General features: G+C 40.8%; 1 protein-coding gene across 1 annotated transcript; it reads right to left on the bottom strand.

The window, feature by feature from the left end:
- Positions 1–6,386: 6,386 nt before the first annotated feature.
- SLC9A6 (solute carrier family 9 member A6) lies at positions 6,387–57,171 on the bottom strand. The gene is given in 18 exon segments (XM_070784604.1): positions 6,387–9,066; positions 14,351–14,456; positions 20,006–20,085; positions 22,315–22,345; positions 23,521–23,534; positions 23,536–23,611; positions 28,139–28,292; positions 29,501–29,612; positions 32,068–32,181; positions 34,482–34,570; positions 34,866–34,971; positions 37,091–37,232; positions 43,542–43,647; positions 45,915–46,027; positions 46,332–46,408; positions 46,681–46,758; positions 48,348–48,547; positions 56,820–57,171. Coding segments are annotated over 18 exon segments (2,199 nt in total). The 5' UTR covers positions 57,148–57,171; the 3' UTR covers positions 6,387–8,793.
- Positions 57,172–60,948: the final 3,777 nt, after the last annotated feature.

Below are 60,948 nucleotides of genomic sequence, written 5' to 3'. Positions count from 1 at the left end.
TCAGTTCTACTGTCAATTGCTGATTTCCTTCTCTTGAGGCAAAAATCAATCTTTAAAAAGTTTGAATATCTGCATCTTTTATGAACTCTGTCCCACAGTGGCTGTTTGGCTCAAATGTCCACACAGACTGCAGCCCTGGCACGGACGCTTTCAGCAAGTGAACGACACAGTGTTTGAGGACAGCACACCAGAGGGCTTTTGGATGCTCCACTGGGTTCGCTGGAGAACTGTCCCAACAGCCTTTGGGAGAAGCACAAAGTGAAGCCGTCTCCTTGCTTGCACGTAAACCTCCCCAGAACCAGAAAGGGTCCGGCCAGCTAGCAGTGGCTTCCTTTCCAGATCCTGGATTCACTTCTTGGCCCTTGACCCTCCCAGAAAATGCTAAGAACTTTAGAGCGCCTGCAACATATATTTTCATCTCCTGCCCAGACCAGTGGAGGATACACTGAAATCCAGAGTGACACACTTTTTAAAGTTTCCTAACACCACCCATCATTCCCTGAGAACTTTGGAAGTATTCTGTATTTTTGTAAGAAAGGAAAATAATTTATTTTTTCCTCCATCTATTGTACTTTGGTTAAAGCAATTATTTTCCCCAGACGCCACCCCAAGCAGAAAGCTCCAGATGTTCTTAGGTCATAATGGGAGAATAGATTGCAAGTCCTAGTGTTTTCCAAGCTTGTGTCCTCTCCCAGCTTTTTCATTTGGGGCCCTGAGTTATTTTCTCTTACTCTGCTTTTCCTGATTGGGTTCCATCTTCTCTTACCTTCCAGAGGAAAAATTGGATTCATATCTTTACTGCCTACATCTCTGAACATCTTTGTCATAAAAGGTTTTTGATATAGATGAACTTATTTGCAAAGCAGAAAGAGAGACACAGATGTAGAGAACAAACATACAGATGCCAAAAAGAGAAGGCAAGGTTGGATAAATTGGGAGATTGGGACTGACATATACACACTAATGTGTATAAAATAGAAAGCTAATGAGAACCTACTGTATAGCACAGGGAACCCTACTCAATGCTCTGTGGTGACCTAAATGGGAAGGAAATCCAAAAAATAGGGGATATATGTATATGTACAGCTGATTCACTTTGCTGTACAGTAGAAACTGACACAGCAGTGTAAAGCAACTGTATTCCAATGAAATTTTTAAAATAAATAAAATTATAGTACTACCATTCTACCCACTCACTTGCCTAACCCAGATCACTGGGAATCATTGTACCACCCCTCACCCTCAACTCAATCACCACGTTTAGTCTCCAAGTCCTGTTGAATCTATGGAGCACCTGTGCATGTCTCCTGCATTTTTTCCCTCCTCTCCACTCTTGACATTTGTACAGTCCAGGCCATGCCCTCTTTCACTAGGCTAAGCCATCATCTCTGTGTCCACTCTTAGTCTGTCCAGATAATCCATCATTCCCATTGCAGCCACAATGAGAGCGAGCTTTCTAGAACCCAAATATGGTCATGTCTTCCACACACTGCCACTCCCTGGCCAGCGCGTGGGCATGGTGGCTTGGGAAAATTCCTGACAACAGTGAGTAATGTGGAAGCATTTGTTAAAGATAGGCTATCATCACAGAAATGGCAAGGCCTCCTTCCCCAGCCTCCTGACCCCTCTCAGGGCTGGGCATTTATCATCCGGACATTCCTCCATCCCAGTGCCATGTTGTCTGTATACCTGCTAGTCTACCCCACTGGACTGTGAACTCTGGATCTTGTGCAGTTCCGTACCCATAGCATCGTGCACAATGCCTGACACAGAGCAGACATTCAGAACTAAATAAAAACAAGCCCCTCTCCCTCAGAGGCAATGCGTTAGTTGCCTATTGCTGCCATGACAATTTACCACAAACACGAAGTGCAAGTGTTAGTCTCTCAGTCGTGTCTGCCTCTCTGCGATCCTATGGACTGCAGCCTGCCAGGTTCCTCTGTCTGTGGGATTCTCTAGGCAAGAATACTGGAGTGGGTTGCCATGCCCTCCTCCGGAGGAACCTCCTGAACCAAGGATCAAACCCGTGTCTCTTATGTCTCCTGCACTGGCAGGCGTACCCTTCACTACTGAGGCACCTGGGAAGCCCCACCACAAACAAAGCACCTTAAAACAACCCGCACTTGTCACCTTATGGTTCTGGAGGCCAGAAGTCTGACAGTCTCACTGGGCTCAAATCAAGGTGTCAGCAGGGCTGCCCTCCTTCCAGAAAATCTGGGGGAAACTGTTTCCTTCCCTTTTCCAACTTTTAGAGACTGCTTTCCTCTCTCTTTCAAACCAGCACTGAAGCATGTGTCTACCCCTGCTTCTGGTGTCACATGTGTTTTTCTGAACACAGCCAGGAGTGTTCTCTAATTCTGTGGGCCTATGGGATTGGACTGGACCCAACTGGACAATCCAGGATAACCTCCCCATCTCCAGGTTGGCTGATTAGCAATCTTAATTTCATCTACAACTGTAATTCTCTTTGCCATGTTACTATTCACAGGTTCCAGGCAAGTTAGGAAGTGAAATATTAGTGGGCTCAAATGTTTAAATATCAGCTTCTTGGTTCCCCTTAGAAAATGGATCTCTGATTGTTGGTCTCAATAAAGTGTTAAAAAACAATTGTGTAGTGCAGACAGGGGGTCTGATCACCATTATCTCACTTTCTCACACCAAACAAGCTCTCAGATGGGAAAAACAGGCAGCTTTCATTGTCTGACAGAAGTCCTCCGGATTTTTCAGATGCAAAAGCAGCTCACGTGCTTTTTGCCTAGTGCACATGGAAACGCAGCTGTATAGGAGATTCAAATGAAGAAAAAAATCATGTAATAAAGCCTTGTGACTCCCCAAGCAACCAAGAGTTGAATACTTGTCAAGCAATTTTGGTAGGATTAGTATTTAAACACATAGTGGACCACTTCAGTTCCAACAAATCTGGAGAAATTAAACCTTGTTTCCAAGAAGCGCTCACAGAGCTTTCAAAGTGTTTTTCCATCACTACAAAAAGAAAGAACTTGCACTGCTAAGCTGTCTCTTGAGTGGGACTCACACCATCAGACCACAGCAGTGGAAAACGAGCAGGACACCAGGGGCGGGGCTCCTGGACAGCAGGGCGGTGCTGCTCAAGGAGAGGGGCTCTTTCACTCAGTACACAGAATTGTCCAGAAACTGTCAGGTCTCACGGCAGTCAGGCTCCAGCCATGACAGCCCCAGCTAAGCCAGTTCTCAGAGTTCAGCCTTCACCGTGGCAACCGCTTGGGAACCCTCCAACTTGCAGAACTGGAGATTCGGAAGGAAAGTCGCTCACAGTAGAAGCATGGCCTGCAGAGAGTTTTCCCTATTTTATTCATGTAGCACCTCATCACAACACCTGGCGGAATACTCAAGCTCATTGTCAAGAGCCTTCTGAATCCTGGTCAAAACGTTTCCATGTACATCACTTCATCTGATCCCCCAATCAGATCTGGCAGCTACTTGGGCCTGGAATCATAACTCAGTACCTACCACAGTGTTGGCACACGACAGTAGCTCAGTAAGTGTTCACTGGATCCACGACCTGTCATATTTTATAAAGGAAGAAACAGGCTCGGAGAGGTTTAAGTAGCTTCCTCAGTGTGCCCAGTGGCAGGCAGGGCTGAAACCTGGCCATTCTGTTCTCCCATTCCACCATGCTGGCCTTCCAAACCCAACTCAGTAAAGGGTATGAGGATGTTTTGCTCCTTTTCAGCAAACTTTTGTTGAGCATCTACCCCAAACCAGAACTTCCCATTACTCTTCCCCTGTCCTCTGCCTGGCCAGTTCCTTCAAGCCCTGGTTTTAATATCAGCTCCTGAGCAAGGCCTCCTCGATGAGCCCTCCCACAGCCACCCAGCCCCTGCCTCCTCACCCAGTACCTCTCACCTGATTCCTGTTTGGTATTTATCCCAACCTCTAATTACTTGATGTGTATATTTGTTTATTTATGGTTGGCTTTCCCCAACTGGAAGTTCCATGAAGGCAGGAAGCCAGCTCAGACTTTCTGGTGACACTTAAGATGAGGGAGATGATGCCACTAAAACAAAAAGCCAACATGGTCTCAGGTGAATCCACAAATATGTTTAGAACAATGGACTCCTAGTGCGAGCATCTGAAATACAGGAAGGCAATGAGATTGTCAGTCTAGGGGCAGAAAGACTCAGGGGAGACACAGCAGTTTTTCTTTTCCAATAACTGAAGGCTGTGATCCCAAAGAGGACCATGGACGTGCCTCAGAGGGCTGGTGGGAGAGGGCTGAAGGGGAGGAAGTTGCAGGGACAGGTTTGGGTTCAAGGTGCTTCTCGTTATGAGTGCTGGGTACTTCCTGTCTTGCACACTCAGCTGTGAGTATAAGAGGGTTGCCTCCATCTATTTTCTTCCTCACTATATGTACCTGGTTATGGTTTCACTCAATATCTATTTGACTGAATGAATTTGTGTGGAAGTTACAGGTAGAGGCTGTCACTATTCACTGCCTGGAATGTTTCTCATCCTCACCTTGTCATCTGCTTGACCCTCTGCTTATTCTGTGGTCTAACCTTAAATATCTCATCATCAGGAAAAGCTTCCTTATCCCCCATGACCAAATGACAGTCCCGCTTAGAGCCTCCTGTACTTTTCCACCCTGTGATGACTGTATTTGGTGTTGTCTGCTACTTGAGGTACGTACTCCCCCACCAGAAGGCACTTGGTGTGTCTTGCCTGAATGATTCCCAGCAACACCATGAGATGGTCACTGGCATCCCCTGCTGTGAGGGCAGGGACCATTGCTGTTTGCTGCTATAGCCACCATGTGGGGCACAGTAAATACACAAATATTTCTTAAATGAATTAACTTTACAGCTAAGAAATTGCAAAAGCTTGGCAACAGTAAGCGGTCAATGTTACACTATAAGCAAGCAGCAGAGTCTAGATTTGAACTCAGGTCTGTGTAACTCCAGAGCCTGGGCTTTTTCTATCAATATTATACCAAACTCTGTGTGGGTTCACAGCCATTGTTTAGGACCTCATGCTCTGCCATCAAAGGTGGGCTCCTTAGTGAAAATATTGGCAGGCACACTGTGAAGGCATGGTGTTAGCCACGTTGCCTTGTCCATGGACTCAGAGATACAAGGGGGCACTTCACTAAGAATTCAAGAAATTTCCCAACCAGGGAACGTGTGTCTGGCAGCCAACAGTGCATCAAATGGAGGAACAGAGCTGAGACTTCATGCCCTACCCTGGCCTGATGACAAGTAAGTGGGGGGTGGGCAGCAGGACAGACATCTGTAATTGCCTTCATCATCCTTCTACTAATACTCAAGATGGAGTAGCCTGTCACCTGGCACTGGAGCTACTAGAGTAGCAGGGAAGAAATGTAGACTTTGGAGTCAAGACTGGATTTGAGTCCTGGCTCTGTCACTTACTAGCAGTGTATCAACCTCCTTCCAGCTAAGTTCCCTCATCAGTGAAAAGACAGTAATGGAATATACCCTCCCGGCATTATGAAGATTAAGTTAAAATGGAAATGAAAAAAATACCTCTCATACACATTGCCTAGACCTAAGCGGGCCCCCAAAATGCAAACTACTTAGTGACTGAATGACTATTTTTGTCATTCCCAGTTTATTGCAAGCCTCACACATCAACGCTGCATCATTTGTGTGAAGTACTTCCTATCAAGGGCTTTCTGATTAAGTCAAGGCTTTTACATCTTCATCTCCAAACACTTGTGCATTGAGTCAGATAAACAAATATACTTTCTCAAACTTAAGGTTTTATGTGTGAATTAGAAAACATGAGTTGGTTGAAGAAACAAGCCTGTGCTGTGGAGGCCACCACCTGGGCCCCTCAAGGACCATGAGCAAGGGAGCTGGAGTGGGTGGCACCAAAAGACAATCATGGTGTGGTTGGTGCCATTACCGGACTAGGCGAAGTGACTGTCAGCAAACCCCAACCTAGAGAACTTCTTACACACAATAAGCAAGACCTGTCTTTAACTTGGAAAAGGACTATTTGTGTGATTGTACTCTCAACCCAACTTGGAACTACCTTACCTAACTTTTTACAGAATTTACTCTCCCCACATAATGGAAGTTAACATGTTCATGACATTATCCATTACCGAGCTAACAGGCTACAAATCAATATAACAGAATTCAACTGCTTTGAATCATATTTCTTAAATGGTCCAACTGTGCCCATGAGCAAACACATCCAGCCTTACACATAAGCACCAAAAATGTGCCACCCCATAAGTTATGTTCTGTTAGGTTTCTGTTTGCTGCTTTTTTAAAAAAAACACCAGTCTTCCCCCGTTCCCAGTAGGTATATAGGTAGAAAAATAAATGAAGTCAGCACTCTTTACCTCTTACTAGAATAAACTGTGACTCAAACACCATGAATGGTTACTTGCAAGGCTATAATTTTTTTAATGACAGATTTTCCTAAAAGAAACCACTATAACGTCTGTCCAAGTCCTCCAAGGGAAAACAAAAAAATACATAAAGATTAAAAGTCTATTACTTTAACAGCACACTGCCAAACACGGACAACTAGGATACAATGCCAAGGAACCTTAAAAAATAACTTGAAAAGACACAACGTTCAAGTCATTCACACGTGTAGGGTCCACAAAGGACAGGAAAACAAGTCCGAGAACAGTCCTACTTGTGCATGATGAGAATTCTGCTCTACCTCATCCAGGTTCATTCAGGTGTCTTAAACCAACAGATGGATGAGCAGAGTTTGTTTTCTTCTTTGCTTGGAGATGCACACATAGATTAGAGGAGAGGAGAATCTTCCAGATGCTGATTTAAGCACAGCAGGCTTGGTTCCCCTTTGATAAAGTACGAAGGCAGATTCAGTTGACTCAAGCTTTATCAGTTTCCCTAAGAAAAAGTCTCATGCATGCTGAAACAGACAAGTTACTGAATTTGTCATGCTAAGTATTTACAGTCATTTTCATAAAGTGAGCCCAGTAACTTGACAGGATAAAAAAGGTAGTTGTGAATTCCTTGTATAACCTTTTACAGCGTGAATGACTTTGTGGGTAAATGACGCTGAAGTTCAAAGCCCCTCAAACATGTTAACAAGAAATTACTGACGGCATGAAGAGGCACACATTATAGAAAATGCACACTTCACGGGTTCCTGCATAGCAGGAAAGTCGCTACCACTACATAACAAATGGCTATGCCAACAGTTAGAGCTGCCACTCAAGGGATCAACAGTAGAATTCCCTTAAAACCGCAAGGAGTGTTTGCATCAGAGCAAGAAAACCTTTGGGAAAATAAGTATATTTTGTTTGGAAAGATATTTTGCATTGGACAATTTGAACATCACATAAACAAAACCGTTTTCAAATTGGATAAGATTTAAGGCAATGCTACTCAGACCTGAGGGGGAAAAAACCTACAGAAGTTTGTTTTTCTTCCAAAACTCTGACAGGTCAGAATCAACATTGGAAAGGATCCCCTCTGCTAAGCATTCAATACACTGTTAGGTATTTGCAGCATTACAAAATAGAATCCACTTTCATACTCTGCATATGAAATGGGCAATTGTTATACACTCTTCCTTGAAAACTGTAAGAAACAAAACAAACATGGCAGCTTAGGTATTTCCTATTAAAAGTCACATGAACATGAAGACAACTACACCTGGTAACACAAAGGCAGAACCGTCCTCACAACAAGCTCGGGAGCGCTGTATTCTCTCCTGACTGGCTGTGGTGTCCTGTGGAACGGTCATGGATTCATAAATTAACATCAACTACAGACTAACGAATGACAAGTAGACACAGTCAATTCAAAAATTTTACATTTTGCTCCTGTTTGGCTGCTAAAGAGCAGCGATTTAAATTGGTATAAAAACTTCTGACCACAAAGCTTGCTATACAGATAAAGTACATAATCAAAAAGTAAGCAGCAATCGAGTTTCTCATTTAAACTTATCTGGTATAGAGTATTTACAGATTTGGGGGGAGAGCTCTCTGAAACCACTACGCTCCTTACTTCTCCTGTCCTCTGCCCACCCCAGCCCCTCCAAATCGAAATCAAGTGTTCCGAACTATATACAACTATACTTTGGCTAAGTGGGCTGGATGGTGCAACTCTTTCCAAGGTCTTGGTCTGGAAAAAAGAAACAAAGTCTTGGAAGTCATGCATAGCGTTCTTTTCTGAGTAGCAGTGTACTGGAGCCAAAAAATTTACTTTTTCACGGCAAAGGGGAAAAGGGGCCCCAGCACTTCACTCCCCAACCTGAATGGGCAAGATCCGAAGCCACTGGCCTCATGCACCATAACAGGCCACCAGACAAAAAGGAAAGAAAAAGGTCACGACAAAGGCAGCAGCAATCAACATAACTTTCCAACAAAGCAACTTCTCCTGCCTGGGCTCCCCCAGAAACAGTGCTCCCTCCTTCCTCTCCCTCCCCTCCCACAAGACAAAATTAATTCACATCACAAGAACTTGGTGCTCTGGTTAAGTGGCAGGTAAATGTAAGAAAGAGTAAATCTGTCACCTTGTATACCTGAACTGAGACATAAAGCTAACAGAACACAAGACATCACTGTGAAATTAACTTTCTAAACAGGTCCAGTCTACATAGTGCGGCCAATAAAAAGTAAAATGAAGAATTTGTTCACAATCTGCCTTGTACAGGGTATTTATAGTCTTTCAATGCTATATAAATAAATAGCATTTATATAGCTTAAACATTCAGAGACATGCACTGGGACTTTTTAGGTAGTACGAATTTCTTCACAATCACATGTGCAAATTTTACAGATCACTAAGTGAGTAACTAGTAAGCTTAGGCTGGACCGTGTCTCGTATTATCTAACAAATTTAAGGGGGGCTCAGAATCATCCATAGGTAGAACCAGGCGTGTTCCCCGAATGACCAGTTCATGGTCCCCAAAGGCAAGTTCCCGATCAAAGGCATCTTCAGAACTGTTTCCCATAAGTCTCCTAGGGGCACCGGATGATGCTGACTCAGTGTTCACAGTAGAATCGCCATACGTCAAACTAATATCACCATCATTGAGGATGAGATCAGAGTCATCGTCTTTCAACTGTTCCTGGTTCTAAATGCAAATAAAACAAGTTTTGAGAATTATTATGAAAAATTAAAGAAACATTTCCAATAGCTGAATTTTCAAGGATGCTGTATTTTCTCTGACCCCACTTGCCCCATTGTGTGCCTGCAGACTGAAGTGCTTGACAGCTGCCAAAATCTCTACTGCTTTCTCTTACCTCCTGTCTCCTCTCCCCTCCTTCAGGTATTAGCTCCTACTTATCACTGAGGTTTTCACTTAAAAGTCACTTTCTCCCAGAAGTCTTCTTTGATCGTCCAAGGCTAGCTTAGTGCCCTCTTGTGTTCTTCCCTAGCAGCCTGCACTTAGCCCTCTCCCTACAGTGGCACTTACCCCTTTTCATAGCTGCACATGCAGGGATCTGCATCACATCTCCCCCCACTAGACTCTAAATCCCTTGTATGCTGTAGTTCAACCACCTAACAATTTGGGGTACACAGAAAAGTATTCACTAAATGTAAGTGCAATTCATTGCTGAATAGGTTTAAATAAATGAAGCGCTTACTTTCATGTCAACAATGCCTAGAAATATTGAACCTTCACTACCCTCATTACATACTTGTCAAGCAGCTCAAAAAGCTTTTGTTCTAATGGAAATTTGGGGGCCAAAAAGAATATAATTTCATAAAGTTCCAGAAGAGGGAAAAGTGTCCAGGATATATAGTGCCATTTTGGTTAATTAAAAAATGTACATGTGCATAGTGAGAAAGGGTCTGGAAGATCCCCTGGAGAAGGAAATGGCAACCCACTCCAGTATTCTTGCCTGAAGAGTCCCATGGACAGAGGAGCCTGGTGGGGTACAGCCCACAGGGTCACAAAGAGTCAGACACAACTGAGTAACTAAACCACCACCACATATCAGTAAACAATGATGTCACAGTCAGCAAGAAACTGCAGCCCTCCAATGTGAGCTGGTGAGCCTGAGCAAACTCAGGAAGGAAAGAATACCTGCCATCCAGCAGCCATCAAACTGCAGCCACAGCCCACAGTGAGCCCCAAGGGAGCTCAGGGTGTGAAAACATAGGATACCCGCCCCACACAGCTGAGGTGCATTTCAAAGGAATGCTTTCAGTGAGCCCAGACTTTGCCATCTTCCCATCATAAAAAAGCACTAGATTCCTTCTTTTGGGATATCTGGTTTTCTTTAATTTACAAAAACTTTTGACATTCAGACTTCCCACCCTTTGTTGCAAAATTTTTATATAACCTGGTTCCACCTACCCTATGCCTCAGCTCCAATCCACCCCACTCCCCCCACTCCCACCTCCAGGGAACAGTTTTCTCAGGGTTTCTTGAGATGCTGCCTCCCAGACTTGAAGTACCCCAAATTCCAACTTTTAGGTTGTGACTATTTTTCCAGTCAACAATAGAAAAGTCTAGAAGGGTATTCAACAAAATGATGATAGCAAGCTCTGCATGATAGGATTGCTAATGGTTTTTATAGTTTTCTTTATGTTTCTGTATTATCTGAAATTTTATTATAATGAATACTTATTACTTTTAAAAATCAGAAAGTCATTTTATTTAAATGTAGAGTAAGAATCATTGTAAATACTCATGTTGATACAGCAAAAAAAGTCTGTGACTAATACTCCTTGAGGGAAGTAGATAGAAACCTCCTACACCCAACTCTCCTATCCTGTGCATTTAAAAATGTTAAGTTTGTCTAAGATAGTCAAATAGACTGAGGACACTATTAGACTAAAATTTCACATTTGCTGTTGCTGGAAATTTTAAAATTCTTTGCTGTTGCTAGAGATTTGCCTCAACACTCAAAGAAAAAGACCTGTAAATTAAAAACCAAAGAAACCCGCTCCACCAACCAGCCATAATCCCTTCCAAGCCAATCCAGCTGTAAGTCTAAGCTGTAAGTCTAAGGAGCCTGTCTATCACTTAATTCAGCAATGCCCACAACAAAGCTCTGTGGGGCCTTCACACATCAGCAGGGGCTCTTCAGCACCTTGGACTGCCTTTATTAAGTTTGAAGTTTGGGGCAATAGCTACCAAATCTTAAAATGCATATGCCTTTTGACCCAGCGATTTAACCTTTAAAATCTATTCTTTATAACTTTATATTATTGGGTAAACATATATACAAGGATACTCACTGTAAACATTGTTTGTAATAACAAAAACACAAAAGGAATGAGACTGACTAGATCAACCTTAGTAAAGCTACACTACGCAGCCACCAATAGACAGAAGGTTCTTGTGGACTCTTACAAAGGTATCCATGCTGTGGATCATTAGGTGAAAAAAAGCAAGTAGCAGGACAATACTATTATAATCCTGTTAAGGGAAGCACACCGATTGAAACCGCCCACCTTGGCCAGGCACCATAGTAACTTTGCATGAGTTGTTGTATGACAGGAGATCCTGATAAGGAATACGGAATAAGCCACCACCAACCAGAAGAGTTCGGGGAAGGTTAAAAGGAGACACCATGTGTCCATCCACTTCCCAGAATCTCTCTCGCTAGCATCCATCTTGGCTGAGCGATGTGTGCGCCACCAGGAAAGACTCTGAATTAGAGTGATTGGCCAAAGACCACCCGGAAACTAATCCCATCACCATAAAACCCGAGACTGCAAGCCACACAGCAGAGCAGTTCTCCTGGGTTCCCTTACCCTACTGCTCTCCACCCGGGTGCCCTTTCCCAATAAAATCTCTTGCTTTGTCAGCACATGTGTCTCCTCGGACAGTTCATTTCCGAGTGTTAGACAAGAGCCCAGTTTCGGGCCCTGGAAGGGGTCCGCCTTCCTGCAACAATCCCATTGTAAAAAAACAATAACAGACAGTTATATACACACATAGAAGTTTGTATAGATAAAATATATCTGGGACTATCCACAATAAACTCTTAAAAAGACTGTCTCTAGGGGATGTGGTGGGAGAAAGAGAGTGACTTTCATTTATCACTTTGTACATTCTATACTGTTTGAATATCTGGCTGTAAGTATGCTGCTGCTGCTGCTGCTAAGTCGCTTCAGTCGTGTCCGACTCTGTGCAACCCCATAGACGGCACCCACCAGGCTCCCCCGTCCCTGGGATTCTCCAGGCAAGAACACTGGAGTGGGTTGCCATTTCCTTCTCCAATGCATGAAAGTGGAAAGTGAAAGTGAAGTCACTCAGTCGTGTCTGACTCTTAGCGACCCCATGGACTGCAGCCTACCAGGCTCCTCCATCCATGGGATTTTCCAGGCAACAGTACTGGAGTGGGGTGCCATTGCCTTCTCCTGTAAGTATGCTACTTTTGTAATTTAATAAGGAGTCAGCATAACAAAAAATTAAATTAGAAATGAAGTTTTATGGTTGTTCTGGGTTACACTGCATCCCCCTCATCCCCTAGAAATATGAAATCCTAACTCCCAGTATCTGTGAAAGTGACCTTATCTGGAAGTACAGACTTTTAAGGGATCATGTTAAGATGAGGTCTTTAGTGTGGGCCCTGATCAAGTATGGCTGGAGGGTGTCCTTATAAAAAGGGGAAATTTGGAGACACAGACCTGCACGTGCACACACACACACACACACACACACACACACACACAGGGAAAATGCCAGGTGAAGATGAAGACAGAGATCACGGTGATGCATCTTCAAGCCAAGGAATGCCAAAGATGGCCTGCAAACCGCTAGAAGCTAGAGAGAGGTCTGGAATAGACTCTCTCTCAGAGCCCTTAGGACCCAACCCTGCTGGCACCTGGACCTCAGACTTCCAGCCTCCAGACTGTGAGACAGTAAATTTCTGCTGTTAAGTTTGGGGTACTCTGTTATGACAGCCCAAGGAAGCAAATAGAACAATGTTGTATTCTGCTATATTCCACAGAACACACAGGCATTGTGCAGCTCTTCTGGCTTTTCATGATGGTGAGTAGGTCTCTGGAATCCAACAGCCAGGCCTCACTGACTTAGCTGACAAAGCTGGCTGACCCCTCAGCAGACAGCCATGTGGGCTAACAGGGTAAAGAGGGAATGGGCACTGTGCTTGATACGGGAGCCTGGGTAAAGTGGGAGGGAGGGACAAGACAACATGGGGTGTGCCCCCCACCCACCAGCAGTCAGTGTATGGACTCAACATAACATAGTGCTGCAGGGTACTCCTCCCTGACCCAGGTGCCACCCCAGCTAAGGCTCCCCTTCCCTGTCCATTCTCCATGAGACCTACGCTAAAACACCACAGAGGAGGTCATAAGGAAGTGTGTATGTGTGTGTGGGTGTGCATGTGCACACACATCTACACTGTTTTACCACACCCTTGCCTCTCAAGGTGTTACATCAGAGTAGTCAAAACTGACAGGTTTTGTTAACATGGGGACTTTATTTGATGTCACAGATTATTTTTGAAGGATTGGGTTAGAAGTAAAGTTTTTAACAAAAAACTTGAAAAAAACTAAATGCTCATATTTTAAAATAAAAACTGCTTAGCATTTGTCATTTCTTTCTTTGTTGCAGTACCTGCTAAATTACCAATCTTACATTGGCAGTTAAGGAAAAATATGGAATTTAGATTATATCTAGGTATGTTGATGCCTCCCATGAGATATACAATACAGGTAGATAAACTTGCCCTTATATATGAAATAAAAGACCATCTGCTGCACTTTAGGAGCATCAAAAAATGTTTTAGTAATCCTCTCATCATGACTGTGATGATCCAAATTTATAGATTAAAATATATAAAGTTAGTATTGAGTTCAGACCACATGCTGCAAATAATTGATTCTCCAGGCAAGAACACTGGAGTGGGTTGCCATTTCCTTCTCCAATGCAGTAAAGTGAAAAGTGAAAATGAAGTCGCTCAGTTGTGTCCGACTCTTAGCGACCCCATGGACTGCAGCCTACCAGGCTCCTCCACCCATGGGACTTTCCAGGCAAGAGTATACTGGAGTGGGTTGCCATTGCCTTCTCTGAAATTGAAAACCAGCACAGAAATAGAATTTTTTTTACTAAAATTACTGATAGCAAGATGCTATTCCATATCTGTTTTCAAATGATGTTTCAAACACTGTGAATTATAATAAATTTAGAGATAAATTATATCTATTCCATATACAATTTATATAAAAATTATTATATATATAATAAATTTAGAGATTTCAGTGCACTTTCTAGCTGAGCAACATATGTTTATATTCCTGCTTGTGGCTTTTATATCATAAAAGCAAGCAAAGCAAAACAAAACAAAACAAAAACAGCAGTCACCCATCCATAGAGCAGATACATTTAAATTTAACTTAATGAAGAACTGAGGTTCTGGATGAAACCAACTTACCTCATAGGCCTGGGGACTGGTCAGGCATCTTGCAATGGGGCCACAGCAGGCAGGCAGGGTGGTGGTAAGAGGAGGCCCGCTATGCGTCAACAGAGGCTTCAGATAGCTGTGCTGGTTAAGGAAGAGCTGTGTTCCTTTCTTTATCAATTTAAAAACAACACTCTGCTTGATTACAATCACTGTCACAGTGTACCAACCACTTCAGATAGCAAATGTCCCACTTCATGACCCTGTTATGTCAGTGAGATAGCAACATTTTAAAATTTTGTAATATTATCTCTGTTTTACAAATATGGAAACTCAGGCTCACAGAAGTCAACGATCTGCCTAAAGTCACACAAGTAAATGGAGGACCAATACTCAAACCCAGATCAGTCTGATTCCAGATCCTATGACCTTTTGACCACTACATCATATTGCCTTTATGATTTTACTAAAGGCAAAATCACACTCGATTTAGCACCGAAGGAGATACAGAAGAAAGAATACTAAAGAGCCTGAAAAGCGATTAAACATTTCAGTAGTAGAATATAGTAATAAAAAATGGTTTTCATTATTTACTATGGATTCAGCTGGCCTCTTCAATGAGTTGAAACTTCAGTATCAGAGGAAATGCAATTCTAAAAATATTTTTAAAAATTATGCATCATGAGTTCCTCTGTCACAGACTCTCATTTTAGCATTCATCTATTCTCCAAAAATAAAAACAGATGCAATAATATATTTGATACTTGAAAGGAAAAAAGAGAGAATCACAAGAAAAAGCAGAGAAAGGGAGAAAGACACATATACATATTCCCTACTTTCTAAAATTACAACCTAAGGTTGTTCTCAATTAAAAATGAAAGAAATTTACATAAATTCCCATAAACTCTAAGGTTAAAGTACTTTGTATAAACACACTTATATAGTTCATAAAACATCTTGCCACACAAAAATCACTGAAAATCTGGAATGATGAATTGTACTAGTGCATCAAGTACAGAAACTACCACATCTTAGTTCAGTGGTACTTAACAGGGTACTTAGTACTGAGGCTAATAAGTCTTGGTGTTTAACTCTACAAGAACAAATTCCCTACAAACTAAAACTTATCAAATATTGACCAAAAAATCTGAATGGTCCAGTATCTATCAAACAAACTAAAACATTGCTCATACAAAAAGCTCCAGGCCCAGAAAGCTTCACTGGTTAAAATCTTCCTGGCACTTAAGAAGCAACACCAAGCTTACATAAAGTCCTCCACAAAACAGAAAAAGAGAAAAAGTCTTCCCTACTTGTTTTATAAAATTAGCACAGTCTTATTATAGAAACATGATAAGGATATTACAAGAAAAAAAATCACAAGCCAATACTTCTCATGAAAATAGACACAAAATATGAGCAACTAAATCCAGTGTCACACAATGAATAACATATCATGATCAAATGGGATTTGTTCCACCAAACTAAGATTGGCTTAACATTCAATTGATGAAAATCAGCAAGATAAAACACTAACAGAGAAAAAAATAAACACGTGATCATTTCAATTGATGCAGGAAAAGGGTCTGATAATACTCAATACCTATTTATGATAAGAACTCTCAGCAAACTAGAAAAAAAGAGAATTTTCTTAAATTGATCACAGATATCTCAAAAACTTATAGCTAATATCATACTTAATGGTGAAATATTGAAAAATATCCCTTGAGGTCAGGAATAAGACAAGAATGCCCACTGTCATCACTTATATTTAACATTGCATTGGGAAGGTCCAGCCACTATCAGTTCAGTTCACTCGCTCAGTTGGGTCCAACTCTTTGTGACCCCAAGGACTGCAGCATTGCAGGCTTCCCTGTCCATCACCAACTCCCAGAGCTTGCTCAAACTCATGTTCATCGAGTTGGAGATGCCATCCAACCATCTCTTCCCCTGTCACCCCCTTCTCTCCTGCCTTCAATCTTTCCCAGCATCAGGGTCTTTTCCAATGAGTCAGTATTTCCCATCAGGTGGTAAAAGTATTGGAGCTTCAGCTTCAACATCAGTCCTTCCAGTGAATATTCAGGACTAATTCCCTTTATCATTGACTGGTTTGATTTCCTTGCAGTCCAAGGGATTCTCAAGAGTCTTCTCCAACACCACAGTTCAAAAGCATCAATTCTTCGGCACTCAGATTTCTTTATGGTCTAAATCTCACATCCATACATGACTACTGGAAAAACCATAACTTTAACTAGATGGACCTTTGTTGGCAAAGTAACGTCTCTGCTTTTTAATATGCTGTCTAGGTTGGTCATTGCTTTTCTTCCAAGAGGCAAGCGTCTTTTAATTTCATGGCTGCAGTCACCATCTGCAGTGATTTTGGAGCTCAAGAAAATAAAAGTCTGTCACTGTTTCCACTGTTTCCCCATCTATTTGCCATGAAGTGATGGGACCAGATGCCATGATCTTCGCTTTTGGAATGTTAGGTTTTAAGCCAGCTTTTTCACTCTCCTCTTTCCTTTCATTTTCACCAAGAGACTCTTTAGTTCTTCGCTTTCTGCCATAAGACTGGTGTCATCTACGTATCTGAAGTTATTGATATTTCTCTTGGCAATCTTGATTCCAGCTTGTGTTTCATCAAGTCCGGCATTTTGCATGATGTACTCTGCATATAAGTTAAATAAAACAGCTTTGACGTACTCCTTTCCCAATTTGGAACCAGTCTGTTGTTCCATGTCCAGTTCTAACTGTTGCTTCCTGACCTGCATACAGATTTCTCAGGAGGCAGATCAGGTGGTCTGGTACTCCCATCTCTTTCAGAATTTTCCACAGTTTATTGTGATCCACACAGTCAAAGGCTTTGGCATAGTCAATAAAGCAGAAGTAGATGTTTTTCTGGAACTCTCTTGCTTTTTCCATGATCCAGCAGATGTTGGCAATTTGATCTCTGGTTCCTCTGCCTATTCTAAAACCACCTTGAATATCTGGAAGTTCACCGTTCATGGATTGCTGAAGCCTGGCTTGGAGAATTTTGAGCATTATTTTGCTAGTGTGTGAGATGAGTGCAATTGTGTGGTAGTTTGAACATTCTTTGGCATTGCTTTTCTTTGGGATTGGAATGAAAAGTGACCTTTCCAGTCCTGTGGCCACTGCTGAGTTTTGCAAATTTGCTGGCATATTGAGTGCAGCAGTTTCACAGCATCATCTTTCAGGATTTGAAAGAGCTCAACTGGAATTCCATCACCTCCACTAGCTTTGTTCATAGTGATGCTTCCTAAGCCCCACACAACTTGGCATTCCAGGAAGTCTGGCTCTAGGTTGGTGATCACACCATCATGATTATCTGTGTCATTAAGATCTTTTTTTGTATAGTTCTTCTGTGTATTCTTGCCACCTCTTCTTAGTCACTTCTGTTTCTGTTAGGCCCATACCATTTCTGTCCTTTACTGTGTCCATCTTTGCATGAAGTGTTCCCTCAGTATCTCTAATTTTCTTGAAGAGATCTCTAGTCTTTCCTATTCTATTATTTGCCTCTATTTCTTTGCATTGATCACTGAGGAAGGATTTCTTATCTCTCCTTGCTATTCTTTGGAACTCTGCATTCAGATGGGTATATCTTTCCTTTTCTCCTTTGCCTTTAGCTTCTGTTCTTTTCTCAGCTATTTGTAAGGCCTCCTCAGACAACCATTTTGCCTTTTTGCATTTCTTTTTCTTGGGGATGGTCTTGATCACTGCCTCCTGTACAAAGTCATGAACCTCCATCCATAGTTCTTCAGGTACTCTGTCTATCAGATCTAAGCCCTTGAATCTATTTGTCATTTCCACTATATAATCGTAAGGGATTTGATTTAAGTCATACCTGAATGGCCTAGTGGTTTTCCTTACTTTCTTCCATTTAAATCTGAATTTTGCAATAAGGAGTTCATGATCTGAACTCTAGTCCCATCACTTCATGGCAAATAGAAGGGAAAAAGTAGAAGCAGTGACAGATTTTTTTGGAGGATCCAAAATCACTGTGGATGGTGACTGCAGCCATTAAATTAAAAGATGCTTGCTCCTTGGAAGGAAATCTATGACAAACCTAGACAGCATAATAAAAAAGCAAAGACATCACTCTGCTGACAATGGTCCAAATAGTCAAAGCTATTGTTTTTCCAGTAGTCGTGTACAGATGTGAGAGTTGGATCATAAAGAAGGCTGAGCACCAAAGAATTGATGCTTTCAAATTGTGGTGCTGGAGAAGAATCTTGAGAGTCCCTTGGACAGCAAGGAAATCAAACCAGTCAATCTTAAAGGAAATCAGTCCTGAATATTCATTGGAAGGACTGATGCTGAAGCTGAAGCTCCAATACTTTGGCCACCTGATGCGAAGTACTGACTCACTGGAAAAGACCCTGATGCTAGGAAAAGTTGAAGGCAAAAGGAGAAGGGGGCAGCAGTGGATGAGATGGTTAGATAGCAACACCGACTCAATGGACATGAGTTTAAGTAAACTCCAGGAGATAGTGAAGGACAGGGAAGCCTGGCGTTCTGTAGTCCATGGGGTAGCAAAGAGTTGAACACAAGTTAGCAACTGAACAATACCATAGATACGCATTCATTCGTGTTTCGATATATTAGAATCCTTCCAGAAAGTGAATGTAAAAATCTAGCAAACAGAATATAGTAAGTAGTAGCTTCTAATGATAAGTGTCAAGTGCATTTTTCTTAAACATAGAAGGTTTTGATCAGAAAGTCAAAAGCAAGGAAAAAGGATTTTACATAGCTGTCCCAAAGTCACTTCAACAGAACATAAACTAGGTTCTGATTCACTTAAAGTCTCAGCCAGAAAGAACTCCATAATCCCTTTATCTAGTTCAATTTTCAAATAAGAAATTAATTTTAATAAATAGTGAGTGATACAATTTTTTAAAAGGCATGATTTAGGGACTTCCCTGGTGGGCCAGTGATTAAGACTTTGCCTTCCAATGCAGGGGGGTTGGGTTTGCTCTGGTCCAGGAGCTAAGATCCCACATGTCTCTTGGCCAAAAAACCAGAAACAGAAGCAGTACTGTAACAAATGTAATAAAGACTTCAAAAATAGTTCATATAAAAAGTATCCTTTAAAAAAATTTTTTAAAAGCATGATTTAAACAGGTTATTATATATAACCTGACTTAAAGTATAGCTATGAAGAAGACTGTTACAATAGGACAAGAAAGAAATCTGGTAAATAATGAAGCACTGGCATTCTGAATGGAGAGGAGAATCCTCCAGTCTTTGGAAAGGTCAGAGAAAAGACATCAATGATCACTGCGGTATCTAGCATTGCTGAGTTTCTCATTCCCATGCTTCTTCCTAAGCCTGCCTTTCCTCTTTTACCCTAGCAAGCACACTGACAAACACCAACAAATTCCTTTTGCGGCATTCACTCAATTAGCTAAAAGACAATAAATATTAAAGTTTACTCCATAAATAAACCTATATATCAAAGCAAGTCTATCATAAAGGCTCTTGAGTCCCTACTGGCTTCACGGGTTTTCAGAGGAATTCATCCATGTGTGTGGATAACCTTCTCCACTACACTGAAGGGGAAAAGGAAGACCAAAGGTATGTTTTATATTCCAGTTCAGGAAGAGAGTAGTCAAAACAGTTGTTCCATTAAATTGTAATCATTCATATCCATACTGTTTTTTTCTCAATTAAGGATACTTGTGATCAAAGTTATACCACATCCGGAAGAGCCACGCGCTCTCTGCTTTGGTAGTTCTTCTTTCACTTTCAGGAATACCCTGCAAACAGACAATAAGTAAGTCAATATATACATAAAGACAAAAAACACATTCATTTAAGAGTCATTGCTTTGTAGAATTACAAATATAGCCTAATTTAAGAGCTTGTATATTGCAGCTTAGGAATAAGAAACTGAAGTATTTTTCTGAACACTTCTATTACTCAGGCTGCTTCCTGATTTATGAGTCGACTGGCATTTAGCAAAATTAATGTGGGATAATCCACCCCCTAAATCTGAAAGCTTTACACCCACAATGTGAACTGCACCTTAAGCGGAAAACATCCCATAAACATTCTGATCTTTGGGAGTTGTCATGGGTCTCAAAACTAACTGGCATTTTCAAAGATGCTATTATGTTGTTAGAACATTAGCAAAATTTAAGTAAGTAGGGAAATTCCATGGTAAGCCAGGCTGGGTAGGAGGGAAAACTAACACAGCAAGCGGATCTCTTCAAAAACAGCTCCCTCCAAAACATAAACTGCATCCCCATGTGTAACACGGAGCAGTCAGCAGTGGCGCTGTGAGGCCATCTGGTTCATCTCGGCTCTGATGTGAACTAGTTGGGCAAGTCCCTTCCCCTCCCAGCCTGAGTTTTTTCATGAATACAATGCGAACCTTACTCAAAAGCTCTTTCCAGCATGAATGTTCTGTTTCCAAGATTTTCAAAGAGTACAGTTTAGATTCTGGGTTTGGTTCCTGTTTTGTTCCTGTTTTTCCTGATCCTCAAAATAAGTGAATCTTCCTCTCAGTAGGTATCAAAATACAAAATGTCTGAGAACACTGAACAGGCTTACAGTGTTTACTTTCACATCAGGAGGCATTAGTTTGTATAGCTCCACTTTTTAGAAGAGCAACAAATCTACAAATCTCACGATCCCCTCACCACACGAACACCTGTAAACCTAACCCCTACATGTTCCATAGTTACTAAAATCTTCCTCTGTGCTTCCCAGTGGACACTTGAAATATTGAGTAAACAATATACTGAGCCAAGGCATCCACAGTTTTGAGGGCAAAGTAAAAATGACATTTTTTTCTGGATGTCACAGTTGGTACTCACCTACCTGGCTCTTTCCCTGTCACTCCATTTCCATTTGTCCTCTGTGGTGACAGAGGGGACATAACAGGTAGAGGCATACACAGATGGTGATCAAGCATTGGTCTGGGGAGCTGTCTGATCACTACTCTTTTTTCGACATGGGGGTGGAGGCACTGAGGGGCTATTACCCTTTGGAAACTACCCCAGGAACTCAGCATCATGGGAACTCATCCAGCCTGGTTTGTACAATTATTTCAAACCCATGAAATTATACTTTAAGGTTCTGATCACAAAAGAGGCAGGTGCGTCCTAGGTCACATACAAACTCATCACTCGATAGCTAGCAAAATTAGCATTCAGGAAATGAATCTGACAAAAAAAATTTTTTTAATTACACTCTGAAGACAAGTAGACCAGGGCCTGTTTCAGACAAGAAAAAGAACTATTGTTTTTAAAGAGATGCTTTCCATTTTCAAAAACCTCATTTCTGTTATTTCCCATCTCATGTCTAGGGCAGAGGCACCTATTCAGCTGTGCTCAGAAAGCATTAAAAGGTGGAAGAAAAATACCAGGAAAAGGTGGTCAGTCTAGAGAAAGCACGGAGTTACAATGCACTAGTCTACCAAGTTCTGTTTCAAGGAAACAACAGAGAAAGTGACACATGAGTGTAAGCAAGGAAACATGGGCAGGGCTGAGGCAGAGGGTAAGAAAGCACATTCTCCTGAACAGGCAGGGAAGCCTGGCTGAAGAGCCCAAGGCTTCCAGGCAGTTCTCAAGGGCAGCTGCTGGTCATCCAATTTGAAAGTTGCACAGGAAAAGCAGCTGGAGTGGGGCTTACATCAGAGACAAGACTTCATGCGGAAACCAAAATGGAAAAAGGCTCCCCGTGCCAGAACAGTCACTTGAAAACCCAGGAGTGCTTAAGGGACTGCTCTTGTCTGTGGCCAAAGCCCAGCCTTGCCCACAGATAGGGGAGCTGTCACCCTTGATAACCACACGCGGCCTAAAATTCAGTTTTGTCTCTATCGAGCAGTGAGAAAAGCCAGGAATGATATGATGTCAGTTAAAAGCTGATGCAAATAGTACAGAATCTAAATAACAGTGGCATGAAGTCTACGTAGACTTGTTTTCTTTCCAAGCAACCACACATTTGACAGAAATGCCAGGACAACACAAATGCATATTTACCAAGTGTTCTTGGTCTGAATCAACACCAACCCTAAAAGAAAAACACAAAAGGCAAATGAGATCTTGAAGAAAAAAAAAAAAAAAAAAAAAAAGCCCTATTCACATATGAGTACTCTTAGGCAACTATTTTTCTCAACACAGAAGCTATGAAATGACTAATATTTTTGTGCTTCTCAATGGCTGCTGCTGTAGACTTTTGGCTCCTGCCACTTTCCTTAGCAACAGCTTGACTCCTAAGGTAAGCAGGGTCTACTAACCTTCTCTTCCCGCAAGCCAATCCCACTTACCAGTTTCAGAAAAAATAACTTTTTCTTTTGTAACCAAGTCCACAATAAGCAGGAGTCAGGGCAAGCAGTGCTGCCCAGTGGCCGAATAAGAACTCTAGGGCAGTTCCACAAACAAGGTTGGCCCATTGCAGTTCCGAGAGGAAGCTGCATGTTTTCAGACCTCTCAGCTCTCCTGGCAACATTCTGTTATGATGACTGAAGAGAAGGTCCAATTCCAGGGTGTTTTTCCATAGGTGAATGGATAGCTATTAGCCTTGGTTCTTCATGACTCTTTTTTATCTGCTTTCAATATCTCAGGGAACAGCTTCATTATGAGAAGCTCTCTTTGACTCCTCTATCTCCTCAATCTGAGCACTCACCACCTCTGTTCATTCTCCCTCTAAACTGTCTCTCAGATCCTCTCTCCTTTCCATTTCAACTGCTCAAGCTGGGACCTCATTCTGACTCACAGCATCTGGAGCAACTGGCTGTAAGGGTCCCCTGCTGCCAGGCTCTCCCTGAGAGTTAGCCATCTCAAGCAGAGAGCTCACTGGCTTACTACCTTTACAAAAGTCTCTGAGACCAGCTTGTAACTCAGAGGGTCAGGTCTAAAGTCCTTTGTGTGGCATTCAAGACTCTTCAAATTAGCCACCCCTGCCACTCTGGCCCAGTTTTCCCCTCACCCTCGCCCAAACACCTGCTGGTAGTGAGACCCGACTGCTCCTTGCCCCAGACCCTGTCCTCTCCTGAGCTTCCATGTCTGTGCTTGTGCTGGTCCCTCTATTTGAACTGTATTGTCCCTTATTTTGTTCTCCTTTTTTGAGTTCCAAAGGAACCATTCTATGACCCCTTCAGTCAGGATCATTTTTCCTCTGGGCTTTTACAGTACTTTCTAATTCTTTTATTATAATACTTAGTATAGTAGAGTATAGTTATTTACCTGTCCGTCTCCCCAGATAAGACTGTGAGCTCCTTGAGGGTAAAGGTCATGTCCCAATTCATCTCTGTATCCCCAGAGTCTAGCACAGTACCTGACACACAATAGGTGCTCAAATGTTTATCGATTAAGGCCACTACTACAGACAACACAGAAAAAAATAGCAGTGTGAGAAGCTGCAGCAGGAGCAGCCTAGTAACACCAAAGGGAGGAAAATGATGCACGACCTTATCTGGAAGGCAAGAGAATCAGGGCCAAATACTTGAAAAACAGATGGTCATAACTAGATTCAGAATTCCAAGAAATGCTCGTTTCTTCTTTGTTAAGATGGCCAGAAGCTATTTAATACCTCCTTCGCCATATTAAACTCTAACCACATTTGTGTATCTCAAGTGACATCTAGTGGTCTTGACAACACAAGTTTAATTCTCAGATGCAAGAGTGTTGGAGGCCAAGTTAACGTAATAAACATTTATCAGAGCAGTTACCACCTGCCAGGCACTGTGCTAAGCATAGGGCATAGACACGATTTACACACAGCCCTGCCCTCCAGGAGTTCACAGACTGGTGGGAAAGACAGACATAACTACAGCGCAATCCCCAAGGGCTCTGCAGTCCAGAAGAGCTGGGTTCCAATCTGACCTCAGCTCCTTTCTAGCTGTTTGAACTTAGTCAAGTCATGCGGCCCTATGAACCACAGTTCTATCACCTGAGAAATGGGGGTGATGGCCCCCATGCAGAGTTGCTGCAAGAACTAAACAAGAAAATGTGTCTAAAGATTTTAAAACAGTGATACATCATTGTTGTTGTTCAGTCGCTCAGTTGTGTCCGACTCTTTCTGACCCTGTGGACTGCAGCAGGCCAGACTTCCCTGTCCTTCATCATTAACACTTGCTAAATGGTAACTCTTATAATAACATCATCATTACAAGGCTGACTGAAAACAGTGCTATAACAGACGTACTCTACAGTAAGCAGACAGAAGAGTGGTTCTGAGAGAAAAGAAGAGGGTGAAAGGAGGCGGTGTTTGAGCTATGTCGTTTCCTGGGAGTGGAAGAGCAATCCAGGCAGAGCCAACAATGTGAGCAAAGGCTCAGAGACGGGGAAGTGCAAACTATGTGTGGTACACAACAAGGAGCCAAAGGTGACTGTCACAAACTACGCAAAAGGACAGAGGAAGAGCTGGCTGGCTCTCACTCACTGAGGAGCCACTGTCCACACAACAGGACAGATGACATCACGTTCTTGCTGTGAAATCCTACAAGACAGCAACTGGATTTTATTTATTTTTAAACAGAAAGTTTATTTTTAAGACATTCTTGTTTTATTTATACTACATTTTCTTTTTAATGGCTACACTGGGTCTTCGTTGCTGCGTGAGGGTTTTCTCTAGTTGTGGCGAGTGGGGGCTACTCTCAAGTTGCGGTATATGGGCTTCTCATGCTGTGGTTTTTCTTGTTGTGGAGCACAGGCTCTAGGGCATCCAGGCTCAGTAGCTGTGGTGCACAGGCTTAGCTGCTCCAACGCATGTGGAATCTTGTCAGACCAGGGATCGAACCCCTGTCTCCTGCATTGGCAGGCGGATTCTTTACCACTGGACCACCAGGGAAGTTCCGAGTGGATTTTAAAATCCAAACTCCTTACTGTGTCCTACTAGAACCAATAGCAGGGCTCCACCGACCACGCCAAGTTGGTGCACCTCCTGCTTTTGTGAATAAAGTCTTGTGGGAGCATGGCCATGGCAACTGATTCATGTATTGTCTATGGGGCTTTCATGCTGGAGTTGAGTAGTTGAGACAGAGACCATATGGCCTTCAAAGCCTAAAATATTATTCTCTGGCCCCTGACAGGACACATTTGTCAAGCTCTGCCCCTAAAGGATCTTGCCCACCTTGTTTCCTACCTGCCTTTTGGTTACTATATTCCAGCTAGGTGGGCTTTTTTCCTTTTCATTCAACAGGCTGTTTGTTCCTGCCTCAGAACCTTTGTACTTGCTCTCCCCTCTGCCTGGACCACTCTTCTTCCTGCTCACTGCTTAACTGGCATTATCTTGTCATTCAGGTATCCTAAGCTCCAATGTAACCTCAGAGACACCTTTCTTGAGCTCCATCGATAAAATGCACTCTATGCCCACCTACTATCATAGCACCTTGTTTGCCATCAGAGCATTTAACATCATCTAAAATAGTCATCTTCATTTACTTACTTGCCAGTTTACTATCTGTCTTCTCCCACTACAGTACAGACTTTATGAGACCAGAGACCTTTTCTATCTTGTTACTACCACTGTACCTCTCCAGATCAGGGTCTCTTAACCTTTGCAGTACCAACATTTTGGCTCAGATTACTCTTTGTTGTGGGGGCTGCTCTGTGTACTCGTGGGATGTTCAGCAGTATCCTTGGCTTCTACCAACAAGATGCCAGTAGCAGCCCCCTCTCTTTGACTGTGACAATCAGAAATGTTTCCAGGCACTGCCAAATGCCCCTGTGGGGAACTGCTGCCAGTTGACGGCCACTAAATTTCACCTTAAAACAGCACTGGGAACATGGCTGGTGCTAAGTTAGTATTCATTGAATAAATGAATAAAAGACACATTTGAAGTATTGTACTAAGAGCTTTACAGACATGAGCTCAGGAATCCTTACAACAACCCTGGAGGAAAGTACTGTCACACATGTTACCAATGGGGAAGCTGAGGCTTAGAAAGGTTAAAGAACTTGCTCAGGATCACAGAATTACTAAACAAAGGGGCAAGAACTCAAAGTCAAGCCTAATCCTGCATATATGTTAAAACTGAAGGACTTTTTAGTATTCTCACAATTATACTCAACAAATTTGGGGGGAGGTAAGAGAAATTTAAATTCCAGTCTCTGCAAAGAGGCCAAAAAACCCCCAAACAACAACATTAATAATAGTTAACCTAAGACTGTATGATAATGTATACAACTGAATGCCAAACAGGACAGGCAAGATGGGGCCAAAGAGCTTGCAAAGCTGGTGAGGTGGATTCAGCTTTATGTGAGTAGGTAGGTTTTGGGGGAGCTTTTTCTGGGGGGTGGGGTAAACATGGGTATTTGGTTTAGTACGTGTGAAAGGCAATGAGGGAAGAGAACTGATTCTACCTAAACACTGAGATTCCACTTAAGAGTGTTATTTTTCCTAAATTATCTTACATTTAGCTTTGGCTTTGTTTTCCTTAGTAGAATAAGGAAGAACGTTTGTTTTAAAACTCTTGAGGAAAAAAAAGGAGTTTAATCCTTCCAAAATGGACCATCCTCATTTCTTGATACAGAGGTCTAGGACAAATCAAGTGAGATTGGAGGCTCCTCTGTCCACCATTAATGGTATTTATGAGCTTGAACAACTAGAAACTTTTAAAGCCTCTATTTCCCCACTTGTAAAATGGAGTGATTGTGATTAGATAAATATATCAAATGCACTTAGCACAATGCCCAGCACATAGAAGGTGTTCAACAAATGCCAGGTCCTCCCTAAAGTAATAATCAGGGTTACAAGAACATTATTTTGATGTATTTTTAATTATCCACAATAACAGCACAGGAATTGTAATAAAAGGATTAGAACAGTAAAGAGAAAGACAATCATAACAATATTCAAAGTCTGATTTAGGGCTGGTTGCTATTTAGAGTATTAAAAGAAAGGCATAAAATGGAGAATGGACTCTGTAAGATGTGAAAGAAATACTATTTTCTCTAATGAACCTTACACATTCTGGAAGCTCAGTAGCTCTCAAGATCTATGAAGTTACAGCAAACACAGAAGTAAAACCTACAATGGCTTTAACTATAGACTGCTGTACCCATGGAAACAAATGCAGAACTCCTGAGATACAACAGAGCTTTTTCCAACTGAATACAGTAACTAGTGTGCATTCAAGACTAAGATCTTACAACCTTGGCCTTGGATTGTCAGGTCAGAAACAGTGCTGATCATGAAGATAAGAAAGAATGATAATATCTAGTTATTGATTTGGGCTGGGATAAATTGGACTGTCTCATATGCTGCAGATACAAGAAAATTTTTTATCCAGTTTGGAGATAAGAATAATAAGCCTTAAATATATGCATATCCCTTGACCAAGCAATTCGACTTCTAGGAATGCATCCTAAGGAAATAGCCAAGTGCACATTGGTATATGCATTTCCAAACACTCACACTGTTAATCATAGTAAGAGCAAAATTCTCAGCCGTAATAACAAAAACCTAAAAACAACACAAAAGTCCAATGGTAGAGATTTGGTTAATAAATTACAATATAAGCAGCCATTAAAATAATGATATTTACTAACATAAATGTCTATGCTATATTATATTTAAAAATCAGTTTATAAGAGTACCTACAGTGTTGCCTCTTTTTGTTAAAAAAAATACATGGAGCAGAGCAAGAGGTCTGGAAAGACATCCCTCCAAGTGTTAACAATAGTTTTTATCCTTCCTTTGCATATTTTCCATTTTTTCTGTGCTACATGTTATATACTTATTATAAGGAAGAAATGAAATATTAGGGACTTATCTAAGCTTAAAATTCTCTCATGGTTAAAAGAAAAATAACACAAATTACATTTTAATACTAAAATGAGGTCCCCAATCAATACATACCTTATATGCAAACATGACAGCATGGCAGTGGTGCCACCACCAAATACCCACACAGTAAAAAACACAATCAGAAGTGTGGTGCTGAACATCATCTGCCGGGCATAAGTGGCCGTATCTCGAATGGCCAAGGCAAACGCCATCGCGCCACGAAGGCCTACAAGGGAATAGGAGGAGGACAACATGAACTTCATAAATTCAAAGACATAAGGTACATTCTGAGACCTTAGAATAGCATGAACAAACACATATTTCAACATACGTAGGTATATACAACCAAATACAAAAAGAATTAGTAGATGATACTCACAAGCATTGATCATTTAATAATTTTTTAAACTCTATTGTAAAATGTACTTACACTAAAGTTCACTCTTTCGGGTGTACAGTTCCGTAAGTTTTGACAAATGTATAGAGGTGTGTGACCACTACCACAACCGAGACACAGTGGTTTCATCACCCCTCTCCCAAATTCCTTTGTGCTACCTTCTTTTTGGTCTAACTTCTCATAATCTTACCACACTCTTGGTAACTATTGATTTTCTCTGCATTGCTGGGTTTTTGTCTTTTTGAGGATGTCATGTAAATGGAACATACAGAATGAAACCATTTGAGCCTGGCTTCTTTCGCTCAGCACAATGCCTCTGAGGTCCATATATGTTCTATGTATCACTGGTTTGTTCTTTTTAGCACTGAGGAATATTCCATGGCATGGAGGTGCCATTATTTTGCATACTCCCTCACTCACTGGAAGACAGACAATTGGGCTGTATCCAGGTTTTGGCAATTATGAAGAGAACTGCCATAAACATGCACATACAGCTTTTTGTGTGAAAATGTGTTCATCTTTACCTCCTCCACTACACTTAACATAGTTCTGAACTGGGAATTTGGAACCAGAACATGAGAAAACTCCCACAGAAAGGAATGGGACACTTTTAAAAAGGATGTTTTATTGGAGGCTGTGATTTCAATGTTTAAGGGAGTCTAATATATTATCTTTGGAAGGGCTGATGCTAAAGCTGAAACTCCAATACTTTGGCCACCTCATGCAAAGAGTCATTGGAAAAGACTCTGATGCTGGGAGGGACTGGGGGCAGGAGGAGAAGGGGACGACAGAGGATGAGATGGATGGATGGTATCGCCGACTCTATGGACATGAGTTTGGGTGAACTCCAGGAGTTGGTGATGGACAGGGAGGCCTGGCGTGCTGTGATTCATGGGGTCGCAAAGAGTCAGACACAACTGAGCAACTGAACTGCACTGAATATATTATTGGCGTATTATTTCCATCTAAAATCAGACTGGTATATGCACGGTGAGTTGTTTACTGGAGGAGGCAAGAAATAGAGAGTTAAAACTTACCAGCAAACATCATCATGTGTTGAAAATTTGATCCAATCTTACTTCTTCTACCCAAATTAAGTAAGAGGGACAAGGGGTAAATATTGGCAGCTCTTCCCAAGAAAATAGCAATCTAAAATTATTAATAGGTTAAGGATAATTCTTTTTATTGTTAACGTTATTTAGACCATGCATTCCTATCACTGGACTTTTGTACTATTTCTAGGATTTTGCTATTATGGCTAACGATTGAGGGGGGAGCCACCTGGGTCCCTAAGAACAAGGACAACTCCCTAAGGATGGTTACAAGGCTGTGCGGGTCCCTGGTGACTTTGTGGAGCAGAGCCTGCTACACCAGTTCAGACTTTTACATGAGAGAGAAATACATTTCTATCTTTTTTAAACTTTGGTTAACTTTGGTAATTGCCACATGAAACCAAACCTATATCCTAACAAATACAGCCAGAAGGAGAACAAGTATCTCCTGCTAAGAGTCAATTTCCATGGTAGGATTCTGTTTTGAGGAATTTCAACTCTTAACAGACTCAAAAACCTACAGAAAATATTTAGCCTTGGTGCTGGGTAAGTACTGTGGATTCAAGCCACTTGACTGCTTAAAAATTTCTCAAAGACTAGCAGGATATGAAGTTACTGATCTCATGGGAGTCTTCAAGTCAAGGTTCTTCTCTTATGAATAAGGCTTTATCTGTTTCTGCCTGAAGTTCATTCTCAGAAGACTAAGACTCGGTAGAATAGTATTTCAGTAATACTTCAGTTTCTAACACAGATCCTACTTAGAGTTTTAACTAAGAAAATATTTCCAACAATCTCTTTTGGCAGAATCTTCATTCTGAGGTGGTTTCTTAAAATACTACTTCTTTTGAAAATCACTAATTCAAACATCCCACTCTCTGACCACAATTTCTCTTTCCATGTTTCACATCCATCTATTGCAGATAATTCTTCCATTTCACTGGGACCTCCAGTCCAAAGACCCCTCTGCTTTTCCATCAGTCAGTCCTCTCCCTTCTTCATTTCCTTTTCTAGACGCATCTTAATAAAACTCTTTCCAATACTCAGCAATCCCTTTCCCCTCTGTTTTCACTGCACCAACTTGACAAAACTCCAAATTCAGATGGACTCAGCTATCTGTTTTCTCCATGCTTATAGCTAAATAGTCCTGGATAAAGTAATACAACAGGGCAGGCTGACTCTACTTTAAGATTTATTCCTCAAACTCAAATGGGTTCCTAACACCGCTCAGCGATTCTACTGCATTTCTTTGCTCAATGCACTTTTCTACTCTCTGCAACAACTATTTCCTCAAAACTCCTATCATCTATGGGAGCCAGCCTCCTAGAGGGTTCCCTAGTATTCACACCCTTGTGTAGTCTCAGCTCACACTTTACCAGGGTTTATGTGTGATCAACAGAAAACAGCAGAAGGCAGATGGCACACTGTCTCCAAGACTAGGTCATAAAAGGCCCTTTGCACTCCATCTTGGTGCTCTCTCATCTCACTCTATTCCCCTGGGGAAGCTATGTTGTGAGTTGCCCCATGGAGAGGTCCATGTGGAGAAGAACTGAAGCCTCCAGCTAACAGCCATGTCAGTGAGCTTGGGGTGGCTCCTCCATCCCCAGTCAAGTCTTGAGAGAGTACAGTCCCAGCCCAGAGCATGATTATAACCTCATGAGGGATACTGGAGCCTGCCAACTTAACCTGCCAGTTAAGTTGCTTCTGGATTCCAGACTCTCAGAAACTGCAAAATAACATGTTTGTTGTTTTAAGCTGCTAAATTTTAGGGTAATTTGTTACATAATAGATAACTGATAGGCCACCTGCTCCTATCTCACTTTCAGCAGATGATCTCACCTCCTGCTTTTCAGATAAAAATAGAAGTAATCAGAGAAATGCCATCTTGGAAATGTACATACTTCATCTCTACATACTCTACCTTCTCCTGGAACAATGGCGGAACTGTGCTTCTTCCCTCTGGAGGCCCATCCCTCCCCATGTGCTTTGGACTCCATCTCTTCCTGCCTTCTTGTGAAGTTGGCACTATTGCTTGCTCTCTTTCATGTAATCAGTGTCTCCTTTTCAACTAGGTTTTAAAAACTCAATGAGAAAGAGAAAAAGAAGGGTGGTGGAGAGGGAAAGAGTGGGCAAGCCTCCTTCCATCTTTCATCATCTTTCAACTACTGCCCTGTGGCACAGACTGCAAACTGCTCTCCATCATCCAATCTCTCTTTCTTCCCTTCAGTAACAGAGGACAAACAGTTTTATCTTTTGGAGTTGGCAGAATGGTAAGAGACTTTTTCTTGTCATTTCAATCTGTCAGTATTATTTGTGCAATAAACAAAAACGTAAATAGCATAGACTAGATAAAAGAGTTGAAATCCTTATTTACTTCGCTCAGAGGAAAATATTATATATATTATTATACATATTATTTATATTAAAAATATATGTATCCTTATCAATTCTTATCAATCTTATCAATTCTTATCAATCATCCGACCCCCAAGAAAACACGTGCAAATCTCAATTTAAAAAGAAGTTTCCAAAACAGAATACATAATAAAGGATACAAATGCTCCTACTACAAATGTTGGGTTAAAGACATGGTTCTGGAAGGTGAACAGTGTCAGTCCCATGTAGGAGAAGATGAAATTCTCTGCCAAGAAATTGAGAAGCTCAAACAACTGAAACGAAATTTCAAAAGGTTAGTCCAGTAAAAATCTACATTAATTTGAAAACATGAGTATTACTAAGATATTGAAACAGATACTTCAAATATGTAATGTTCATGTATATCCTCCAAAACATGCAATTCAGAGGGAAGCAAATGTAGAGATGACATTTCTGGTCCCACAGAAAAAGCCATAAATGTTTCCCCTTCACTTGCCCAATCAACTTCCCTTCTTCAATTCCCATATTCAGTCATTCTCACCCTCATCCTCCAAACCCTGCCAATTTTTTTTTTTGGAATGTTCTTGGTTGTCTCAGCCACTGCGTTAGTCTAACTTTCATCACTTCCCATCGATACTGCTGGGGATGGACCCTAAGTGGTATCCCTGCCACCCTCGACTTCTACACCCTGACTCAATTAATTCCTAAATATGGCAGGTCCCAGACACTTCCCTCTTTACAGGCTGTAAGACCCAGTTCAAATCATTTTATCCTGGTACAGAGTGCTTCATGACAACTCTCACACCAGCTTGCCATGTGATTTCACTTTTTACATGGGTCTCAGCCCTCACTAAGAGAGTGAGGGCTTGCACATTATAGTCCTGTGCTCTGTTCCCTGCCCTGCTACCTGCCCACCTCCACCTGTTTACATCACTGTGATGAAAAGGCCACAACTAGAAGCATGAAAATTATAAAAGGAAAAATCTCATTTATAAAGGCAAATAAACAGTAAAGGTAATAAATCAACCATATATAAAGCTAGTAGGAAGGTTAAAAGACAAAGGTAGTAAAATAATCTATATCTGCAATAAGAGATAAAACAAAATGATGTAAAATATGATATCAAAAACAGTAAACATGGCAAGGGGGGGAAATGCATTTGAACTTAAGAGATCAGCAAATATATGCACCCCAACGTTCACGGCAGCATTATTAACAACAGCCGAGATATAGAAGCAACCTGACTGCCTATTAATAAATGAATGGATAAGATGTGGTGTACACACACACACACACACACACAATGGAATATTACTCAACCGTGAAAAGGAATTAAAATTTGCCATTTGCAACAATACGGATGGACCTAGTGGGTACTATGCTAAATGAAATAAGTCAGAGAAAGACAAATACTATGTGACCTCACTTATATGTGAATTCTAAAAACAAAGAATAAAAAACAGAAACAGAGTTATAGATACAGAGAACAAACAGATGGTGGCCAGAGGGGATAGAGTTGGGGGAAGAAAAGAAATAGGTGATGGAGATTAAGAGGTACAAATTTTAAGTTGCCAAATAAATGAGTCATGGGATGAAAGGCACAGTTTGGGGAATATAGTCAATAATAAGGTATTATCTTTTATCATGGTGATTATTTTGAAATGTACATAAAAACCAAATTGCTATGCTGTATAAGAGGAACTAACATAGTGTTACAGGCCTCCCCAGTGGCTCAGCGGTAAAGGATCACCAGCAATGCAGGAGCCACAGGAGATGTGGGTTCAAGAAGATCCCCTAGAGGAGGGCATGGCAATACACTCCAGTATTCTTTCCTAGAGAATCCCATGGACAAAGGAGCCTGATGGGCTACAGTCTACAGGGTCACAAAGAGTCAGACATGATTGAAGTGACTGAGCATACACATACAACACAGTGTCATAGGTCAATTATACTTCAAAAATAAACTAACTCATAGAAAAAAGACATCAGATGTGTGGTTACCAAACGCAAGTTGTAGGGAGAGGGGAATTGGATAGAGGAAATAAAAAGGTACAAACTTTCAGTTATGAGATAAACAAGTACTAGGGATGTAATGCATAATATGATAAATATAATTAACACTGTGATATGTTATATATGAAAGTTGTTAAGAGTAAATCCTAAGAGTTCTCATCACAAGAAAAAACTTTTCCTATTTCTTTAATTTTGTATCTATACGACATGATGTGGTCACTATTTCATGAGGTATACAGATCAAACCATTACTCTGTACACTTTAAACTTAAGACAGTGCTGTATGCCAATTATAGCTCAATAAAACTAGAAGAAAAAAAGCTATTAGAGGAAAACAAGGAAAAGAAGCTAACTGACCATTGGAATCACAATAGTAACAGCCCCTGGCTACTTTGCTGATCTATCTCTACCCTAAAAGCTGTCACCCTTCAATCTGCCAGTCTCATCTATTTCTGGAGCCAACAGAAGAGGAACTGAAGTGAGCAGACATCACTTTGAACAGAACAAAGATTATTTTAAAGTAAAAAAAAAACTGTTTTGCTGCAAAAAAAGTTTATTGACAAACTATAGTTTCTCTTACCTGTTTAGTTCTATGCTGAGACTCTGTGGACAAGTTGTTGTACGTATAATGGGCCTGTGTGATGCCACAAAACAACACTGCAACCACACCTATAAAGACAATGAGTTCCGAGTTCACATCAAAGGCGTGTTCCCAACTTTTATACTAAGGATCTTATTCATAGAAGTAAATTAGATGTTTAGTGTTAAATTTTTCAGTTGTGACTTACTTTGTCGAGAGGAACCGCTTCCACTGAAAATCTTTTACATTCTAAAATGATAGCATAAATGCCAACCCTAACAAGAGTGCTCAAACACTAGAGGAGTTGGTCCACACATAGAAAAAACATCACTGGCTAAGTCACTCCCTATAAGGGTTTACAATTAAAAGGAGAAAGTAACCTACCTGTGAAACCCCATGCTTCAGCTAAGAGGAAGGTACTCCAGGACATCAAGAAGAACAGGCCCGTCTCCAACAGCTGGAACTCTCGTAATTTGGTGAACTTTGTCACGTAAGACTGTCAAGGTTGATAACAAGATCTCATAATACAGAAGTGTTACTAGAAAAAATAATAGTTGAAGCAAGGCAAGCCTGAAAGCAGAAGGATTCTCTAGTCTCTAACACAAAAGTCACAGAATAAGGAGGCACCAAAGTGAAGAAATTCTGAACACAAGCATTGTACTAAGGAGTCAGCAGTCCTCCCTTCCATGAGGAAGCTCTACAGCTTAGTCCATCCAATTGTTTTATGGGTATCACATGCTTTGTTAGAAACCATGCAGTAAGGAACAGTGTGTGTGCGTGCTCAGTAACTCAGTTGTGTCTGACTCTTCTGAGACCCATGGACTATAGTCCACCAGGCTCCCCTGTCAATGGAATTTTCCAGGCAAGAATACTGGAGTGGGTTGCCTTCCTAATCCAAGTAAAGAACAAACATGACAGTAAAGGACAGGAGTGACAGATCAGATACACAATATGCCAACTCTATTAATTTGAGACCCAAAGCAAGACAGCTTCCATAATAATAGCAATTTATACCTAGTAAAAATGTCATTTTCATGAGATTTGATGTTTAATCCTCTCTGTGATGTAGAGTATCCCATGAGGAAACTGAGGCATGTCACTCACTCATACTAGTATAACAAGTATTTGATAGTTGCCAGTGGAAGGGCCTGTATCAAGCTGTGGCAAATCTCAGCCTGGAGTCTACATTCCCTTCAACAAATGTGTACTACAACACAATGATAAAGTTCCTCAAGGAACTTAGGCTAGGAAAGAGATACTAGCTGGCCTGGTCCTTCTTCAGAACTGTTTTCACTGTCCCTTTAAGGCTCAGTGTGCCTGAAAAAAAGCCCTAAGACAAGCTTCTTCCAGAACAAAACTAAGTACAGAAAATGAATATATTCTTGGAAAAGTATTTGTTTTCTATGAAAGTATCTTGAAAGTTCTGGAGCTGGAAGCTCTTTAGAGATCAAATCCTACTCATCTTCCACGCTCTCCTCACCCTCCACCTTCCTACACTGAGGTCCCATGGAGTGCAGTGCCAGCAATTCTTCTATATTAGGAGTTCCAAAAGGCAGACACCACAAGAGGCCTTGTTTATCTGTGATACACAGGGCATAGCATGTGGTATATAACAGATAATCAAGAAATTTTTTTGAAGAATTAAAAGCTTGATATAAAACAGAAAATTGAAGTTCCAGAAGTTTAGGTATACTTGCACTTAAAGAATCCAATAACAGAAGATTTAGATTCATTTATTAAACTGTCATTTTCTATTATATTTTAACTTATGAACGTGAAACTGCAATGACTAAGAAAAAAAGAAAAATTTTTGAATGAATACAAGAATGACTGGCTCAATGTTTCTAAAAGCAAACTAGTGGTAATGTGTAGGACTTGAGAGCATAAGGTTAAAATCGGTGAGAGCTAAGATGAACTCCCATCTATCCTAAGCCGGGAACTTTATTTTATTCAATTGGTATCAAGATCATACATTCCTATTCGTCCTATTAAATGAAGAGCAAAAGGATGCCAGGCTGAACAGCCACATGGAACACCCAAGGGGCTCTTTGGAAAATATCTACCTTTATATCAATTCAATCTGCTGCTGCTGTTGCCGCTAAGTCACTTCAGTTGTGTCCGACTCTGTGCGACCCCATAGACAGCAGCCCACTAGGCTCCTCTGTCCCTGGGATTCTCCAGGCAAGAATACTAGAGTGGGTTGCCATTTCCTTCTCCAATGCGTGAAAGTGAAGTCGCTCAGTCGTGCCCGACTCTTAGCGACCTCATGGACTGGAGCCCACCAGGCTCCTCCATCCATGGGATTTTCCAGGCAAGAGTAACAGAGTGGGGTGCCATTGCCTTCTCCCTTAAAATTCACCCCCAAAAGGTCACTATGTCTAAATAGAATTCCATAGTGAGTGTTTAAGGGCATGAAGCCCTACACAAAGCAATGAAATTCTTTTATTTATTTACTGGTAAAGATGATTGCCTAATTCAAACCAAGCACTTGCTTATAAGGTTAATAATTATAACATGATGTCAATTGCAGAAGTAGGTGAGACCACGGAACACAGTATTACATTACTCTGTAAAGTTAACAAGAAAAGATAAGTATAATAAAAGGATATTAAAGCTGTCACCACTCCAGTAGCAGCACCCATCGCGAAAGAGCCACTGAAGATTCCAAGGAAAATCCCAATAGACTTGAACATGGCTGTGACATCAAAGGTGTGGCTGTTGTCTCCAGCTGGCTGGTATGCTACTATTGAGCTATGAAAGAGAAAGAAATGGCTCTTTCTTCGAGAAGCAACTTTTACTTTTAAAACATTATCTAAAAAATTTTAAAAATTACCTAGTGTCAAGCTTGATGATGAAATAAGAGGGGGTAAAACCCCAAAACTTTGGATTTGAATTGCCAAAATAAGGACCAAAGGTTACCAAAACATGCTGCAGTGGATCAGCTAACAAGAAAACTCAGCTTTTGTTAAGTGACAATTTCAGAAGGTAGAACATTTTATTCAGTAAGATCCTCTTTATGAAGGTCGAACCAAGCCTTTTCCTCCCGTCTCAAGATACCACGCAGCACTATTCTTTTGTGACTGTTTACTTACTGGTACTGAGTGCCTAAAAGCCCTAACGTACTAATAATATGAACAAACTCATGAAAAATTCCCCACGTTTCCAACACAGTATGCATAAAAATATAAAGAACACTGTTCAATACTCAATCCAGTCACATTTTGTTTTTCCTATGGGAAAAATAAAAAGGATGACTAAAGAACCCTTTCAACTTTTAGAATACTAGATGGCCCAGAACCTCCTATCTATTCACTCACTGAAATGGACTTTTATAGATAGAAGGGCTTGAAAGGCCTTCCAAGGAGTTAAGAGTCCACTCAACAGTACTTTTAGCATACCCAGCTGAATCCTTCACCTAAACTTCTGAAAGAAAGTCACTCTGTAAGAGGCCAAGACAGGTAATTAGAAGGGACACTCTCCATCTTGAACTCACAGTCTAAATCTGGTCTAAAAATACTTCTTTTGAAACAGTTGCCCCAGGAACTAAACACAGCTGAGAAAATCACTCTTGCTAGTGGGTCTCTGGCAAAAGCACCTACCATTACTAAGTCAGTTTTCATCACAGTTAATTGAGTACCAGTGTTTATATAATGAATCCAGACTCAAAGACATCACACAAGTCATGTCAAAGAAAAGAAGCAGAAGAAACACATTCCTAAGAATATAATGAATTCTCCCCGTGGTTATTGCTGATTTTTGTTTTTTCTGATTCGAGGCTAAAAAATGACATTGCTATACCACGTACATGAAGTTCTCTTCACACCTCCCTAGTTAAGTTAAAAAACAAAACAAAACCTAAGACCAAGCTAACATTTCCTAATTTTACCTATCTTATTGAAGTATAACTCCAATATGAATTTCTGGTAATGGAATATAGAAATTTCTGAGACTCAATCTGAATTGAAAACTTTAAAATCTGCATTTAGTCCAGGTTCGATGCACGATACTGGATGCTTGGGGCTGGTGCACTGGGTTGGACCCAGAGGGATGGTATGGGGAGGGAGGAGGGTTCAGGATGGAGAACGCATGTATACCCGTGGCAGATTCATTTTGATATATGGCAAAACCAATCCTGTAAAGTTAAAAAATAAAATTAAATTTAAAAAAATAATAAAATCTGCATTTAAATCTTCAAAGTGACCAGATCATTTTGTGATTGGTAGATCTGTTACTGTTTTAGTGAATATGAAATGGCTTTTCACGTCATACTATCTTACCTACACATAAAGGACCCTACCACTGTAAATTAGAGTTGACTATATTATAGCATGAAAATATAGCAGCTGGCTGGAGAAAGGAAATACGTTCTTTCTCTCTGGCCATAGTTTTCAAAATGCTGACAGGAACAAAGTATCAATGCAATGCCTTCTGAGATCACTTTCCCTGGAGTAGTTCATGGAAATTCAAGATTCACATTAATCATTATTTTATTCTTTAATCACTAAAATGTACAGGAAAAGCATGGTGGGCTGAGAACACATGACAGGTTTGTCTTCTTCCTTTTCAAATGCTGGCCTCTGGATTGAAATCTTAACTCATCTTTTCTACATCAGTCAACATTTTAACTTGAGGCAGCAGCATTTTTATGAATACTTAAAAAAAATCTTGAGAGTAATACAATGTACAATTTAGGGGGGAAAATCACCCCATCATTCCACTACCCTGACAGATCTCTTATTTTCCTTCTGTATTTCTTCCCCCTCTTTTTGTTTTTGTTCAGTCACTCAGTTGTGTCGAACTCTTTGTGACCCCATGGACTGTAGCACAACAGGCTTCCCTGTCCTTCACTATCTCCCAGAGTTTGCTCAAACTCGTGTCCATTGAGTCAATGATGCCATCCAACCATCTCATCCTCTGTCACCCCCTTCTCCTTATGTCCTCAATCTTTTTGTTACATGCATGCTAGTTCATGTTTAGTTGTAATCATAGTGAACATACAGTTCTGAATTCTGCTTCTTCAACTGACAATAAGAATGACTACAGTCTCTCTAGTCGTGGTTTTTTAAGACATCAAAATGGTCCAAATGGATATAACATGATTTATTTAACCATTTCCTCACTATTGGACATTTTAAAGTTGCTTCTAATATTTTTGCTACTATAAATAACAGTGTGAAAGAACATATTTGTGCTTTTTACAAATTTTGGACTGTTTTCCCATTCTACATTCTTAGAAACAAGGTATTAACTAAACCTATAGCTGCTTTTACATGTTGAGCAATAGCTTTCAACTAAATCTTTATTATATTTTAAGAGGGAAATATGACTATATCTCTCATTTTTTAGTAATGATATCCAATGGCCTAGAAATTCTACTTTCAAAAAATATCCTACAGAAATACTCTCAAGGATTCACAAAGATTTATATATAAATATATTCACTGCAGTGCTATTCACAATAATACGATATTAGAAAACACTAAATATTAATCAGCAAGGGAACTGCAGAGGTACATTGGTAGTGTATCCATACAATGGGATAAAGGAGGTATTAATGTAGTACAATGTCTAAGTGAAAGAAGAAAGTTACAGAAAAGTATGTACAGTGCTATGCCATTTTGTTTAAAAATTAATATTATTTATACATATGCTAATATCCTAATGGAAAAAATCTGGATGAAAACATTAATAAGTGGTTATTTCTGAGAGCTGAAATTTCAGGAATTTTCTACTAAGTCAGATACTTTAAATTTTTGTTAAAAACATGTATTAATTTATTATCATAAATGACAAAAGATAAAATACAAAAGAGCAGGTACTACCAATTTCAATGTCAACAACAATGTACAAGTGATGCAGTTTTAAAACGACATCAGGGTTTCTCAATCCCAGCATTACTAACATTCAGGGCCAGGTAATTATTTGTTGGGTAGTGGGTGCTGTCCTGTGTATTGAAGGATTATTTAACAGTACCCTTGGCTTCTACTCACTAGATGCCAACAGCAACATCCTCCTGTTCTTGATAACCAAAATGTCCCTAGACGTTGCCAAATATCCCCTGGTTGGGGGGTGGTAATGGTGCAAAACTGTCCCCAGTTAAGAATGACTATAGTAGACCATTACCAGCAGTAACTATTTTTCATTAACAATTTTGTTCTTGGTAACTGAATAGGTAAAAATGGCCACTAATTTCACATGTATATCTCTGGTGACTAGTAAAGCTAAACAGTTTCTGTCATGTTTGTCTACTCATACTTACATTTTATAAAATGTAAATGACCCTCAAAACATATTTTAAATTAGTATGAACTTAGGTCTCTAGGGTAATCATGGTATACCCGTTCAGAGGAATACTATTCAACGTAGACCATCTCTAGGTATACACAACCCTATCAGTACATAAGCTCTACCTCATACAGCAATGAGGGAATCAGTTTCACTCCACCTTCACCAGATTAAAGTATTGACATTAACAACAAAAAAAGTTACTGTCAATCTAACAGGTCAAAAAACAAATAAAAACAACTTCTAACATAAATTTCGAGAATGGATATCTTAACCTGTTAACTGCCTAAGAGAAGTCCTTCAGGAAGGGGTCCCCCTCTTTCCACAAGGCTGTTTCTACAGAATATACACGTTAGAAAATCACCAAACAGAAGTCAACACAAAGTAGACTATTCACATCTAGTGAAAGTTGCTCAGTCGTGTCCGACTCTTTGAGACCCCATGGACTATACAATCCATGAAATTCTCCAGGCCAGAACACTCGAGTGGGTAGCCATTCCCTTCTCTAGGGGATCTTCCCGACCCAGGAATCGAACCAGGGTCTCCTGCATTGCAGGCGGATTCTTTACCAGCTGAGCTATCTAATGTACTTTTAAAGGCAAACGAAAGATGATGAAAAACGTAATGCCAAGCACTTCAGTTAGGAACCTCCTACGAAAGTGAAAGTGTTAGTCGCTCACTTATGCTCGACTCTTTGAGACCCCATGGACTGCAGCCCACCAGGCTCCTCTGTCCATGGGATTTTCCAGGCAAGGATACTAGAGTGGTTTGCCATTTCCTTCTCCAGAGGATTTTCCCTACCCCGGGATCAAACCTCGGTCTCCTGCACTGCAGGCAGATGCTTTACCATCTGAGCCACCACAGTCGCAAAAAATTCTGGCAATAAATATGGTAGAGGGGGTAGAATTTATATGCACTACATTCACAAAAGAAGATCTGATCTTTCGCACATCTTCATGCACAACATTTAAGGAATTAGTGTTACATCTCAGAAAGGATAATTTTCCACTTTGCAGTTAGACAATGGGGTAAATCAAGTTGTGTAAACCAGAGTCAGTGACTGACTGCTCTTTTATGGTTAATGAAGTGGAAATTAAGGAGAGAAATAAAAGTAAGGAGGAAAGGTGAGAGAGTTTTACTTCTCTCTTGTAGAAAGTTCTGGTGTAGAGTAAAGGCAGTTGTCTATAGGGTTAGATATTTGCTTACTAGGAGTGAGTTGGCAGGCCACAGCTCCTCAGAGGTTCACATCCACTCTTTCACCTGCAAATATCTTCTAGTAGCATATATAGTGATTTCTATACTTAGATTAAAATACTGCTCATTTTCATTGTTTTCAAAAAGTGTCCAGCTCTTTGTGACCCCATGGAGTCCATGGGGATTCTCCAGGCCAAAATACTGGAGTGGGTAGCCATTCCCTTCTCCAGGGAATCTTCCCAACCCATGGATCGAACCCAGCTCTCCCACATTGCAGGCAGATTCTTTACCAAAATTCTGTAAAACAATTATCCTTCAATTAAAAAAATAAATTTAAAAAGTATACTACTTAGCACTTCTAAAAATTAAGTTTCTGAAATGATTATGTTAAATAAGAGAAATATGAATTAAAGTATGAAGTATTTCTTAATCATCAAATTGGCAAAAATAGCAAAGTCTGCCATGTTGGTGAAGTTGTGAGGAAACAGGCACTCTCATAATTTGGTGGCTAAAATGCAAAACAGCTAATTGACAGGCATTTTAGCAATTTAACAAAATTACAAATGTATTTACCCTTTAACCCACTAATCTCACTTCTGAGAATTTATCCTACCAATAATCAATATACTAATGTACATATAAAACAGGCAAGTTCAAAGTTAATCACAGCAACATTATTTGAGATAGCAAAGAATTGTAAACCCTTTATGTTTCCAGCAATAGAAGACTGATTAAGTAAACTACAGTACAGTTCATAGTATTGTACACAGAATACTATGTGCCTGTAAATGAAGAATGAGAAACTCCTGGCTTTGATACAGAAAGATCTCCAGAATGTAGTTACGTGAGAGGAAGTCAGGTATAGAACATATACAGCATGCTACTTTTAAAATATGAAATGAGGCAAATTAAGAATATTTATTCATATACATGCTTGCATTTGAAGAAACACTAGGATACACAAGAAACTAATAAAAATGGTTACCTAAAGGGACTGAGGGGATAGGTGGATGAGGACAGGAGTGAGAATGTGACTTTTCAATGTATACCTTTCTATATAGTTTTGATTTTTGAACCATGTGAATATATAGCTATGCCAAAAAATTCAATTTGAAGAAAAAATGTCCATGTTAAAACAGAATGCAAAATTACATATACACTACAATCACAACTATGTAAAAATATTATGTATAGAAGAAAAGAAATTTTTAAAATGTCCTAGAATGCTTACAGTAATTGTCTTTAGGTGTCAGGGATACATGTCGCTTTTTCTTCCTTTTCTTCTGTGCATTTTTTAAAAAAAATTATTCGAGTATAGCTGCTTCACAATGTTGTCTTATTTTCTGCTGCACAGCAAACTGCATCAGCCATGCATATACATATATTCCTTCCCCTCTTTTTTTGGTTTCTATGAATTTTCCATGTTATCTATAAGCATATATTTATTCACAGGGGAAAATGCTTCAGGTTTTCAAATGTTTCTATTCATAATCTACTCTACTCAATAAGTGACTTCTGGTTCTTAGAATCCTAATGTTCGACATAGAGAATAAAATAAGAAAAAAAAAACAACACACTTACGAAGAGAGCACTATGGCAACAGCATCATTGAGGACACTTTCACCAAAAAGAAGTGCATAGAGTTCAACATCAACTTGAAGCTCGTGGAATATGGCAAGAACAGTCACTAGCAAGTAGAAAGAGTCACAGGAATATTAAGACATTACAAATATAACATATTTCCCTCCACAGATGATCATACTAGTTATTTGGAAATTCCTTTCTTCATCTCAGAATTCAATCCTAACAAACATTCATACCATATTAAAGATTCAGTAATTTTATGTCAATATTTTTCTTTTCCCTAACTGTGTACCTGTAATATCTCCTTCCTTTTTCTAACAGTCAAAAATAACCTTGGAGGACTGAGTTGGCCTACATTCTTTATGCAAATGCTAATAATCTTGCCTTGTACATTTCTTTCCCATAAAAAATACATTCAGAATTTCTTACAGACCAGGTGATCATTAATCTTTGATAAAGAAGACTATTACAAAAAGCATTTCCTGCTGCAAACTTCATTTTTTCCTTGGAGCCTTATAACTCACTTCTATTTGACTTGTAAATTTCAAGCATACCAGCTTAGCAGAGACAGTGGGAAATGAAAACACGAGTTTGGTTTCCGGTTGGCATAAAATTTATGACCAGAATTACAGCTGCTATATTTAACTTAATAAGAGGACAACTATCAGGCTATTTCAGCTTGAGAGGGAAAAAAAAACAAAAACAAAAAAACCTTCTCTTAGAAAACCATTACATGAGAATTCTTAGAAAATCAGAGGAGACTGAAGTTGCATTGTAACTTTAATTGCTGAGTCACGTACAGCTCACTTGCTAGATAAACTCAAGCAAACATGAAAGATTATTACAACCAGAGTTGGGAGAACCTCTTCAAATGCCAACTAAAAAACAGGAAGCTTGTACTTTAAAAGATAAAGTGTCCACTGCAAAGCATTTCATCCAGAATATCCTGATATCAAAGCTAACCAAGAGAAGGCAAAAAGGAGGGCTGGAACAATGCTGTAAAATTTTAAAAAGAACCTATGGCTCCCCCTTCTATCAAGTGAACAACTGCAAAATAATAGAATTATTATAGGGGTAAATACCTATATAACTCAGAAGAAATATAACCATTCAGCTTTATATAAGCAAAACAGTTCTGCTTGAGCCATCCAGGCAATACTCCCACTAAAACAAAACCAGAAGTTTTAAGTAATGTAGGCCAGTCCAACTGACTGAGATTTCTCCTAGACTTTGAAAAGTTGAGGATTTTGCTTCCAGTAAGAGAATATGGAGAACAGAGACCACTAGCTTCCTGCAAAAACCATCCCATCTTCATACTGATAATGGGAATAGCTACAAACAACAAGGGGGCAGTCTCGACTGTCTTTAAGGAGGTGATTTGCTTTTCAGTTTTAAAAATGCCAGACTACAAAAATGCCTCTCTAAAATGTCCTCTGAGCTCTTAAAATCATTTCTTACAGAGTATAGAGCATATTTTCCCACATTCTATAATGCCCTGTGTTATCAGAGTTAACACAGGAATTCAGAGATAAACTTTGATTATGCTAGATGATAATTAAAGAAGATTATTAACTTACAAGGTCAAAGGGTAAAACGAAACAAACCTACCAAGAAAACAAAATCTAGTAAAAGAAAACTTGCGTCCTTAGTTCAAAAAATGCAATCTCTGCTCTTATCCCTACATCGTCAGCCTAAACATGCTCTAAATTCTTAATTTGAATGTAGCTGTGAAGATCACCAATATTATATCAGGAAAACTACAGTCTAACTCATCTAACTCAATACAACAAAATTCACTGTCACGTCACGATAATATCAAAACTACTCCATAATCAGAAAGCCAATTTTCTAAAAATAGCTCTTTAATATATATTACAACCCACCAATGGCCCCAAATCACACTTGTTTGTATAATGGCCTTCTAACAGTCATTTTAGAACAATTTTTCTTACTCTTAAATTCAGATTAGCTAAATGTCAACAGATTTTTAGGGATCTGTTTTCTAGAAGCTTGAAAGGAAATGTATCATCATTGCCCATTCTTAACTAATACAGTTTGTCTTCTATACCCTGTCACCTGGGATAGAGACCAACCTAAAATTCTTGAAGGAAATGCTTTACGGTCCTCATCTAAAAAGCATCAAATTGTGGACCAGTATTAGGACATATAATAAAGAGGAAAAAAATTGTGTGCTTAAGCCAAAAGGATCCATGAATTTTGTTTTTTCCTTCCACAACTGGAAAGTATAGCAAGATGGGGAATACCTAATACTGAATTCTACACCTCAAAGCAAGAAATACATGCATGTGTGTTGTTGGAAAAACACTGTACACCTTAAGTACTCAAGTTCCATATTCATGTAAAACATACCTGGATCAGTTGCTGATACGATGGCACCAAACAGCAGGCAATCTGTAAAGTAGAAATCTCCGGCAAGTTGTCCAGTTACTTTCATCAGTGTAACACAGCCATACATTATTGATCTGTTCAATAAACATATGTCTACTTTAGAAAAAACATCAACTGCGAAAGAAGTTAGAATACAATAAGAATAAGACGGGTCTACTATTAGTACTTTGTGACTAAACCCGCATTTACTGCATGTCATTTAAATATCGTAATGCCTTAGCCTTAAGGAAAATTCAAAGAACTTATTACCTATATGAATACATTTTACTACAAAAGTCCTTAGACACATTCAAGAATACAATATTGCAGAAGTCAAATATGCATTATTTTAAAATTATAATTTGAAGGCTAAAAGTGTTTTAAGCTTCAAATACTCACCCAATTACAAAACAAGAAATTGCAGTTCCAAGAAAAGCGTATGCTAGGATTGACCCAAGGTTTCGAAAGAAATGTCTCTGATAGGAAAAAAGTTTTACTGTGTTAGAATATTCACCAATTATTTTTAAAAGAAAAGGTTTCATATTCTAGTGTACTATGCTAATATTAAATGCATTATCCATTAAAAGAAATAACTAAGAGAGACTTCGTACAGGCATTAAATTCAGCATCTCAAAAGGATCAGGAGAGGGAGAAGCGAGGGGTGAGCTGGCCATTTCTGAGTGGCAGCGATAGTAAAGCCCGTGGAGTGTAAAGGTGTTCAAAGCATATGAAATACAAAAGCACTTACTCTTTTCAGGCTATATCCTGCATAAAATATGATAGGAGGAAGTAATATGTTGAAAAATACTTCTGGATCAAAAGTAACCTGTTAAAATAAAGAGTTCTTTTAGATGAATTCGCTCAGAAGATTTCTTATTACACTATGAAATGAGCAAAAAGAAAAAAAGATTAAATGTTAAACTGGTGAAAGCCAAGAACAGTACCATTGTGGTTACTGAAAAATATTTCATACAGGATAGCTGGTGTTCCACTTCTCAACCAAATGACAAGGAGATAGCATTGGAACAATCAGTTACATCCTATCTATGCAAAGTAGGTTAAAATGATAGTAACACTCTTCAAAATAAGAGAAAGTATGAACGTGTCTTTGCTTTAAATAAAAGAGGCCCCAAACTGGTAACATAAAATTTGGGAGTACAGAATTATTGTTGGCAAGAGGAAACAGAGTTCTTGCATAGGTAACATCTCTAAAGGTATATAGCATAATATAAAAAGTTTCTGTACAAATCAGATTTCTAGTCCTGACAGCCCATTTCTTTTACTATCTATTCCCTATAATAATATAGATGTCCCCTTCTGTTCATAAGGCTACAGTAGGATTTGACATGAACACAGAGCAGCTACACACATAGCCAAGCTAAAAGTTCATTTCCTAGAGCTTTTAAGGAACTAGAATTTTCCACAGGTAGAAAAAAGCTCTAGCTACAAAGTAAAATTTAAGTTTGTGTGTAATTTTGAAAAGCATTAAAGATGGTCAAAAACACAACCAAGTAGTTGTAAAAGCCAAGTCCTGTCAATGTAGAAAGCATATGTGGAGGCAAATGGTCAAGGGTGGATGAAAACAGAGATATGAGGCCCTGAGACACGTCAGGATGGGAACTATGAATGGGTCAGGAGAAAGCAGCTCCAGGAATGTCTGGGAGCCAGTAAGACTGAAACCAACCTACATCAAGTTTCATGCACACCATGGTACAGTACCTGATACTCAGGTTGAGGCCCTTATGAATCAAAGAAAGATTAAATTGTGCTCAGTATACAACACAAGGGCATCCCTCCTGGCTCAGTGGGTAAAGAATCCGCCTGCAACGCAGGAGACACAGGAGATGCCGGTTCAATCCCTGAGTTGGGAAGATCCCTGGAGGAGGAAATGGCAACCCACTCCAGTATTCTTGCCTGAAAAATCCCATGGACAGAGGAGCCTGGCAGGCTACAGTCCTACTGGTTGCAAAGAGTCAGATGGGACTGAGTGACTAAGCACTCTACAACACAATCAAGGCAAGAAAGAATTCAAAAAAATATTCATGGAATATTTTAGGTATTATCATATAAATGCTATGTGCTAAAGTACCATAAAACTCCAAGGGCCATAGGCAAATTGAAAGAAATATTTATAAATTCTGCTTAACTCAATACCGGTTACCATTTATTACAACTGTAAACATTACAGAGTGAAACAAAAACAATTACAGTACTTAGTTTCAATCAGAAAATCAAACTGTAGACATGACAATTTCCTTAGCACTGCATTACATTCATTCATTGAGGTTTTAATGCATTTGAAAATACTGATTATTCTAAATATCATTAAAAATTCATTATTTTTCTCCTGAATCACTTTGCTGCTATTATATACTTTTTAAAAAATCCAAAGGTTCTCTTTAATGAAGAACTTACCTTTCTAAGCATTTCATTATCTTGAACATTATTGAGTTCATGTGAACTAATCTCTCCTTTCAGCGTATACTCATAAAATTTTCCACTAACATTTACCAATAAGGTAGTTGGGCTTGACTGCACTTCACAGCTCAGGGTCACGTTATTCACATCGCTTGGAACGTGAATGCCATATCGAAGCACAAGGCCCACCAAAAGACCTGGAAATAATAAAAGAATAATATAAGCTCTTCTTTCATACAGAAACTACTTCTTGTGTACCCCACACATACCTCTGGATTAATAACAGAAAATCTCTTATGATAGTTTCCTGTAGTTTAAAATACATTTTTATGCCAAATGCAGTTACATTTTAAAGTCCTACTAAATTCACAAATCTAAGTGCCCAATTTAACTCCAGTGACAGGAGGGGAAAATATCCCTGGGGGTAACAACGCATATTGTATTCCTAGATTAAGATATAAATAAGTGATTAGGAAAGTAACAAAATGAGGAAATACCTTCAGATCATCTGTACACAGTACATGCTCCAAGGTGTCCCAACCTGACAGTATAATTATGTTAGAAATGTGTTTACCATCTCCATCTATTAATACCAATTCACAAGTCCTAACTTCTTGCTATTTTCTTAAGTCATTCCTAAAGCACTGCTGCTGCTGCTGCTAAGTCACTTTAGTCATGTCCGACTCTGTGCGACCCCATAGACGGCAGCCCACCAGGCTTTCCGTCCCTGGGATTCTCCAGGAAAGAACAATGGAGTGGGTTGCCATTTCCTTCTCCAATGCATGAAAGTGAAAAGTGAAAGTGAAGTCGCTCAGTCGTGTCCGACTCTTAGGGACCCCATGGACTGTAGCCTACCAGGCTCCTCCATCCATGGGATTTTCCAGGCAAGAGTACTGGAGTGGGGGTGCCATTGCCTTCTCCTCCTAAAGCACACGGCTGGCCAAATACAACTTTTACAAACTGGAAAGTTAATGTTTGTAGATTGAGTTCTTCTAATACTAAAGGTTCAGATTTTAATTTTAAAATATGTTTCAAAATGAAAACATGGACAGAAGAACTGACTTTGACACTATATCAATGTATTATTAGAATTTTACCTGGATCATCATATTGATATTCAGTTATTCACAATGTTCTAAGTACTATAAACCTAGATTGATCAAAAATGTTTAAAAATGACTTTATTGTGATATAACTCAAGTACCACAAAGTTTATCCTTTTAAACTGTACAATTCAGTGGCTTCTAGTATATTCACAAAGTTGTATACTGATCACTACTTTCCAATTCCAAAACATTTTCATTGCTCCAAAAAGAAACCCTAGACCTATTAGCAGTCACTCTCCATTTCCCCCACCCCAACTGCCATCCCCTGACAGCCACTAATCTACTTTTTCTCTAGATAAATCTGCCTATTCCAGATATTTCATATAAATGGAATCCTACAATATGTGACCTTTCATGTCTGGCTTCTTTTCCTTAACATAATGTTTTCAGGGTTTATCCATGTTGTAGCATATATCAGTGCTTTATTTCTTTTTATGGTCAAATAATGCTTCAGTGTATAGATATACCTCAACTGCAAATTGAACTCAAACATCTGGAACTTTCCTTAACTCTGCTTTAATGGCATTTTACCTTCCTGTCTCCGTCCACTCTAACTGGTCAGTCTTTCTTTTAATATATGTGAATGGACTATTATGCTAAGTAGGCCCACAGGGTTCACAAATGAAAACAAGGTCCCTCCTTCAAGTAGCTCTCAGTCCACTTGGCAAAGGGAGTGGGACATTAGGAAAGTCTTTCCAGAGGTGTCATCTAAGCAAGTAACAAAGTCAGAGAAAATGGTTTCCCAGGTATGAGGACTAGCAGTACATATCCAGTCACGGAAGAGTGAGAAAACATAGCCCATTCAGGGAATCATAAATAGTTCAGGATGGCTGGGATATCAAGTGTCAAGAGTTGAGGTGTGAAAGACTGGCAGGAGCTGAATCACGAAAGACCTTGCATGTTGGGGAAGGGAGTTTAGACTTAATCCTGAAAGCAAATGAAGCCATAGAAAGCCTATAAGCAGGGGCTTGACATCAGATTTCTATTTTAGCATGACTGGTCTAGACTACAGAGGTTCGGGAAGGTCAGATAAGAAGGCCACTGAGGTTATTCAGGCACTAAGAATGCAGGGCCTAATCTAAGACAGCAGAGATAGGGAGAGAGGGAGATTTTTTAGAAAGTATTATCTTGTAAAAGAATTTGGTGACTGAGCAGACTGGGAGCAAGGGAGATGAAAAACTAAGAGGAACCTAAAGTGACTTGGCAACTAGGTGGATAAGCTGGGCCAGTGAGTGAGGCAGGGGACAGATTTCTAGGGGAAATGTGCAGCTTCATTTTGGACATGTTGAGTTTGATGTACCTGTGATACATGCACAGTTGAGTATGTGGGATCTGGACCTCAAGGAAGGGGGAGGGTCTGGACTGGCGATATACACTTGGCAGTCATAAGATGGTTGAAGTCAAGTGCAGAAGGGATTACCTAGGGAGCAAACAAAGTGAGAAGAGGACTATGGATATATGCCCAGAGTTTTATGCCAAAATTAAGGGGCTGGTAGAAGAGAAGAAGACGATGGAGTCTAAGAAAGAAAAGCCACAGGCATAGGAAGAACAGAGGAGGAAGTGATGAAAACTAGTAAATGCTGCAGCAAAGTCAAGGAAGACAAGCATTAAGAAGTGTCAATTGGGTTTGGCAACAAGGAGGTCACAGGTGACCTTGGTAAGAGCAATTTCAGTGAAGTAGTGGAGGCAGAAGCTAGGCCAGAGTGGGGAGTGATAAAGCAGAAATGGGGAGTGCCAGAGCAGTAGTTGGCCGGGAATGGAGGAGGAAGCAGCAGAGATGAAGGATCCTTCTCTTCAACTTATAGTCACATGTAATTTTCTTTTTTTAAATGAGCAACAATGAGAAACTGGTAACCAGTACAATGGCATCGACTCTAAAAAACATTTTAACAAAGATTCAGATATTTGAAACAACATGATGGACATTGAGGGCATTATGCTAAGTGAAATAAGTTGGACAGAGAAAGACAAATACTGTATTCTCTTTTATGTGGAATCTTAAAAAGAATAAAACAAAAAACAAGCTCAATAGATACAAGCTCTGGTGGTTGCCAGAGGCAGGTGGAAAGGGATGGGAGAAATGGGTAAAGGGGTATAAATTTATTTAAAATTTAATAAATAATAATTGAAAGATTTGATCTTGCTGTTTAGTCACTAAGTCGTGTCCAATTGTTTTGTGATCCCATAGACTGTAGCCCACCAGGCTCCTCTGTCCATGGGATTTCCCAGGCAAGAATACTGGAGTGGGTTGCCATTTCCTTCTCCAGGGGATCTTCCAACCCAGGGATCAAACCCATGTCTCCTGCACTGGAAGGCAGATTCTTTACCACTAAGCTACCAGGAAAAGATACACTTTGAAAATATTTCACCTCCAAAAAACAAAATTAAAAAGTGATGGCTGGACACTGTGTTTGATAAACATAATCTGGGAGAGAAAAGGTTATCACTCCACAGTCATCCTGTCTATATGATATGGAAATATCTCTTTTTTCTACTATCCCATAAGACCTCCTAATTAAGAGGCTAAGTAGTACTAAGTTGTCCCCTTACATTGATGTACAAAAATCACAGTTAAGCTATTACAAGCAGCAATAATATCAGCATAAATTCTTTCCTTATCCCCAAGCCTAACTATATAAGGAAGAGTACCCACAGGTTCTACTGCACCCCAATCCAATGCTGAAATGTCACTGTGTGTCCTGAGGAGGGCTCAGCACTTGGACAAATCTTATACCCTGGCAGTTAAAACACCAGCAAGGAGAATAATTACTTAGGTTGCAAAAAAATCAGATCTTCTTATTACAGCATCAGACAGCTGAAAAATTAGAATTTCTGTGAATAAGGTTGACAGATCAAGTTAACTTGGGCTCTGTGAAAGGTCAAATCCTAATCATGGAGTTAAGGCAGTTCTCAGTAAAGAGAAAGTACACAAAAGGAGTGCTTTGTTAAGGGGATAAGGCAGAAAATTCTCGCTTCCTACACAGAGGCACAAAAAATATTGATATCATGACATTTAAAATTACCACTGTCAGGCAACAAAGTGTACAACCACAAAGAGATATCTTTCACAAGAGACAAGTCCCTCCCTTCCTACACATTCCTGACCCTCTTGTGCTGGAGATCCTCCCAAGGACTGAGGACTCAGGCCCTCTGGACCCAAGGCCCAACCACTGTATGAGTCCCATAGTGGAAACTGGTTTTTTAATGGATTTCAGCACATCCTTCCAGCTTATCATACTAGAAGCCTCTGATAGTCAAAAATATGGAAGAAACTTAAGTATGGCCAAAATTGATAAAGATTTCTACAGGTTAAAAATATATGCATATTTGTATATGTGTGTGTATACATATATAATATTTATCTGCTTCTTGAAGAATGCTGTTAGATTCTGTCTTAAAAGTTAATCCAACTATTACGAATCTGTCACTATTTTCTCATCTATAAAATGGGGATAAATGACTTTCTCAACATTATTTGGCATTGACAAAACCAGAATTAAAATCTGCATTTTCTATTTCCAAAGTCTTTATAATTTTCTTATCACTTCCTGGCTTTCATGTCACTAACTTGTTCTCTGGTGGTTATGTCTCCATTCTCTCACAGGTTTCCCTCACAACTCACTTTAAAACCCCTGTAACTTTAAGTATTAACTCCCTTCATATCTGATCTTATGAAATTTAATATAACATAGTGAAGGAGAAAAAGCACAAGTTTGGAGGGCAGATAGAAGTATCAATTCTGGCTCCATCAAGTTCTAGTCTGTGATTCTACCGTAGATAATCTCTCATTGAACCTCAGTTTCCTCATACGTAGTGATGATAATACTAACATAGTTCGTTTTCATAAATAAGCTTTATCTCTTCGACATGAGGTAATATGTTTTAAGAGGCTAAGAGAATGGGGCTCTGAGGCTGACTGATTGAACTTCATCCTTACAAGTTATGTGACTTCAGGCAGGTCACTGAACCTCCCTGTGCCCCAATTTCCTCATCTGTAAAATGGGAAAGATAATAGTACCCATCTTACAGGGTCATTATGAGGTTTAAATGAGATATCTGGAGACCATCTAGCAGTGTCTAACGTTATAATGCTCAGTAAACACTTCCTATTCAGTCACTAGATTGTAAGTGCTTTGTGGGCAGGGAGGATGACTCATCTGTATTTTCCCATTATGTCTCATACATCAAAGACAATAAATATTTATTGATGAATCACATTAGTTAAACTTGGGACTCTGGATGCTGTAGTTTCAGGCATAATAAGTACTGCTTCCTTGCTTTTTGCTTTTTATACCATCTAAAAGCACACTGCAGTTTTCAGACTTACTAACGGTAACTCACTTTGAAGCTTCTTAAGCAAACTAGCCCAGGGAACAGAACACTTGGGTGCTTCAGCATTGTGTTTGTAACTAGGCTATATTATAATCTAGAAAGTGACCACGTTGGCAATTTAATCTCATTTTCTTTTTTTACCCTTGCTTCTCAAAAAGATAAAGGAGAGGCTTATTTTAAGTAGCATTTTTCCAGGATTTAGGTAGCTAAATCATCAGTGGACTGAATCTTGGTGATCTGGACATTCCCAGAGTAAGAAGTCTTTTCATCTGGAAGTAAAGCTAAAAACTAAAGGTCTTAAAGTACTATATTAACATAATAGCTATAATGGTACAAGTTGTAAGAAAAGGTAAATGGCAGATGATAATTATGACTAGAAAATGTCCTAATTTTCATGGCACTGAAAGTACTTTGAGCCTCACCTATTCTCAAACTGGATTTGGGAGTTGGTCAGGAGCTGTTCATCCACAGCCCCCGATCACCCATACTGAGAAAATGGGACAGGCTAAAGAATGCCAAGTCATGGCAAATCAACCCGATTTGACACCCAGGTAAATCTCTTTTACTTTATATTCCACAAGAGACACCCTTGTTTTTTCTTCACACAACACCAACACTAAGGTACTCCATCACTTTTTATTAACTTAGAAACATCAGGGAAGGAAATCAGTAATCCCACTTTTCTCCTTTAGCCCAAGAATTAGAGGAGGTTAATGATATCAACTACCAAAGAACAAATGTTGTCAGGGCAATTCTAAGTCTCTATTTGACTTTTGTAAAAAATACTATGTCTGCCTCTTAACTTACAAGACTGAGTCAATTAAAAGAATCATTCTGAGCTTAACCTGAGAAAATGCAGTTATAACAGCAATAATAATGCAATTGAAACTCTCATTTAATGAGCATTTACTTAGGGGTCAGATACTGAGCTAAAAACATTTCTTCCTCACAATAATGCTACTATCATTGTTCCCAATTTATAGATGACAGTGTAAGAAGGTGAACTTGCCCAAGATCACAGAGCTATTGGCACAGCGAAATAGGAACCCAGGTCTGACTCTAAAACATGGGCTAGAAATCACGGTGGTGGTCTGTTTTTGTATGGTACAAGAGCTAAGAATGGCTTTTAAATTTTTAAAGGTTTACAAAAAGAAAAACAAAACAAAACAAACATTTTCACAACACAGAGATTGATGTGATCCACAAAGCTGACAATATTTACTCTGTGGCCCCTTTCAGAAACAATTTGCAGACCTGTGATCTAACCATCTTGAACCACTTTATCATACTCTATAGGAAAGAGGTTACAGTGATCGGTTCCTTATTTTAACACCATAATACTCATTTGGCATTTAATGGAATTTAAGATCCTTTATTTTCTTTATATGACTTGTCTACCCAAGAAAGATAAGTTCTTTTAAGGTAGGGATCATATATTTCTTTGTATTTTCTGTGCATAACATAGTAAGCTGAGTAGCAAATGTTTGTTGAGGATAGTAAATAAATCACACACTGTTATACAGAGAAATTAAACAGAGATATACAGTTTATCTGACTAACTCAGCTTAAGGAGTGCTGCAAATAGAATACAAAAACATGAAATATGAAAACCACCACCCAATATGTCTAAAATCTAAGAATCTCAGGAAGCAGAGATATTTTGCACACAGGCTTAGAATTTTATTACCTTACAAATGAAAAATAAGTCTGAGTTCCTGCATTTTCCTGATACACACAGCTACCTTTCCTTGCTATGCTACCCTTGAGCTGCACATTCCAGAAGTCTGTATTTACTGGAAAGGGATGGGGGTGGGGGGGTGCGTGGAGAAACGTCTTTTTATGCCAAGGCTTCTCCCACCTATCTGCAAGTCTGAGACACAAAGCTCAACAAGCTCATCAGTTTAAGCCTGTTTCAAATGCAGATAATCTTCACTCATGAACTGCACAGAAAGGACTGTTTATCTGCCCTCTTCTCTTCAGCCATATATCCCCTCCTGGTCATCCTAGATTAAGACAGCAATATGCATCTTTTCCTCTCATGAGTCCCCAGCAGAGGCCAAAATGCCTCTGAGTCTGTGGTTTGATTTGCCCTTCTCCCCTTATGATCAAAAAATAAAGATAAATAAGAAATCTCAAAAAGAAAGCACACTAAGACACAAGAACTGAAGCCATTTACTCAACAATCTGTCAACAACCTTATGCCATCAGCAAGTCACCCATCGCACTGCATATGCGTGGTGCTCCTAATTACTGTTTGGCGGAACTGTTCTGACCATCCTACAGTACAACACGCTGCCGGAAGATCTTTATCTCTTGTCCTTACCTCGGCACGGCCTGAATTAGAAGAGTCAACCATATGTATTCATATCAGATATCACAAGCCTAGTACAATACATCAAGATGTCATCAAAATTGCCCTAAGCCGCCTTCGGCTTCTTTCCCGTTCAGGTTTTTCTCAGCCTCCAAAAGACAGGGCATAGCAAGAGCTGGGTGATGGGGAAAGGTGGACTCTGGCTCCAAGGGAACGCCAGATGCTGAGCAGCAGAGATACTGCTGCAGCTTCAATGGACCTTAAACGAACTGACATCCCAGAGAAATGGATAGCTGGGCTGGCTTCCCCTCCCCCAGTCCTCAACCCAATCCGAGACACCGCACCCACTCCCTTTCCATCCTCAGTCCTGGGTCCCGAGCTCGGTAGGCAGAGGCGGAGAGGAGGGGTGCGGAAGAAAAGGGAGGTGGGGTCGGAGGGAAAATGGTGTGGACCGGCAGAGGAAAGGGGGGAGCGAGGCCGAGAAAACGGGGGACGAAGCTTAGGAGAAAATGGGGTGAGGCAGAGAAACGAGGAGTGAAGCAGGAAAAAAAAGGGGGCGACGGAGAGAAACGGAGATCCGGGAGAAAGGCGAGGCGGAAAATGGAAGCAATGGGAAGGGGAGCGGTACGTAGGCCGAGCAGAGCCAAGAGAGGAGGTGAGGCAGCCGGCGGACAGAGAAAGGGGGAGCGCCCGGGGCAGACACGGGGTTGAGACACTTGCCATAAATCATAGCCAGGCCGGTTTCGTGCAGGAAGCGGGCCCGGCGGTGCTTGAAGAGCCAGATCGTGAGAATGGTAAGCGTGAGCAGCAGGATGAAGATGAGCAGGTTGGCGCTGTCCTGCCGGTGGCTCTCCTCAGCTTGCTTCTCTGACACGATTTCCTCGTCCATGGCTCTCGCTTCTCCGCCAGCGCCGTCCGAAGCCCTGGCCCAGCCAAAGACGCCCACTGCGAGAAGTAACCAGAGCGGCCGCGTAAGCCGGCGGGCCCGGGGGCCGCCGCCGTCGACGCCACGGCGGAGGGGCGCCCGCAGCCAGCCGCGTCGAGCCATGACTCCCCCCACCGCCCGCCCCGCTCCTCACCCGCAGCCGCCCGCGGTCGGACCACTCCCCGAGGGCTCACGGGAAAGGGGCGGGGCCCCAGGGAAGCCGTCGGAGCGCGCGCCGCCGCCGCCGCCGCCGCCGCCGCTCTTAAAGCGGACGCGCCACTCCCAGCTCGCTGGGCCCTATGACTTTGGCCTTCTGTCCCCCGCCACATCAGCTTCCCCCCAGGCTCCGCTGCCAGGGAATGAAAGGCCGTCGAATCTAGTCCACCGCCTTCTGGAAGAGAAACCTGGGTTCAGCGTAATCAAAGCAGTGGCAGATTGCGCTCAGTCTAGTTTGATCCTATTCTTAAAGGTCTCAGAGGAATGGATCTTTCATAACCCATCTCAACATTGTCCCCCAGTGTCTCTTAACAGGATAAGAAGTTGTCCTCTTGGGAAGGGCCTAAATCTCCATCTTTAATTTAAATTGGATTCTCCTTGTTGTGTCCTCAAAGGGGGGAAAAAATAGCACTGTAATAGTTCATAAATAATTGACTCAAAGGCAAGGATTCTGCGTGTGTCTTTATGCTCGGTTTTCTTTACACGTAAACACCCGATGTAAGTCATCTCTTACAGGTAAACTCCTCAATCTCGCAAAGATTCAGTCGGTTTGTGCTTAAATTTCCCTGTGCTCTAGTCTCCTCTCTCCCCAGGAAGAAATCTTTTGTGATGTGATGTGTTTCTCCTTTTCCTCTTGCTCCTTTCCTCTGCCATCTTAAAGGAGATTTCCCCAGCTCAGAAGCCACCTTTAACACCGTATCTCATCTCTCTTCTTCAAAGGGTATTTTCCCTGTTCTCAGCCTTTCAACCATGTACCCAAGATTTTCACAGTTCTCACCACTCTGAGAACAGTGGATTTCTATTTTCTCCCTTCCTCTCAGATCACTCATTAGTCTTTGTGGGCTTTTTGTTCTCTCTAGACTTTCTCTAGATGTTTCATTTCTAATTCTGCAGGAATGAACTCCAGTTCCAAGACCTGACCTGCCACTCTCCCTCAGGCCTCTACCTGTTGGATCGTGAACGTAATGCTGGTGAGACTCTTACCAATTGCCAAAATTAAGAATGCTTTTTAAAAATTATTTATTTATTTAGATGTGCTGGGTCTTAGTTGTGGCATGTGGGATCTAGTTCCCTGACCAGGGATTGAACCCAGGCCCCCTACATTGGGAGTGTGGAGTCTTAGCCACTGGATCACCAGGGAAATCCCCTAGAAATGTTTTTGAATGAGCTCATTTCACCCCTACCAACACATGTTCTTTCTCATTTTTTTCATACTGTTGATACTAGCTATCCATCCAATTCCTATCATACTGCCTAGAAGTCATGACTCTCAAACGTTTTCATCTCATGGCCATATAACCTCTTTGCTAACACAAACAACATCCAGGCAACTCCCAGCTGCCCTGATGTGGATTCACTCCCATTAACCAGTTCATTAAGATGGTAAGCTTAAAAATAAGAAAGTTCTGGAATGGTGCTTATCTTGGAGTTCTGGCCCCGTTGGGTCAGAATCTGTGCCAGTGACTATGAACCCATTCTCTCCTCTTAGTACCTGGGTCTGCCCCTGTCTTCCCAATTTCATGGCTGCCTGTCCCTATACCCTGCCTCCAGCCTAACCACACTGCCCTGTACACACAAGGCTGGGCTGTGTAGAGACAAAAAACCTAAGTGAGAATCATTCCCAGTGTCTCCACTGCCTCCCTCCCCAGACCTATCTCTGTCACCCCAGAAGACCTAGCACATGAGCATCTCAGCTTCTTCAGGCCTAACCACCCAATCCAAGGCTGTTTTTGCCCCAGCGCAAAACCATTTTTTATTCTCCTAGTGTTTGGAACTTAAGGGGAAAAAAAGTCACAGTCTGCTCTCCTGACTACAGTCAGCAAAATTCTCCAAGCTCCAGACTCTACCTCTGATTACATGGCCCCAGCAACTTAGTGTCCTTCCCCTACCCTCTCCCTAGCAACGTCTTTATAGCAGGGTTCCAGAAGGAGTCTTGAGAGGGCAATAACTCTGTCAGGCAGGCCACCCCCTAGCAGGGGAGCCCTTGGCTCCCCTCAGAGTATACTTCTCTCTCAACTCAACACTGCCTGGTGTGACTCTCGCCCTCCATTTTTCCTCTCACTGCTGCTCCCCCTGCCAATCCTTGCATGTGCCTTCTGGAATGCCCTCTATTAGGAACAAAGTACCCAACGCTCTCAGTTGCTGCATGATGCCTGCTACATCTCCCCTTTTCCCCAGTCCCTGAGCCTCGCCCAGCACATCACATGCTCTGCAGCTGTTTCAAGTGGAGCCTGCTTATTTCCTCACCACTCCACACTTCTACACACACACACACCCCTCACCACTCCACAGTCCTGCACACACACACACACACACACACACACACACCTCACGCCCTGTATCAGGTTGCCTGAAGGAGGAGCTGGCACTCCACTCACTACCCATTGGTTGCATTCCAAGCTCCTAACTGCCCCACCCTGCCCTGAATGCTAACACCCTCTCCTTCCCTGGTCCTCAAACGATTTCCTGATCACTCTCACACATTCAGCAAGGACTTGGGTATCTGGTTCACAGCTTCCTCTCCCCTCCCTCCCCTCACCACCCCCAAGCCTAGGCTCCCTTAGCCCCGCCTTCGAAGCTCAAACAGGTCAGTCACCTGGAATTCGAGCCCTGCCTCCATTTTTATTAGGAAAATCAAGATCCTCAAAAATAGTCTTCACCGTCCTCACCCTGCAGTCAGTCTCTTTCAGTATGCCATCAGTGCCCATGCCTTCCTCCTCCTCTCCAGCCCCAGTGCAAGTGGTGTTCCCTCCTCCCTTATGAAGCATGCCTCAGTCCCACCCAGCATTCCACCACCCGCTTCCTGCCTCTTTCAGGGTCTACTACTCCAAGAATCATCTTCCTCCACCATCTTCAGTGGCTCAGTCTTCACCACCCTTTCTGTTCTCCAAAACCACTTTCAGGGACTTTTCAGTGGTTTTGGAGTTCAGTGGTTAAGACTCTGCCTTCCAACTCAGGGGGTGCAGGGTTCGATCCCTGGTGGAAAACTAAGGTCCCACATGCCAAGGGATGCAGCCAAAAATTAAACACACACACACACTTTCAGGTTTCTCTTCTAGGAAACAGCTTCCCCCACCCCCCATCCACACCCGCCTCTACTACTAGCACGTTTCTCTCCTCCCATTCAGATCGAGTTTCTCAAGAGTCCTCTACACTCCCATCCACTATCAGCCAGCCAAACTGGCCTGCCCCTGTTTTGCTATGACCTGCTGTGAAGCATGCTTTTGACATTTTTTAGTGGCTGAAAAAATCAAAAGAAGACTGTTTTCTGACACGTGAAATCCAGTGCAATTCATACTTCAGTGTCCACCAGTAAAAGTTTACTGGACACGGCCAAACACATTAGTCTACTGATTGTCTGCAGCAGCTTTGCAGACATAATACCAGCTTTGGTATTATTTCTGTTCTAGGGGTCAGGTACCATTGTGGGTGTGTGCTAAGTCACTTCAGTCATGTCTGGCTCTTTGTGACCCTATGGACAGTAGCCCGCCAGGCTCTTCTGTCCATGGGATTCTCTAGGCAAATATACTGGAGTGGGCTGCTATGGCCTCCTCCAGGGGATCTTCCCGACCCAGGGATTGAACCGGTGTCTTTTAAGTCTCCTGCATTGGCAGGCGGGTTCTTTACCCCTAGTGCCACCTGGGAAGCCCCTGTCTGTGACAGCTTTGGGACTACAAGGCAGTCCCAAATGGGTGGTTGAAAAACAGA

This window comes from Bos indicus, chromosome X, assembly GCF_029378745.1.
Source record: "Bos indicus isolate NIAB-ARS_2022 breed Sahiwal x Tharparkar chromosome X, NIAB-ARS_B.indTharparkar_mat_pri_1.0, whole genome shotgun sequence".
In the NCBI taxonomy this organism is placed as follows: Eukaryota; Metazoa; Chordata; class Mammalia; order Artiodactyla; family Bovidae; genus Bos; species Bos indicus.
The sequence above is the reverse complement of the archived record's forward strand: the minus strand, read 5'-3'. Positions and strand labels throughout refer to the sequence as shown.